Source organism: Anoplophora glabripennis, unplaced genomic scaffold, assembly GCF_000390285.2.
Source record: "Anoplophora glabripennis isolate ALB-LARVAE unplaced genomic scaffold, Agla_2.0 scaffold88, whole genome shotgun sequence".
In the NCBI taxonomy this organism is placed as follows: domain Eukaryota; kingdom Metazoa; phylum Arthropoda; class Insecta; order Coleoptera; family Cerambycidae; genus Anoplophora; species Anoplophora glabripennis.
The window spans coordinates 556,767-628,855 of record NW_019416799.1 but is presented as its reverse complement, the minus strand read 5'-3'; the positions used below and the strand labels follow the sequence as shown (position 1 = coordinate 628,855).

Sequence of the window (72,089 nt, the reverse complement as noted above, 5' to 3'; positions counted from 1 at the left end):
GATCCTGTTAATGGCGAAGAGAATTCCTACAGTTATTCGTGTGTCATTCGGTATTCAAATTCTGACGTTCTTACGGCTCGTACACCTGAAACGAAAGAAAAATAAATCGTCAAAGACATTCCCAACCCAGAAACTGCCCAGGCTGTGGGTTTACGATTTTACGACATAATGACCGCTGACAGAGGTTGAAATCGGCGCGACGTCAGGTAGTTATTAACAAGCATTAAGCCCAAAAGGCCCTACGGTGAAATCAAAGTTGGCGCAACAGGTGCGCATTTACTGCCTTGGTTCCATTGTCTGAAATTTTTCAGTTGTTTGTACTTAGCCAGGGCGAGAAATGGGCCACTAGATTTATGTCTGCGCAAAATTGAGGTGTCGGCAATACACGACGAAATTGACAGTCGTTAAAATCGTTTTTCTAGTAGTAAAAATGTTAGGATAGTACAGGGATACTACAACATCGATTGAGAATTTAATCGACTGACTGTCAACATGTAATTATGAATAATTTGCATTAATAACTGCAAGTTGACAGACATTTCCAGTCTTTAAGTAGCCTTGATAATATAAAGACTCAATAAAGCTGTCAAAACGTCTACAATGAAGATGTGTTGAACTCCCGATGAGACGATAATTGGACCAGGTTTTGTAATGTTTTTTCAAAAGTATACGCAAGGTATTTAATACATGTTTAATTTTTTGATTTTTTATTATTTTATGCAAAGAAATCAATTTCATATTGAATGAATGTATTTTGTGTATTAGATTGTCAAAAAAATTTATTTTCTTCATTTACTTTTGTTAATATCCTCCATTATCAATTTTTTCAGTATAAATTGTTAATTGTGTTAGATAAAGCTAACGCCACAGTAATTTTGGATACATCACAATAAATTTATAATTTGATTAATGGGACAATATACAAAATTAAAGAAAGATCCTTCTAAATCTATAAAAAAATATAATTTATGATGCTTTATATACTTATAAATAATAATTCTCAAAAAAAAAATCCCGTCTTATGATTCGTCATCAGATATTTGCGATATTTTTACTTATGCAACAGAACAAATTTTACTATAAACGTATTTTGTGTAACGACATCTACGCGAATGTGTTTTATTAGAGGAAACGGCATTCAATTTCCAATTTTAAGCTATTAACCGATACTATTAGTCGTTGGTAAAACCAACTTGGTAACATAAGACGTGTAAAATGTAATTAAAGTTTATGTCAAATAAAACAATAGTGATGCTATTTATTGTTTATATGTGTTTATGTAAGATTTTATTAGAAATTAATCAATTTCGTGAAGAATGAGTGAAGAAGAAATTCAATGTCCTTACATTGTTCTACTTGTAATAAACATGTTATTATAAAAGTGCAGTAAAGAGCATCAAATTTGGTGTCGGATTATGGGCATCTAATTACAATATCAATCTACATCAATAATTAATTAATATGTTTAATTATTAATTAATAACTGACTAATGTATTGTTAAAAGTAATTATATTTCGATAGTTACGAGTACATATAGGTGAAATCTAGTAGCATCTAGAAAAGCATATTGTCTTAGCAGTGATGCCAGATGAAGACTTGAAAATACCTAGATGTGTTCTAGAAATTCCCTTGAACTGGTTAGTATGTTTTATAAATGAATTTTACGATGTAAATTCGTAGAAAGGAGAGCGAAATTTCAAAATTTAGCGAAATGACAAGTTAATAAAACTGAATTACTTGAAACAAACTTATTAAAGTCCGTATGGGACTATCAAATTTTCGTCATATTTCTTTGATTACGATATTGATCATTTTGATGTCGGACGAGTTTGGTAAAACTCTCAAAGCCTTAGCTGGAAATCTTTGAACTGCCCTTGTTCTCGGGCTCGGTTTGTATAGGCGGACCCGCTATCGGTACTTCTAGGTCTACCCCTGAAACATTGCATAGTAGCCTCTGTTTGCTTTTTGATGTCATCATTAAATTAATGTGATCAAACAAATTTGGAGTGTTTTCCCTAGATCTAGGGAAAAATCTCTAAATATGGCATCCTGCCGTCAAATTTGAAGGAAATTTGATGGTAACACGAGACTAAGCATTTATTTCCTTAATAAAATTTGCCTGCAATTCGTTATTTTGCACAAAATCCTGAATATCGTATTTTTCTCTAGAACTAGGGAAAAATCGCTAAATCTGGCATCATGGCGTCTTTATTTACAGAACACTCCTTAATTTTTTGTATTACAGGACTCCATTTTCAACAACTCGCATTGGTTCGGATTCCACCGGAAAGACGACGAATAAAAATCTGTCATATTAACCTAAAAGTGACCCCAAATTCGGTACCGTCTTCCTGTTGAAACAATTCGGCCCGTCTCTTCCTAAATTTAATTTATAAATCATCGTTCCAAGTCCGTTACTCTCGGATACCATCCAGTCGCCGAATAACTTTCGAATTCCTTGAATAACTCGGTATGATTAAGCCGGCCTTTTCCGATGCGAGGTATTTATTCCAGCTAATTAAGCTGCCACTTATCTGTACCAGATATTATGCCGTAATTGATCGCCGTTTAAATTCATTTGAATAGTGAATTTTTATGCTTATAAATTGATGCCGGGTCATCGTCACTGATGTTCAGATATAGTAATAATAATAAGACTTATAGTACAGGCTACAAACTTGGAAGAGATTTTTTATTTGTAAGTATGATGCATTAATCATGGTTGAGCAGTTTTAATAACTTGTTAAAACTTATTGAGAACTTCTGGAATCGTACCCGGCTTACATACTACATAAAAATAGTGGAGGATGCCGTAAGTAAACCTTACGCTTGGTAAAATTAAACTGTAGCCGATTATAAACTGGATAATTTTTTTTTTATTAAGCCACAATCTGCAATATAATTGATTCACTAATAAATATGGAAACAGTAAATATTGCAGGGATAATTAGTTGAGATGTCGTTTATGAAAATAAGAAAAAGTAATGGCCTCAGATGGGACCCTAGGGGATCTCCTGATATTGGCATATAAATTTCAGATCTTACCTTACCATATTCTACAATCATCCAAGTTGAAATAATGAAATTAAATTGGAGGTTTCACTGAATTGTAAATCGTAGACAATAATATCAAATAATTTCTCGAAGTTACATAACATAATTAGTCTATAATTGTCAATTTTCTTGTGATCTTTACACTTGCGTATGGGAAAGTCTTAGCATTTTTTCACATGTGGATGTTGCTCTGACTGAAATTAACTTTTCTAATGAAATTCATCACTTAATTCAGCAAATGAATTACACACTTCTCCAGTCATCTCACACTTTTTAGAGACTAGAATAATATCATTTTTAGATATATCATTTATAAAAATGTCAAGTTAGATAACAATGTTTAATCAGTGCCATAAATCTGGTTAAAATCCAAATACGTTAGAAAAAAGTCAGGAAATACGTTAACGATAGATAATAAATTTTGTTAAACATACGAATATCTTGCTTTGTATTGATGAACCTTCACAGAATACACATATTTTATTTGGTGTTAACAAGTGAGTACCTTTTACTATCTAAACAAGTCAACTTAACAAGTCCTGGTAAAATAAAAGTAAATAAGCGCGACGATGAAGTCATTTTTCTTGAACGGGGCCCACGGGAATGTGGTACGGTAGATACTTATACAGGGTGATTCACATATGGTGACCAAAAATGAAACCTCGCATTCTTCGGTGAATTTTCAGGGGTGTCTTTCCTGTAAAGTTTGTATCTAGGACGCTTCGTTAAAAAGATACAGGGTGTTAAACTTCAACAAATATTTTTAATTTTTTTAAATAATTTACAAACTAGTAAGTGAAATATGTAATTTGAAATTGGGCACATGTATTTATGTAAACATTGTCCAAATTCTGAGCGTTTCATTTTTGGTCACCATTTGTGAATCACTCTGTATATGGAATAAGAATTTTCGTGGTTCTCATTCTGTCTGTTTTGTGTACATCTTATTTTATATATTAAAATAAGAAGTGCAAACAAACCACGAGAACTGGCTGTGTGTGTATATTATGCTGTTCTTACTTAACGTTTGCTTATCGTTATTATAGATATAGAGATGAGTAGGTACTCGTACATACTCATTAGTCGCATTGCTTTTCACGGTCATTCGTTTCATTTTGATTGCTGGGTGATTTACTTAATATGTTCAGTTGCTCAACTGGTTTAAGTTTATGTCCGTATTCGGCTACAGGATGTTCAAAATATCCTAAGGAAGTCTAGTATTCCTTCAATCGTCGATTCGTTTCAATTCTAATCCTCTCGTATGAGAAATTTATCACAAAAAGGCTGTCAAAATAATCTTCCATCTAAGAACTTTGAAGGGTCCTCCTTGTCGAACCTTCTCCTGATGGATTGACAAGCAGGTACCTAATTCTTCTGCGGCGGGTTCGATGGGAATGATTAGTCGATTTAATTATACACTCGGAGTTAGAGACGTCCATAAAAAAATATACATAATTTACAAGATATTCTAAAATAAACATGCCTGGTTCTGACATAATTTATTGTTCGCGTTCGGGAGCAATGTCTTCCGAATCCTTGGATTTTCATCGACAAAGATTCTAGTTTTGAATAACAGTTGTTGTTGAGTTTGTATACTGGGCGTTCCGAAATTAACCTAAGGGTTCAAACGATTAAAAATAATTTCTTGGCTAAATTTTGTTTTCGCTTTTGTATATCGACTTTTCCACTGTTTGATCCAAAAATTTCTGAAAATTTTGTAGTAAAAGGTTGATTATGTATCATTTCGATAGACTGAAACAGTTGGTGGTAAAATGTATTTAAAAATTATGCTATATGTCACGAGAATGTCGGTTACAAATTGTAAACCATTTGAAGAACAGGAATATCGACAACTTTGGAATTTTGTATGAAAATTTATTGAATTTGGAATCGCAATATTGTACAAAATAACTTAGGCATTAGTGTTTTTAGAGCATAACGAAAAAATCATGGAAAAACAATAAAAAATGTGGGGTACCGCAAGGCACAGTCCTAGGTCCTATATTATTCAACCTTTATATAAACGATTTATTAAAATTTGATATCTCCGGAAATGTAATTAGTCTTGCTGAACCGCCATATTGTTTTGAGATTTCAAGAAAGGTTACAGAATTCCTTAATAATAAGTTGCTGCTATTTTTTTACATCCATCTCGAACATTTTATGGTTAAATACGGAAGGGCAGAATTGGTGACACCACACTTTGCTTCCACATTTCTCGAGTTCGCATTAACAGGTATTCGTGAAAAGCACAGACGTTGACATATGGCTGGAGGAAGATCTGAAGCGATACCGCTTCAGAGAAACCTTGGGTAAGACCGACTGCAGTAACAAAGCCTCGTGCCAGCCTTCCATAAGTGTTTACCGTCCTTTCGACCCAAAAGGGCGGGTTTGTCACAATACTGGGCTAATTGTTTCTAAACATAAAATTTGCTTTGGGGTTCTGATCTAGCGCGAGTTCTCAAATATGCTCAGGAAACATCAACGAATAATATTATATAGATAACAGTTTGAGAACTGCTGTTACAGCTACTGAAATAAAAATATGGCTTATTTACTCAGTGAGTTGCTTTTACAATTACACTTTTTAACGTCTTATATAATTTAAAAACGGTTTAGTTTTATTGTTGATTGTTTATTATACTCTCATGCCTCATTATCTCTTATCGCATTGAACTACGCAAACATTTTTCAAGCGGTTGTGCAGATAGGGCTTCCTAATTGCTTCTTGTCTTTTTCAGAAGACTATCTGACAGTTATTTTCAGTCGTCACGACGCTAACTGTATTCATAATTTTTTAAAATAGGGTTTTGGAGAAGTTTGGAACTGAAACGAAATTAATCATGTCTCTATTTAAATCTCTTACCAAAAGGTCGAGATACAGGTTAAGGCCTACTAGATATATATAGTCGAGTATACACAAAAATGTAGACTATTTAATATTTGTATTGATAATGTAGTGTTTACCAAAACTTATCATTATTTTCCCTAACTAACGCGCTTTCATCAACCGTTTTTGAAAGTTTAAGGTATTCGGAACAAAGCAGAGACATATTTATTTGTTTTTACTAAATGACAAAAACTTCAACATCTTTTGACGATGTTTCCAGTTTTATTTAGCCTTCTTTTGAACCTTTCCAAGGGTTTTTGTTACTAAACTACATCTAGCGTTACGTATTTATTTTATATTTATTTGCCTGTACATCTTTAATGTCATTAACTTTCATACTGTATAGTTGATGATCAATAGAATATAAATAATCACTATGCGCTACGTAATCACTCTAGGCTTTTGTTTGTATTAAATAATTAATTTTAATTTTTTATTATGGTGTTTATAATTAGTCCCAAGTGGCAATAGGCGGCACTATCTTCTAATTAGATATAAATATAACTAGCTGTAACCTCATTAATTAGAATATGTAGTAAAAACCCGGAACATAACCATTTCTTTGAAACAATGACCTCGGAAACTTTTATGAATTCGTATGGCTATCATCTGAACTGAATAATACAAGAATTCAATTAGAGAATAAAGTGTGGCTTTACTGCCCCCATCCTCGTTTGAAATTTGAAGATCGATAAATCATTGAATCGAGATTAATATGCGAGATCGTAAAACCGAGGTATTTCGCGTATCATAAAATTGGTTTATCTGTATTTGTTGGCTCTTGTATGCAGACCATAAACATAATAAAACTGTCAAATATTGAATTTTTGAAACGGGGATCCATTAAATATTTGTGTCTGGATGTACTGATATCTACAAATGGACTGTCTTGAGCAAATACAGTAATCTTGTTCTGTCGAAAATGATACGACTGGGAAGATTGTAAATTTTTTACTGCTGATTTTAAAATTTCAGTTTGTATTTGAACTGGATTTTAGATCTATAAAATGTGTTCTTTGTGGGAAGTTAATCAAGACCGATCGACAGTTCGGGAGATGCGGCTCGTAACAGAGCCGTACTCGGCTCACTTTCTCAGTTTTTATTTCAGTTCCTTGCTAGACTTTGTCCCTACTGTTTCATCATTTTATATTTATTTTTTTTATTAAAAATTGTATGATGTCTTTTGAAAGATTGATGAACTTCGTACGACACTAGTTCATAAGGTCAATTTGTGTTAATTTTAATTTAATAATAGTTGGCAATAGAGAGGATGTTTTTTTCATACACGAAACTGCCTTTTGTTCAATTGTAATCTACAAGACAACATCCGAATGAAATATATCGCATTTCATTTAAGCCTTTGTAGTCTTTGTATTGCCTCACGAATACATGTAGCCATTTGATTTATATTGTAACCTCCCTTAAAGCCGCTTAAATAAGCGTTAGACTCGTGTGTAACAATATGCAATTTCAACTACAAAGTAGCTAATTATAGTATCCCTTCAATAGGCGGTATTACTGGTCTTATTTGTTAAGGAACACTCCCCTTGAATGTATTATAAACTCTTGGTAGCTGCGGACACAGAATGGTCGCTATACTCTGGTATTCAATCACTGTTGGCGTTTTAGTATTTCATTGGTATGTAAAAGAAACATTTGAAAGCTAGGAGAATTAGTTATTATGTAGTCTTTATTAGTTCTGGGTAAATCTAATTTTAGTACAGCGAAAAGCTCATTTAGATAAATTTACAAACAGTACCAGTAAACCTCGGGCACCTTTTAACTTTACCAATTTTTAATATTGAATGTCTGCAAATTTGTTTTACTTGTATTGCAGTAAATTTAACATTTTATTTAACTGAACAGAATTCAAATTTACTAGAATTGAGACAAGTCTAAATTGCTAAGAATAGTGTTAAATATTTGCTAGAATTCACTGAATTTAGTGACGAAATCACTAAATTGGCAACACTGCTCCCTCATATGCATCCCTGCAGCGGTGATGCCAGATTTGGGGATTTTTCCCTAGTTTTAGCAGAAAATACTTCAAATTTGTGAAACTAGGGAAATAATTAACGTTATATTCAGGAATTTATTGCTTTTGTATGAAATGGAGAACATATTATAATAAATTTTTCATAGATGCAAATCAATGCATCATATTGTTTTTTTTTTAATTCAATTCAGTAAATTTCGCCTTTTTTCTATAAATTTACGTAGTAAAGGACATTTATAAACCATCATTGTGCGCTGTAAGCGGATTAGACCCTGTTGCCCGCATTATTCCGCACAATATCTTAAGAATTTCAAATGTTGCCTTATAAACGTATTACAAAAATACGATTCCCTCAAACGCGGTCCCATATAAAATAATTAACTTTGCCAGTTGAAGGTTAGATGCTTCTTTTTTTTATCAAAATATACCTGCGCGAGTATTAGTCATCGCCATAACTCGTAGAACATTATTATGGACATGGAATGTTTAAACAAATTAATTTTTTTTATCATGCTCGAATCTGACGCCAACAACCCTTTCGCCGGCATCGTATCTGCCATATTAGGTGTAAGCGGCGTTGGTAAATATTTTTCGCTATAACAAATTCCGTCCTGTTATTGACTTTTGAGTTATTTCGGGTATTACGGCGACCGCCGTACAGTCGCTTCCACCGAGCCCGCATCTCTTCCCGAGGAGGCACTTCTACGGGACTGTATTCGACATTCTTCCGAGGCCGAGCACTTGGTGCTATAAACTAAGACCCGACTGCTATCTCGATGTCGTGGCGCCGGTCGTATTCTCACTTTTATATCATTGTTGCCCGCGCAATAAAAAATTATTTGTGGAAATAACCTCGTCCGTGTGTTGAATGCGCGGCGAACTAGCGGCATTGCCAGGATAATCAGGAACAAAAAAAGTTTTTACGGAATATTCCAGTCTTTAAAAAAATATATAATAAAAAAAGAAATGCCCCTATTGTTCCCTTGTATCTTTATAAATAAAATGTTTTCTATAGAATAATTATTATTTGTTTCGTTTCGTAATAGCTATTTTGCTTATATTTACTTTAAAAATATTCCCATGAAATATGTTCTCTTTTTCTTGGGACACCCCGTACAGAAACCCTTTGACTTCGTTTTTTTAACATTGTCAACATTTAAGTACTTATGGTCATATCTCTTTGTGCGATTATGGGCGTTCAGTGTAGCGTAACTTATAAAAAATTTTCAAGATATTTCAAGTCGCATCGTCAAACAGTGCAGTTGAGGGTTCTTGAAATCTCAAAAAGGTGTACACGCATAACTGAGTGTAGTGTAAACACTAGAAGGAGGCTACAGAATGGAAAAGCTACACTTATTTAAGCTTGCTTCCTTCCTGGTCAAGATAGACGTTTCAAACAAATGAATTTTGTAGTATAATTTCCACAAGTTCTTTTCATTATATTATATAACACCTTTCATTGTGTTTACGTAATTAAGGGGCTGTTTATTTTTATCGGTGCTTATAAATAAACTGGCTTCTTCCTCGTGCCGACGCGCTTGATATAAGGAGTGGAATTCGTGCGGCCGCACCATCTACAGGGTGATTCAATAAAGGCTGTTTACATTTGTACAGTTATTATATTTAGTAACATTTATAACATCTGGATAATTATTCCCCTCTCGTTTACTAATTGTCACGTTTTTCTCAAAATGATTTGACCGCTCGATTTCAGTCACCGGATGCTCAATATTATCTGGCTGATCCATTAAAACAGCATGATGCGACGTACTACTAGAACCAGGAGTTGAAGTGTGATTGTAAAGAATCCTGTTGGCTATTTTTAATTTTTGTTACTTAAATCGTCACCAACATATATTTCTGCAATTGTGGCTGATTTCCACCCACCATGTCTCTTGATTGCTAAATACATCAACTCCTGTATTAGCCAGTAACGTTGCCGATGTTCTTCGGAATGAATGGCCTGTATATGTTTCAGGATGTTCTAGTTTCAAAAACTTTGCAATCTTATTAGGAATCATAGAAAGGGTATTCTTTCCGACTATCAAATCAAAATCTTGAAGGTTTATGGAAACTCTAATAGCACCAGTCGAAGCAAAATGTTAACTTTGTGTAATACCTGAAAATATTTTAACTTATAATGTTCGGCAGTTCTTCATGTTTTACTATGTTGCGAAACTAATAGTATCAACAACGTCCAATGGTAACGGCTAATCGCTTAAGTGCAAGTTCACAATGTAGTAACCAATGTGGTATCGTGTGGATGGCGCATATCGAAAGGCAAAACATCTTGTGTACAATCTGTGGCGCTCTAAATTTTAACCAAATAATTTGCATTGTGTTTCAGTTGTGTATTTATTCGTCCCAAAGCTCCGTAATTTTTTTGCACAACTCTATTGGTCCACATACTCCTTCTCGTATGTCTCATCTCCTAAGCGGGTCTGGCATCGGCGGAGGCTCCCAAACCGCTGTCGGCCCAGAGCCATTTATACTAGTAGTCTGAAAAAACCGCAAGGAATTCGGTTACAAGTACTTTGCATAGTATGCGTTCCACGAGGCATCCTTCTCTCTCTCTCATTCTCTCCGTCTCCAGCATCTCGATCTGGTATGAGACCTGTTTGCATAAAGTAGATTATGTGCAGGTAATACGCGTAAAACTAAGCAATCTTCCCATGACCCTGGCCATCGGCCGCGGCACCGGCATACCAGCGGTCGTTGGACAATACAATCATTTAGAGATAAGCCGCAGATGCTGGAAGAGGCGTTAAGGTGCGTATCAACCGGCCAACGTAACACGAACAGTTCTTATTGAAATTATAGCCTCACGCTATTGTGTATTTAGCCAGACGTATGCTTTGTTCGAACTGCAGCTAATTTCCCTTGCAGATGTACCTTACATAGTTAGTCTGGAATTAGTGGAGTTTCCATGTTCTCCAGGTTACTGATTTTTCATTCTTAGCAAATTTTTACCCAATTTCTAGTTTACTTAACTGACCTATTCTGGGATAATAGGATAAGTCTTGGTTTTATTGCCCGGACATATATCGCAATAGTCAAACATTAGGTGCTGTATATTATTTATTTGTGGGAACTTTTTTAATTCACGATGACGTAGTTGTATGAAAATAGATACGTTAATCACGACAGTTTATTCAATAGGCGTTTGATCGACTCAGATCCTGGAAAAACAATCGGTGATTCTATCGAATTAAAATTTAAATACCGTTTGTATTTTCATATCATTTTAATCAGATAACTGTAGTTTTATGTATTACAGTTCATTTATGGAAGGTCAGAGAACATTAGCAGATCTCATATTCAAAGAATTTTAGTAGGTACACAATAAACTCTGTCCATTCAAACCTGTATAATCGTAAATTGCTTGATGGGGATGATAGTCGTCGTTTGGACATTTGTTTGACAATGGGCGAGAAATTGATTGAAAAAAGATTCTTTCATCACAATATGTTATTAACTGACGAAACATTCACAACTACACTTTAAGGAATGAGTGAATTTTACTCAAATCTGAGTTACTGCTAACTATCAATTGAGCGACTTTTGACTCTATTCTGACTTGCTCTATACATATAGCTACTTCCCACCTAAAAAATTTAAATTTTGATTTTAAAATTTGTATTAGGACATTATTTGAGGTTATAAACAGATTTGTTGTATAAAAATGTTGTGTAAAATAATAAATAATGGTACTTCTCTCTTGAGTATTTTCGTGTTTTTTTAATTTTTGAGCACCCTGTATATCTAATCTAAGATGTTTGTATGACAGTCTCATTTTTTCGAGGGGCAGAACTTTTTATAAAAAGTGACGTTTTTCGATAAAGTCGAAAACAAAAGAGTTTCTCCTCTTGTCAACTCCATCCGTGGACACACTGTATATACATTATTAATAAACTTTATTGTACTTAAATTCTCAAGTTTTTACTAAATTATTTTATTAAAAAAGTAATTAAATTAAAAAAATCTTAATTTTTGCTTTCTTTAAAATTGTTTATTAACGATTTTTTGCATACAATTTTCCTTTTACATTTTTTAAATAAGCCATTTCGATGAGAAATTCAATTCTCTACAAAATTTTTCCTATGAACTATACCGAAATTTTTATTCGTTTTCGTGCTATATTTAAAAAATTGCAAAAGTGCTTTTTCGCCCCCATTCTTCAATTTCAGCCCTCTAATTTAATAGCACCCTGCGGTTTTTTCATTTTTAATGACCCTTCGAACAAGTCATGTGATGAAAATCCTTGAACGTCTTATTTCCTTCCTTTTTTTGCAAGAAATGAGAATTAAAACGTATAAGGGTAAACGCCACGAAAATCGAAAAATTTGCTAAGTTTGAGCGGCCATATCTCAGTCAATTTTCATCCAAAAATACTTTACAACCTCTTGTTTCGAAGGAAATTTTATCTACTTTTTTTTCTGTGAAGCAATGCCTATACTTATCTTTACTCAAAAAAAAACTAGGGGCAAAAAAGTAAAAAAAATCAGAAAATCGAATTTGCTTTTTTTCAAATTGTTTATTAACGATTTTTTTGCATAAAATTTTCCTTTTAAATTTTTTAAATAAGCTACTTCGATGGGAAATTCAATTCTCTAAATAATTTTTCCTATGGACTAGCGAAATTTTGCTTCGTTTTCGAGCTACAATTAAAAAACTGAAAGGGGTACATTTTCACCCCTATCTCCAATTTCCACCCTCTAATTTAATAGCACTTCACGGTTTTTTCATCTAAAATGACCATTTGAACGATTCATGTAATAAAATATGTCTAACACCATAGTTCCTTTTAAAATCCTGTATTCAATAACCTATCATAAAATAATTGGGTCTTACTTTTTGGAAGAAAATCTTGGTCAAAATTTGGAAACTGTCAATAATTTAGCCATTTTTATATTATATTAAATTTAAAATAAAAGTGTAGGTACTTATTTTTTTACAATTTCTGTCTGCTTTAAGTAAGATTTGTACTTAAAAATGCGTTTTCTTATTTGCAAAATGTGATCCTTTTTTTTACTAATTCAGTATTTAACATTTCTTGAGTTCTCGAACAACTTTGTTAAATACGGTTTTTAAAAAAAACATTTATATTTATATTTATATTTTGTGCATATTTGATTACTGCCCATGGCTTCCCAGGATAAGCAAAACTTTTTATCAAGAATAAATTTTTTCGAAAAACAATAAAGTTTACAAGTTTACAGTATGTTAAAAAAACATTTCAGTCACATTCATTAAATTGCAGCTCTGATACAATGCAACGAGACACTATAACGAACGCCTACCTCACTCAAACAACATCGCCTCCTTTTTTCAGCCGGAGGCTGTGAAATCACCTAAATAGCGCCGAAACCAGTACCTATCGAAAATTCTACGAGATAATTAACATTTACGTCGAGCGCTATAAAGTATCGAAAGAAGTTATTTAGAGTAGCAGGCGCATAAAAAAAGAACTAACGACTTAATTGCATTTCGCATTGCGATAATCAAGTCGGCGTAAGTAATTGCGTACCGAGAGATATATGCTCGGGTTTTGAGCAGAGGGAAATAAACATGTTCTGGAGTTCTGATCCGGCCGCACCTTTAGACTTGTGCATACGGTACGGTGTAACATATATCTTAACTTCGCCTGAAACTCTCTGGTAATAAATGCAAATTGTTTTGTTTTATTTAGCGAGGGGACCAGTTACGTGCTGTGGCGACATTTCTGCAAAATTCCTCTGGAGATAACATCGTGCCGCGGCGTTTCGACTTGCTCCGGGCGAAGGAAAAATGTGGTAGCTTACGCGAGTGGATGTAATGTACGAGATATAGCACGTAAAACTGTTTCTTCTAGACTAGTGAAAAAAAAATTTCAAGGTGGCTTAAATTTGTCGTCACATTTTTTATATCATCTACAAAACAGGAAGTCGATTCAATAAAGTACTAAGTGTCTTGTCTCTAGTTCTGAAAATGTACAGAAACCGAAGCAAATGCAGATTTTTTAAATTAAATCATAGTTTAAGGTACCAAAGCTGACGTTCGATCACCTTCTATGATGGCTTCGCAGAAGTCCCGCAGCGATCTTCGTCTTAGATGTGGATATTTGTCTTCTCCGAATTTTGCCCATCTTTAGAATCTGTTTGATTGGCGGTATGGTAATTCGTCTCGTGTTGTCCAGTTCCAACTTCGTAATATTCGGAGAAATTTAAATTTCCGAAAGTTTTTTTGGGTTCGAAAGCTTCCTGGAGAGTTTCAACAGAAATTTTTGAAATGTGGATGAACATTTTTTGTCCCGCATCTTTGACTTTGACGTATAAGATGCAATGATTATACCATAGCAATAATTTTGCCATTAAATTTTATTTGCTCAAATATCAGAAAATTACCACATATAAACAAACATTTACTTAGAGGTGAAATATTTCTAACCCAAAATCTAAGTACTCACACGCATTACAATGAAATAATCAATTGTTCAAACATAAAATTTGTACAATTCCTCTACCCGGTCCGTGTCAATATGCTTTTGGAATTTTTAGAATATTTTGATGTTCAATTGTCTGTTTATTCTAAATAAATATAAAACTTATACATTTTAAAGTAGGAGACAGTGTTTTGACATTGGAAGGCTAATTTTTTATGCTCCTAGCGTGGCTATCTCGATAATTGATCTCACGACACGATAAATATTTACAATTTGTGCATTGTTCTACGTGGACAAAAACAAATTTTCCCCAAACCAGGATACTTCATATAATTACGTTTGTATATTAATTTCTACAAAAATTCCTTACTCAGCTGTCATGCCGAGCGGTCATAATCAAGGGAGAAGGTATCTAGTACCATTAATTTCCAACCACTCAAAAGATAACGTATTAACGACCCCCTCTTAATAAACAGGTTTGGTCAGGTTATTAAGGCATCAGAGAATCGGACTTTACCATGTCTAGTCGGCGTATTGGAAATAACTGTCAATTGTTTTATGAAAATAACTCGGATGTTTTGATAATTTAAAAAGATTTACAGAGGGAATGTAAGTTTCGTGGAATGTAATCGCGCCACATATATTTTCTAACAACTGGTCTCGCGGGAAGCAAAAAATATGAGTAATGATGTCCGACTAGTAATTCCCGTTGACCAGGGCGAGCAATCTTCCATTTTCTTCGAGGTAATTATAAACTCATTTTTGAACACCTGGTTATCATCAGCGAGCTCACCCAAGGGACAGGCAGCTTTATGTGTAATACGCTTTTTTTTTTATAAATCTCGGTCTAAAAATCAGGTTCGTAGAAAATGTTAATTACCTACACAGCGTCTGTTTAGATAGTAGCGTAATAATAGGCAATGATATGTGGTATATAGTTAGGTTCAGTAGCTGAAACATGTACATTTTGAGAACAGCAGTTCTCAAAATGTTTAAACATTTATTTACTGTAACATACGTCTGTAACATACTGTCATAATCTTCCCATCCACATGTAGACAACTCTACTCAGTACAATACATACAAGTAATTAATTGACATTTAATAACAGAAGTCGACACATTCCTGATTTCTCCTGTTTGTATTATTCGTACAAGAACCAATAACGGAAGGGTGCAAGCCATCTAGCGGATTCTCTGTGCGTTTTTGCCCATAAAAACGAGATCTTAATAACGCGAAGCCCCCAAGATGTAACAAGTCACGTTTTATTGTTTATCTCTATCCCTCTGAGATGCCGAGGAACCCTGAATAAAATAACCATTCCACAGCGATGAATAACGGCCGTAAGCGTTTTCGACTTTTGAGGTAACTAGGCAGCTTCTACGTCCGACATTAGATTGTTTGTGAGGTGTTTGACGTCTGTTGTCCGGATTATTTATCTACCTGCTGCTCGTAAAAGGCCTGCCCAGGGTTCGGTTCGATACTTTTGTGTAATGTGGTGGAGGACACCTTTCGAGAAATACTTGTTTCTTTCGGTGTATCGCCTGCTCCTTGGCCTAGGGCCTAGGGTAACGCTAATGAGATCATTCTCATTTTGAGGCTACCTCGGCACTATTTCATTTCATTTCCTGATTCTTGTGTTGTGCAGTGTTAAGCTCCCATTGGCGTTTAGAATACAACTATATACAAAAAATTTGGCGTATTGCACATAACTTTTAATTGTACTACGTTCACTTTACATATTCCAATTAAGTAAACTATGATCAAACATGATATACGCGTGATAAGCACGTAGTTGTAAAACTATTAGTCGAAACAAACAGCTTATTACGCTTGTATCATGTTTAAACATTGTTTACTTCGTGGGAATATGTAAAGTGAACGTAATATAACGTTTATTAACTAAGCGTTTGTTTATACACAAAATATTAGACAAAACAACACAATGTCTTTACTAATAGTTGGCAACAACTGTCAATTCGTCAGTGTGTGGCGCCATCTGCTTGAATATACGTAAAGGCAGCGGGAATTTTGAATATTCTATTTACATAGTTATTTTTTTATGACACAAATATTCATGAATGGTGTATGTGCTAATATTAACATTTCAAAAACAGAGAAATAACCGGTGTAGATATTGTAAAATTCTCGGTAATAAAAAGTTCTGTATTGCATGCTGTAAATACACATTCACAACATACTATTGAAAATGATAAGGATGCGTTATGTAATCCTTTTTTTTTCTGGGAAATGTTTACACTTCAAATAATAAAAATAAATAAAACGTTATCTCTTGTCGGTAAAGGTGTCTACAGTAGATATGCAGTTCCCCACACATTTCGGAAGTATAGTAACTTTTATTTAATTTTTTTCAATGTCGCACGAATACACGCAACAACAAATATAGTTGTTCCAGTACGTGGGGGACATATATGAATTAGGTTACTGTATTCTACTTTTAGCAGCTTTATAAGGGTCCGATTTTTTAACAGAACTACATACATAGAATTGGCCACTGCAGCGCCATTTTTAAATCTGTCTTAGTTTCATACAAAAGGGACGCAGATTGTTTTACATAGTATAATGTAGATATCTTTTTCTACAAAAAAAAATCGTAATGAATAATTAAGATGCCGTTAAACTCACAGGTTCCAGTCCAAACGACATTTTCTTAATGAACACATGCCATATCAGAGAAATATTAAGCAGGTGTTCTCAATGCCGACTAGGAAGGTATTTTGTAGGTCCAATGGAAATTTTAATTTCTCATGGCACAGGACCATTAATCACCAGATAAAATTATACAAGCGATAGCCATATAAGAAATGTCACCTCTCTTATCTAAGATCTGGGATGAGCTGTTTTATTACGCAGGGTACGCTTTTAGAATCAAATGGTGGGAAGGGAGGGGGGGTGGGGTATTAATTTAAAATATGTGCATATTTCGAGGCTTTATTAGCTCTGACGCGAGGAACCTCGGGAGATACAGACCGTGTATCGATGTGTCCGAGAGTACCACCTGCGGTTAAAGCTTAATCCACCCAAACCGGAACACTCGGTATAATCGTCGAACCGATCGGAAACGAGAGCAAATTGTGTTTTTCAGACTGTGGCGTACTTACACGTTTTATGTTACATAAGTCTATTTGTATCGTTTTCATTTACATTGTTATTGAATGCTACTGTTTCGCTTTTTCCTGTTTTTTTTTTGGGGTGGGAGGGGGATGAATTTGTTTTTAATTGTATTTACTTGTTTTTGTAATATATACATATATAAAAATATATAAAAGTAATAAACTTTGAAGTTGCATTCGAAATACAAGGTTATATTGCCAAAAACAATCGTATTTCGTCTAGCTTTCGGAAATGTTTAGTTCTCGTATGATTACTCTCAATTGTTGTCCATCATTTTTCTGATGGGCGTGATAAAATATTGTACTGTAAGATTGTTATCGCATGTAGGACGGCAATGAAGTTTTTAGAATTAAATCAACACCGAAACAGTCTAAAAATATTATTTACATCATCAACGGTGACATAGAGAGAAATTTCAAAATTAAGGATACGCCAGGCGTGATGGTTATCAGTAATTAACATTCGAATAGCATTGGGTCAGTTTAATCTTTGCCTGCCAACCGGGATAATAGCCTCTCGAAAGAGGTTCGATTATCTTTATTCTAGAATTACCTGCTAGCGGCCTTTTATTTTAATTAGAGCCCCTCGCAAGACTTGTGCTCTGACCGGTAATGGTGCAAGTTTCGCACCATTCGCACCTTAGGAGAGTAACGTTTCACTTTGCTTATGTTTGTAGAAGTACAAAAAACACCTGAACCGAAGACCCTGACTGTCCAACTACTCAATCATTAAAGATAAAAATGTATACTGTAATGTTTACACCGTCCAGTATTTCATCCCGTAAGCAAATTAAAAAATACATTGTCGAGGGGTGGACGTATTTGTGTCGATCTGTTATTTTCGTAGACGGTGTTTTTCTTTCAAGTACCTTTTAAGTTGTTTAATTAATATTTTTTGCGGACTATGCTCAAGCTCGTCAAGCAAATAGGCCAAAAGTTGTGCAAATCTTCATATTTTCTTTTTCGTGTAACCATTTTTGTTTGCTTCGATTTCAAACAAGTGAATACGATCGGCGGGGAACTGGACAGACGGTGAGTGAACCTGAACTAGTGTTAATTTATGTCCGTCGTCTGAGCGATTATAAATTTAAAAGATTACCCCGATCGGAAACTTTTAACTTAACGATGCAAACCAGTTTTTGTCGACCATTTAAGCGTTATAACAATTTTGTTATATTTAGGTGAGAACTTGGAGGAACCTTGAAGAGTGGCGCCAAGCAATGATACAAAACTTCTTAGTTTCTCACCATTATAGTGAGTCAGTGTACTAAATTGGCAAATTTACGACCGCGAATGACGACTGCTTTACTAATATATGCCCATTTTAGGTAATTAAATGTGCTAATCACTGTTTAACTATTGTCGAAGAATTCCTAGAAATGATAAAGATGAATTTATTCGACGTGTTTATCGGGATTTGAATGATTTGGCGTGTAATTAATTAGATTGATCTTGGCGTGGGAATTGGAATATTAGCATATATTTATAATATTTCAGTTTTAATTAAACACTTGAAATTTTGGTATAATCGAGAGATATTTTGAAACTAATTGAAAGGTAAATAAAATAGTCGTGCTTGCATGTAGGCCAGCGAGCTTGTTAACAATCTTTCAAAAAGTAAATATATACCGCGTGCAAGAAAAGATTAGGGAAAAATGGCTTTTTAAACAAAAAAAATTGACGAATTCACAAAAATGTCATGAAATTTCATAGTTTCGAAAATCAAGAAGTTATTTCATGCTTTCTTTTGCACGGTAGGTATAGAATCGGGAAACATATCTTCTAAATAAACATTTTATTAAATAATAAATTTAGAATGTCAGCATTTGAATAAATGTTAACGTTTTCCATTCTTTAACAATAAATAATACTTAAATAAACATTCAGTGTCTATTAAATTGATAACAATAAACTGATGACAGATTAGGTGCTTGTTTTGGAATTCCATTAGAAATTTCACAGCCATCCTCGCAAAAAATTATGCGATATCCGTTGACTGCTCGAAAAAACAGTAAATACCTTAAAAACCAGAAGAGATAGGTATAGGGAACCATTATACAATTTGAAAGAGAACAAAATTGTTTCATCAGGCTGTGCAAAAATATATAATTACATTAAAAAAAATAAGCTAAGTTGGTTTAAAGTTGACCAAATTCGGCATTAAATTTCTACCATCCTGTATAAAATTTAGTCATTTTGAAATTATGGCAGGAAAGCTTAGAGTTTTAGTCATGTCCCCTATAAATTTTATCGTTCTAACTTTAATATTGTAAAATACACATCTTTTTGAATTAGGCAGCGCTTTTTAATTTTTTTTGAAAAAATTAAATATATCAAAAACGGTTAACTTTAAGAATGGGAAACCTTTATGAAAGTTCACCTAAAAATCGACGTAGAATCCAAAATTGCAATAATATACAGGGTGTTCCATTTAAAATAACGAAGATGAAGCCAACTTCCGGTGTAACCGGAAGCGTTATGTGGACGCCATTATTTTAGTTGACAAGGGCATGCCCGAAAACACTTGCCCAAATTTTCAAAATTAAAATCGAAGTAGTCTGGACTATGTGTAATGGCTCGTCACTGCGGGACACCCTGTATATTTTATAACTATTTTACTATACATTTTTTAAATTCTAAGAAGTTTTTGAAGTACTTGGATGTATATTTTTTGTGTGTTTGAGTGGTTCGTGTTGAAGTGGTTTTTAAGGAGGATTACAGCAAATAAAACTCAGTTGGCTACGCCCCTGAGCCCTCTAGATGCGACGGTTTCGTTACGGGGAGCGTGCATCTCGTACTTGCGCCGGTCGTGCCCGCTAAACATGGCGAGTCCGTTCCATTTCTTCTCTTTGTAAATGACAATTCAATTCACCGGGGTCCGGTCGGGCAGGCTGTGTTCTCGGAACGATTTCGCGGACCCTTTTGGCCTTCGCCGCCGCTCCCGTATTTTATTTGTTTTTGCCCCGCTGACATTTCCAACTTAATTTAACAAGACGGGGCATTTTTTCAGGCAGCGCGCTCGCGGATCGTTCGCAGTTAAATTTTATTTGTTATACATCTTAATTACGGGAGAATCCGGCGCGTTTTTTTCCTCGGCGTACGACCGGCTCAGACGTGTGCATAAATGCATTTTAATTGCGGCTTTGTTATAACTTATAGCCGAGCCTAATTACTTCGCGTTGTTGATATGAGCAACACCATGCTTTCCCATATTCGGAACATCGCACAAATAACGCCGTGCTCTTATTATGGGAGTTCGTGTTGTTCTTTCTGCTTAATTTGAAAACGAGAATAAATTAGCCTTGGCTTCGCTCGATTCGCTCGTATTGCATAATCGTGTTCCGTTTAACATTACGTCTGATTTTAATCATTCTAATACGCAAAATCTGCAATAAAAGTACAATTTTAATCATATTTTCGTGTTTACTGAAATTTGTTTAACACAAGTTTGTTAAAAACGTAATTTAGAAATAGCACATTAATCCATAGGCAACCAATAATGCTACTGTGATGCTTGCGCTGTTGCCACAACATTTATCAGTGACAATTTATCTCGTCACCATATAAAGAAGGGCGTAAAAACTTATACGGTTATTTTTCTTGTTATATCAAACCATGTAGTCCAGGCGATAGAGCAATAAAAGTAGGCTTTGGCGTTTGTGTTTGAATTCATTTATTTTGCTGTACAGAAAAATCCCAAATATTATGTAGAAAAAGAATCCGAGTTTGCCTATTCCAAAAAAACCATTGCTAAATTCAGGTGAACAACAAACATACAAAATGAACGAAAAATTGCCCGTTTTTCGACATATTTTTTTCTGTAACATTGAAAGTAAGCCCTAAATCAAAGTCATTCTATATTTTGTGTTTATTTGATAATATTTGGGATTTTTCTGTACAACAAAATAGAATGACTTCAAATACAAACGCCTCGAATGCTCTACTGCCTGGATTAATATGACAAAAAAAATTATAAATGAACTAATATAACTCAACAAAAATACCCACATACTGAGAACTGCTGGGGTCGAGAGCGAATAATACTTTAACATTTATTTTTACCATTTTTAATTTTGACAGTTGTTTATAACGAGCGTTCAAATAAAAACGTGGTCGAAGTTGGCTCTGACACATTGGACGTAGGGAGTAGCTTATAGCAACCAACTTAACCTCATTTCACAACGAGCTGTATAGCAGCTGTCAGTTTCAATAACGTTAATGACTATATAACTTTATTTTAAAGAATAATCGTGATAACAATAACAAACAATCCTTGTTCCAAGCACTTTTCACACCTGCTCGGGGTATTGTTTATTTCACGAATCTTGTCTATAAGTCGAGCCTGCAGATGGTTTAAATCAGGAATAGGCAGTTCAAAAATAGTGTTTTTAAGGTAAGGCCACAAAAAGAAATCACACGGCGTAATATCACATGACCTCGGTGGAAATTCATGTTCAGCATTGAGACTTATTAGTCGATTTTGGAAAACTTCCCTCAACATCGTCTGGCCTGCCGTATGTGCCCTTGCGCCATCTTGTTGAAAGTAAAAGTTTGTAATTTCGTTTTCTTCCAGCTGCTTAACAAAAGGAGCGATAATTTCTTCCCTATACCTTTGCGCAATAAGAGTACCATTAAAAAAAAATAGGTCCATAAGTCCTCCTTCGATTGAGAGCACACCAAACTCCAAAAGTTATCTGGTTTTTCAGAAGACCACATCTCATATTCTTACTTAAATGAAACCAGGCTTCATCAGAAAAAAAGGTGATATTATGAAGTTCACCGTAGTTGTTTAAAAACCATTCACAAAATATAGCCCGTCGCGGAAAATCAACTTCATGAAGTTCTTGCTGACAAGTTAAACGATAGGAGAACAAACGCAAATCTTTTTTTAACTGTGTGGCAGGTACAGACTGATACTCCCACCATTTGTGATCAAACACGTACAGAAGTTCTTGGCGCATTTTCCATTATTTGTTGGACATTTTCTTTTAATTCTTCAGTCCGCTTTTTAGGTCGGCCGCTTCCTTCTTTTCTTGTTACACTGCCCGTTTCACGAAAAACATTAACACAACGCTGAACTGCACTTTGAAAAATTTTGTACTCAACAACACCGGGAAATTGATTTTGAAATTCTATGAAACATTCCTCAATAGAATACTTCCATATTCAATCAATCTTGCGTCCATTTCTAAAGTAGGACTCTATGATAAACACTTTTTGTTCTTGAGAAAACACCATTTTAAACGCTTTTTAAAACGAAAATATTCAAATTGATAGCGGCGATATAGCGCTTTGACAGATGACGTTTAAGTTCATTTGCTATACGCTACGCCCTACGTCCAAATTTTCAGAACCAACTTGACCACGTTTTTATTTGAACGCTCGTTACATATAAACTCTAATTAAATGGGTATTGTACCAATGGATGATTGATAGATGGCGTACCTACTGGAAAATGTGTAACTAAATAAGAATGAGCTGCACTTATCCACTACGCCATCTACCAATCATCCACAATCCGCTTCTTTGACTTATCTCCCGTTAAAAATAATCCTCAAAGTTCGTAAACACGCATAGAAGTAAAGGATATTCTTATTGTTACGGATTCCGTTCGTAGCTTCGCTTCTGCCTTTGTAGCGTAGATAATCAGGTGTCTGTTTTCTTTCTGCATTTGCGGGTATTCCGCCGCCACATCCTGTAACCGGCGTGTTTTCCGCAAGATTTATCGGCGCGCGAAGCCTGAAAAAAACCTGTAAATAAACAGAAGGTAATTTAGCGGTATACTGCAAAAAGTAAAAAGCGAGCAGCGCATTTTTCATGGAGACGAAGTGACATTCTCAGACGATATAATTGCGTCCAGTTTTACAAATCAAAGGACATATTTTCTGCGATGCGCCTCACGACTTTATATTATATTTCTATCCGTATAAACGGGTTCTTATAGATTTCCTTTACACTTTTTGTGAGGGTATCGAGTCAATAATAATAACTAATTACAGAGCAGACAGGCGACAGGTCGTGTTCTCTTGAGTGGCGACGTCCACAATTGAGTGAATGTCGACGATGGGTAATGGTGCGTTTAGATCGGACACTTGTGTCCGACACATATCAAGAGTGTCTGGTTCAAAACTTCTACAATACTATACGTCTCAAATGTGCTAACTCCTCATTTTGAATAGGAATTGCAAAAAAATGGGAAGCTAAAAGTTTTGAAAGAAAAAATAATAGAAGCATGTTAATCTCAGTGTTAATGATATCTGTTATTGTTGATATTGTTAATTTAAGTATGAGGTTACACATGTTTAACCCTGTTGTTATTATTAAAATCCTTCTGAGTGTACCATTCCGTTATATTCTTCAGTGGTTTGGAACTGCAAGTCATCATCAAATAAAATCACTTCGAGAACCACATACAAAAATATAATGAAGCCATGTACAAAAACAAAAAACGCGTGATCCCTGCCGGAATAAGGTGGATTTTAATTTAAATTCCATTGGGTAAATATGTGGCGTTTCAAAAGTTTCGAAAAGAATGGATTTTTTGGAGATCGGTTCGATGATCCTGAATAAACACACGTTTAATTTCATGGTTAACGAGACACGGCAGCATGGGAGTTTTATTATTAACGTAAATTAAATCGTTTTTTTTTTTTTGGAAAAAACAGTTGATTTAAATTTATGAAACCACTAGTTTAATACTCAGATGTTTTTTTTAAGAAAAATTAAATATGAAATTAAATTTTAATACAAATTTAATTATTAAAAAGATTCCATTTGGTTGTTTTAATGATTAATTTTTTTCATCTCCGAAAAAGGCAAAGAAGAAGCTATTTTTGGTAGCATTTTGATATTTTTTGTCACTTATAATTTAATTTTCGTTTTTCTGAAGTGACAGAAATATGTTCCAACATCCTTTCGAATTACCCCGTATAAGATCGATTATGTAAGATGTGTTCTAGCAGGTAAATAAATTAAATGTTTGTATGGAAATACGGGTGGATAGAATTTCCTTGTTTTCATCACTTCTCGATGTGAAATAGTTCGGAATACCTACGTAGATCAGTCCCACATATTCCTTAATAAGTTCACGTTATTTATAGTATAACCATTTTAAACAAATATGTGTTAAATACACCGCGAGACAAAAAATATGGACGTAACAAGATTTTGATGTTCGCTGGAAGAAATAGGAGAACAAATCAAATTCGAAATTGTTAGTAGAACGAAAACCTACGACCGATTAAAAGGGAAAGAATATTTTAAACATTTTCACTTTCGTCGGTTGCAAGGCGACATGTCCCGTTTTATTGCTGCTGGTGTAAGTGTACGTGAGCTTACAAGGAGTTTGGGCGGAATCAGAACTTTACTTTCAACTTTTCCTACGCACGTTCGCTACAATTTCTTTAATGAATTGAGCTCGAGGAGCGAGTTTTAAAATAGTAAATATTAAGCCTACGTTGAGAACAATTTTGAAACGTTAGTGGCGATCGGGAATCAGTTTTAAGTTGATTAGTTTAGATGATTTTGTAAGTATTCCTCGATTAACTTTTAATAAGAAAATTCACATAGTCGATTATTTTTTTATGGTAATTATTAGGTAATTTTTCCAGAAATTGTGAAAAACTACGTTAAGCTCGTATAATAGTAGAAAAAAAAAGGAAGAGCTAGGACATAATATAATTTTTTGTACATTAATTATATTCATATCGTACAGTATAAGGCAAATTGTCCACATTTGAAAATGGAAATTTGAAATAAAATGTTTGTTGTCACTTTTGAATCAGACGTTTTGAATTTATCGCCATCTGTTGGTTCAGATAGGTATTTCACGAATTGTTTTCAATTTTCATAGCTTATAATTCTTATAGCATGAAATTCAAACAAGGGTATATTAGGAAGATGAAATTATCATTTATTTAGTAGGAAAAATGCTAGACCTCCCAGCTAAAACGTCGATTTTACATCCTGCATCCTGTTTCAAATAATGCGTATTGATTTCGTGTATACGTCATTTCCTTGATCACAAATCAAAATTAACGGCAAAGGGCTTTCGTAATATGAGTAGGGTGTCTCACATAATAGGTAATAGTATACTGATACTAAAATGAAGTACTCGACTCTATCTAACCAAGAAATCGCTGGTAAAAGTAACCCTTTCAGGAAACACTACTACTACTTTACGCAAACATCGCATCGGATATGCTTATACAATACCTGAGTTGAATTGGATCGACTTCCGGTTGTTTTGCGGAGATTATTAAAAACGATTAAACATTACTGCCATAGACTGCCTACCTTTTAGAAGGTTATTTATACTGAAAAAAGGTAGTAGAAACATTGGCTTTGTTTTTGCATCGCGAGATGGCGCCTCGTTACATATTTTGAAACGTGTGTGACGATTTAAAATTTCACAATTAATGTCGCATATTACTGTTAATTTAATAATTTATATTATTTTTGTGTAATAATAAATAATTAACAAAACATAAACTAAATTTATTTATTCTTTCTTTTTATAGGCATGCAGCAATATGGAAGGCACCCATGTGTTTGGCACTATTTTAATAGCATCTGTGGTAGTTTTCGATTTGGTGCAGTCAGGTGAGTCGAAATATTTTTCTAACAATAGTTACTGTACTAAGTGATCATAACTACTATTCCGATTTAAAAATACTGTTGTCCATTTGCTTATTTTTAAATATTTATAAATTCTTGCTGCGGAATTTTCAACTAAACTTTACGATATGCGCTTTTTTCAGACTTCGAATATATGGTGACCAATCCAGAGCCGATATCAGTGTCGTTCGGTTTTGACACGCTTTTAACATGCGAAATGAACATAGAACCTGATAGGTTCCAATGGAAGTTTTATCCTACAGATGAACCATACAGTTTAAATAATGCTATTAATTTAAGTAACGCAACATTCCATCTAATTCCAGAGGAAAAGTACACTAAACAGAGAAAAAAGTCTTCATTAACGGTGCAAGTAAGTTTATTTGTATTTGTAGCTGTGACAGTTAACTTAAAATTTATAATAAAAGAAGTTGAAGTTCAGCAACTTCTTGGTATGTATATTGTTTCACTAATTTCAGGTAAACAGCACAAAAGCGGCAGGAGACTATCAGTGCCTCGCCTACTACGGGGCATACGTGGTGGCTTCGGTACCATGGCTGTTAAGGATAGCAACCCTTAAGCCATTTCCCAAACAAGACTCTAAGGACATTACCACCACCGCGGGCAATACAGTTTTGTGGAGGTGCATCCCGCCTGAATCGAATCCAGAACCATATATAGATTATTACAAAAGCGATCAATATGTCGCTTCTTCAAACCCAAAAATTCAGTCGGAATCACTTGTTCTTCCTAACGTGACTGTCGATAAATCAGGCGTGTACAAGTGTAGTGCGAGTAATACTCTGGAAACTGTGAATTCAGACACGTCTTTGAGTCTGAAGGTGGTTAAGAATGCTCCTACCAGATCGCCGTATTTTATCACCGAGCCTAAGAGTAAATATGTTTCGTTAAAAGGTTAGTCATGGAATTATATATGCCCTATATTTTTAAACAGTTTCAATTGTCTTATGAACTTATATATTTGCTTGCATTTTTTATAGTAACTTCATTTTTTTTACCTTGCATTACTATTTTGTACTTGGCGTCACTGGGAGATGTAACTTTGCGAAAAATATTAATACTGTGTGAACAATTTATTGTGAATAACCATTTTTATTCTTTAAACAGGCGATAAAGTTTTCCTAGAGTGCTCAGCCATTGGTAACCCAGTTCCTAAAGTAGTGTGGTTTAAAAAAAACGGACGGCTGCCCGACAAGCGTTCGGAAATGCTCGATGGAGGTCTAAGCATCGTTAATATCACTTCCTCGGACGATGGCGTCTACGTTTGCAGTTACTCAAACAGTTACGGGTCCATTTCTCATCACATCACGTTGGTGTACAACGAAGAACCAGCCATAGACTGCCTTATGAACAGCACAGACGTCAAACAGGGAGAAAACATAGATTTAAACTGCATTATCTCAGGGGTTCCAGAACCGTACGTTTCGTGGTTCATCAATGGATTCTCCGTAAGCAACGACACTGCCGTAGAAGCCGTAGGCAATAAGATTTACTTCAGACCGGTAGAGAAACGACACGCGGGGAATCTCCAGGTATTCGCCAGGAATAAAGTGAGAACCGTGTACACCAGCATCATCATCAGAGTAATTCCCTTAACGTCAAGCGTGGATTTAACCGTAACGCCAGAGCATACGCATCGGAGGCACGGCGGGAGGACCAGCTCGACGAGAAAACCGTTTAAACACGGTAAAGTCCCCAAACTGGTGCCCCCAAGTAAACCGATAATCTCGAGACTGAACGACCAGGCGGTCGTTGTACGTTGGAGCGTACCTAACAACAACGGCCTGCCCATTAGTTTCTTCAAGGTGCAGTATCGGGAAATAGGCCCGGCGAACTCAAACGACCTCCATACGAGGAATAAGGGATCGAAATGGAAGACGACTAATGCCGATATAGCTCCGAATATTCAAGTCTACGACGTGACGAATTTAAAGGCCGATCATATATACAAGTTTAGGATAGCGGCGGTGTATAGCAATAACGATAACAAGCTTAGCCCGAACTCGGACAAATTTCATTTACGAATGCTGGATTTTGATACGAAGAACCCCCTGCCGATACCCATTATTACACACACAGAGGTCGTTAACGCAACGTCTGTTAAAATATACTGGGAGGTGTGTATGAAATTGGAGAAGTTTAATTTGTTTTAAACGCGTTTTTTTTGTAGTGTTCTAAATCGGCCAACGTAAGTGTGGATGGCTTCTACATTAGTTACATGTCGGCCAGTACGGCGGGCGATTACATGAAAGCAACCGTGGACGGGGAAAACACCAGGGAGTACGTGATCACTCATCTCCAGCCCGATACGATCTACGACATCAAATTGCAAAGCTTTAATTCGAAGTTTGCCAGCGATTTCAGCCCCATCATGAAAGCAAGGACAGGCAGTATGTATAATAACGATATTCCGATATCCAAATTAGCGGTAACGTCACAAAATAGTTTTTTGCGCTCTCTTTTCGTTAAAAAATCAAAATAAAACTTTTTATTCATACTAATTGACCTTTTCAGCCAACCAGTCGTCGATGACGACGACGACTCATTCCCCGATAGTTGCGGCCGAACAAAAAGAGGCTGGCTTCGGAAATTTGTACGTAATAATAATCGGAGCTGTAGGCGGATGCGTCTTACTGATATGCGGGATCGTTTCTATAATTATATGTAGGAAGTGGAAGAAAAACAAATCAGGTAATGATCGATTTTTAAAGTAACACCTTCCGTTCACACTTTATCCTGCTATTAATCCAACGTATGTAGATAATCGGGACAAATCCACCGTCGAAGATCGTCACGTGGCCGAGGGAAACGAGTACGTCGAGTACGGGCAGAAATCTAGGGCGAACGGATGCGTTCTGCCGAGCAACAGAATAACCATTACTCCTAATCCTTTGGCGGAGGCCGACAACAAGGTGAGGTACATATTTATTCATAAGTTCGTGCCATTCAAGTTTTGCGTTTTGTTCATGAAATAATTTTTACAGAGACGCAAAGATATAGATCTATGCAAACGCACCAAAGAAAGGTACTTTTATCTAATATGCACCCGTAACGCGCGAAAAGTGTTTCTAATAATTTGAGTTGCAGCACAAGCGGCTCAAAAAGTGTGTGTCGTAATGTTTTCAGCATGATGTTATTTTTTTAATTTGCACCATACTTAATTATTCACATATGCGTACACGATTATATTTATTTTTTTTTATGTGGGAATTGTTCTTAAATTTGTATTTTCTTTATAGTATTACAGTCCGACTTATAGACGTATACTAATATTGAGATAAAAATAAATTACAGCAATTTTTCTTTGAATGATGACTGGAAATGTGTGATACTTGTGTTATTATTTTTTTATCTTATTTTTAAATTTATGTATATGTATAGCAGAGGGGGATATAATGAGTATTAGGTGTTCCAAAAGTCTTGATGAAGTAAATACCCAAATGTAATATCTGAATATAGTGTAATAAACTAGAATATTTCAACGTTACGCAAAAGTGTAATATTCGACGGTGAAAGTTAATTTATTTCACTCTCTCTTTAAGCCCATCAGCGCCATTTGAACTTCTGAAAAAACAAACGTGCCGTACCACCACTAGACACCGAAATAGATAACTGCAAGGTTATAAATTTATACTACAGGAAACACTTTACTAAATACCACTTTTATACAAGTTCTATTTAGATTCCAATACTTCCAATAGGGAGCGAAGAAATTACAGTATTACAAACACCTTCTCAATAAACTGAAACCTAAAATAAATGTGGTATATTCGGTCACTCTCTTTTGCTGAATTAGCTTTAGTTTTGTGTTGTCTGAACGTTTAGTGCTCTGTTGTCATATCACATCAGGTGGATCGATATCTTGTAGTTCAACTTCAACTATAGTAGGATCATATTCGATGCAAAGTAATAAATCATTGTTTGTCAAGGGATCCAATGCAGTACGCTTTTAAGGGTTTTAGAAATTAAATAATTTCTTTATACGCTATGAAGGAACGAGGGGATCAGGTCACGTCTGGCACCCTTGTTCCTACAAAAATTCCTTTATTCTCATAAACTATTTATTTTAAATGTAATTTATTATAAATCCAATTTGTTTTTTAAATTCCACATATGTACTACATTTTACTTCTGTACGCGCCACTGTTGTTTACTTGTTTTTTGAAGGCGCCCTCTGATTTACAACCAAGCTCGCCAGGTTAGTATTTGACGCATAACCGACCACTTCGTACACTCGATGCACCTGGGCGACTATAGCTACTAACAGAACACAGTGCGTATGCAGCGGTATTTCAGATTTTACATTGAATTTCATTTTAAATTTGAAATGGTTCATCTTACGCCTCCTAAAAATGATGACACGATTTTCCTTTGATAAAAGACCGACAACTTTTTGCTCTACTTTGCATCGAATACGATCCTACTATAGGCCATTTCCAAAGATCTTTGAGACAGATTCACAAACTGAATAAAATTTATTAAGAAAAAATTCAAATACAAATAGTTCTTTTAAAAGCAAATCTTAATAGTCCAAGTCTTAATAATATACAGGGTGTTCCTAAATAAGTGTCGCAACGGAAACATGTAAATTCCTCTTGAAAAAAGAAACATTTATTTCCTCTTCCATTTTTTTCTCTGGGCTTGTGTTTTCGAGATATACGGTGTTAAAACTTTAATTTTTTTTTTAGTTTTTTGCCAATATCTTAGGAACCCTTTGAACTACTGAGCTTTTGTACACATATTACCATTATTAATGGCTACTTTTTACGCACCCTTCTCGAATTCATTGGACGTGCCAGTGGTGGAGATTTTAAGGTATCGTAAGGGTTTTTTCCCCCTAACTTTTACGCCACTGGAAAAATTGACATGACAGCAAATTCTGAAGCGCCAACGAATTTTTCACAAAATGAGTTCTCTTGGTTCATGGCTCTAAAGTCAACCGTTTTCAAGAAAAATGACTTTATGAACAATAACGAATATTTAATGTATGTATTGAAGTTCGCGAACATATTTTGTAAATGTTACTCGCCAAATTGATAAAAAAAAAAGTTAAAATCCTATCTGTTGTTAAATTTCGTTAAAATTGTTAATTATTACTACCTATTTTTTGAATTACAAAAGATTTTCGAAACGTTAGCAAAATGTTTGTTTTTGTCCATAAAAAATCATTTTTCTTGAAAACGGTTGACTTTAGAGCAGTGAACCAAGAGAACTCTTCATGTGTAAAATTCGTTGGCGCTTCAGAGTTTGCTGTCAAAAGTCAATTTATCCAGTGGCGTAAAAGTTAGGGGAGAAAATCCTTACGATACCTTAAAATCCCCACCAATGAATTCGAGAAGGCAACTGTTTTAAAAACAGTCGAAATATTAATGTTCAGCACTTTGACAAAAAAAAATAATACCAAATTTCTCTTGAATATCTCTGTTAGTTTTGGAATTATATTAAATAGATTTTAGTTTTGAAAACTTTACTACCCTGTTTCGAAAAGGGAACATTTTGAAAAAACGTTCTAACTCAATTTATTTTAAAAAGTACTATCATATACTTTCAGTTTAACTTAAGAACGAAAATACTAGATGGCGACTCTCCCATAACTTCCCTGCCGCCCTAGATCATGGCTTAAGAGAGAGAGGGCTCTCTAGTAAATAGGCAACCAGTAATACATTTTTATAGATTTTACTACACAGTTTATCTAAAAATGAATTAATGCACAAATAACTGACTTTCCTCCATTCTAACGCAAATTTTCTATAAAATGGAATTAGTTTGAAACTCAAATTACTCTTTGGTGTAAAGAAATTTGTAATTTGCATCGTAAATTACAAATTTCTTCACAATAAAAAGTAATTTGAGATTTAAACAAAATTCATTTTGTAGAAAATCTGCGTTAGAATGGAGGAAAGTCTGTTATTTGTGCATTAATTCATATTTAGACAAATTGTGTAATAAAATCTATAAAAATGTATCGCTGGTTGCCTATTTGCTATAGCTCTTAAATAAGTATAAAGGAATTTCATGCGAGAATCGCTATCGGCTATTTTTATTTCTAAGTTTGACCAGTTGTTTAAAAGTGCAGTCAATCAGCAAATTTGTCTTCAAGCTTTTGCTTTAGCTTTAAAAAGTTAAAAGTACGGAAGATGGTTAACATTTGGTACATTTTTAAAATTAGATATTCCAATTATTCCATATTTGATTTACCTAAATGAGCCCTAACTATTATGTATAAACAAGCACTAAAGTTGGCGCAAATCGATTTCCTATATTCAGTTATTTTTGGGATATTTACTTACGATTTTGGGGCGCCGGTACACGTAATCTGTTTATTCCATTGTCTCTCATTTAGTTTGTTGTTTCACTTCATAAGCTCAGCATCTCTCTGAAAACGCATAGGCTCTCACCAGTTCTTGCTTTGAGACGTATAGAGGCTGACGTGCATGTTTGTCGCAATTTCGAAAGCAAAATAGTCGTATTCTCTGTCGCAAGCGCACACCCTTGTTGGCTTCACAACTAACTACTAATAGCCTATTTTGTGTATTGCTTTTTTTTTATTTTATTTTTTATTACTCACAACTAAACCTAGGTTAATTTCATCTTATTTCCAGAAATTTCTAGCTCGGTTGTTTTCCAGAATCAGAACATGATTGAGATGTCGCGTTTGACAGCGCAGAATAACAACTGTGCGACCGTTCATCAAGAATCCTCGTCCGGATCGTCCGCCCGCGAAGAGTCTCCCTCGGACTCGAAAGAGAAGTGTAACACGAAGAATCCCGAGCTGTACACGGATAAAAGCAAGCGTAGCAAGGTTTCTCTGGAAAATGTCTCGTCTGGAGAGAATTATGTGTAGCGTGCGATGTTGAGGACGTTGTTGAGCGATTCTGACTTTTTGCGTGATCGTTCCAGTGATATTTTCCATTTGAAGACTGCGGTTAGTTTTTAGTTCTCTTTAATAGCATTCAATATCCCTTTGACATTCTTCCCGATTTTTTTTCCTCGATCTAGAATCGGACGATTAGTTGAAGCAATTAGATGGGGAAGGTGAGTTTTTTTATCGAACGTCGTGCTATATGAATGAGATACTGCTTATGACGATCTATAAATGCTTGCTTAGTGTTATAATTTTTTAGGGGTTACGTAAAAATTAATTATTTTATTTTGATACGTGAAAATAAGGGATTTTGTTCTGTGATGTTTTGTCCGTTAGGAGAATATACTGCTCTCGATTTTTAACACGCCTTAGTAGTTTAATCCTGATGAACGGTGTCATTTGTTTTTTTCTTATGTTCCGACACAAGGACGATTTTAAACGTTACACGAAAGTATTAAGACTTTGGCCTACACTGTACATTAGATTAGATTTTTAAAGTAATTGTAAATAGGACGTCTGTAAATAAGAAATATTATCGGAAGGATCTTGACTTTTAAAGCGTCGAACGGTGATTTTAAGCTATTATACTAATTTATTTTATTTTGTACTTATTCCTTTATTTATGAATATCTGAAGACTAAACTGTTTGCCATTAGTTTTAATTTGTTTAATTTATTCGAATGATTAATTTTATTTGCAGTGCTAGGAGGCAGCTATGTAATTTTATATTATGTACAGGGTGAATCAAATTCGGGGAGATTGTTCTCTCTGAATCTTGAAAAGCAAAAATTACTTCTTAAGAAGGCGCTAGAGCAAATAGGCAACCAGCAATACATTTTTATAGATTTTATTACACAGTTTGTCTAAATATGAATCAATGCACCACTTTCCTCCATTTCAACGCAGATTTTCTACAAAATGGACTTCGTTTGAAACTCAAATAATTTTTAGGTGTACAGAAATTTGTAATTTACGATGCAAATTACACATTTCTTTGCAACAAAAAGTAATTTGAGCTTCAAACTAACTCCATCTTATAGAAAATCTGCGTTAGAATGGAGGAAAGTCTGTTATTTGTGCATTTATTCATATTTAGACAAACTGTGTAATAAAATCTATAAAAATGTATTGCTGGTTGCCTATTTGCTATAGCGCCCTCTTAATTAAAGAAGTGATAGATTGCGTGTATTAAATACAATGTTAGGTCCACGTCCACACCTTGTGCGTTTGTTTTGTTTCCAATTTTTTATTTTTTGTATGTGTATATAGGTCGTTAAGAACGATTGTTAGGGGCGAGATGTAGAACCTGAAATTAAAGTACTTACAGCTTATTAACTATTTTTTAAAAAGAGCAATCAGCTTTTCACTCAGAATTGTAATTATTATGATTAGAATTGTGTAGTCGTATATATTTATTCCAATTTTTTATTAACAAAATTCCACGTGGTTGTTATGAATACACTTTTGCTATGTTGAAATAAAATATGTTATTGTTGGCTTTGTTGTCTTTTATTGGATGGTTAGGTGATTAAATGCTGCTCAAACAGGTAGGTATGCACACAGCTTTCGTAAATGATTACGAGCCGTGTGGCTGTCAAGCTTAGGCAACCAACATTGCAGAGTTGCAAAGAAAACGTTAAATCTTAGTGTCACTAATGTTAGCGACTCGTTTACAATGAATGATGACAAACCGTTACATTTATGCTCGAGATCATGCGATTGTTGATTAGAATAGAATCTCGTGAAAAATTACACCGATCATAGCCAGTGAAACAGAATGTTGCGGTTTACATGTAATCTTGATTTAATTTTGCCAAAATTTATTGCCACGTGATCAGTAAGTGTTAGGCTCGGTAGCTTTTATAGGAATTTTTTTTTGGAAGCGATAGTTACATTACTTATTACTTTATTGCTACTGCAGAGCATTTAACAATGTTTAGAAGCTACGTGACTACCGAGCTTAGGCAACCGACTTTGCCGGGCCGCTGTAATGAAAGTTCCCTAAATCGTGGCCTCGCCAATATTGATTCGTTTACAATGAATGATGACAAACCGTTATGTTTATGCTCGAGATAATATATTTGCCGACTGATTGAATAGTGTTGTGAAAAAATTACACCAGTGACAGTCTGTGAAACGGAATGTTGCGTTTTAATGTAATTGTAAATGTAACCTTATTGTTTTAATTTTACCGAAATTTAATTGCCAGCATGAAGTAAATAAAATTACTGGTCACGTGGCTTGTAATCATTTATAATGGCTCTATATTATAATTAAGAGGACTCTGTAGCAAATAGGAAAGCAGCAATACATTTTTATAGATTTTATTACACAGTTTGTCTAAATATGAATTAATGCACGAATAACAGATTTTCCCCCATTTTAACGCAGATTTTCTGGATGGACTTAGTTTGAAGCTCCAATTACTTTTTGGTGTAAAGAAATTTGTAATTTGCCGCTTTTGAAGATCGTAAATTACAAATTTTTTTACACCTAAAAGTAATTTGAGTTTCAAACTAACTCCATTTTATAGAAAATATGCGTTAGAATGGAGGAAAGTCTGTTATTTGTGCATTAATTCATATTTAGACAAACTGTGTAATAAAATCTACAAGAATGTATTGCTGGTTGCCTATTTGCTAGAGCGCTTTTAAAATATTAAGTTTTTCTAAATGTGCCAATAAAAAAAAATATTTCCAGATGCATTCATTTCAATATTTTGCCCATTGCGCCTCGATAAAATAAAATTTTTGATATTTTTTCGAATGTGCCATCGAATAAAATATTCAACATTTGTAAAAAAAATCAAATTCTTCATAATTCGCCTAATGTGCCTAGGAAAATAAAATTTTCAATAATTTGCCAAATGCGCACAATGCAAAATTTTCGATGTTTTGTAAAAAAAATTATGGATATTTTGGCGTTACAAAAAAAAAAGTTCATATTAAATCTGACTCGCTATCAAAAACGCGCACCTTCATGCCAGGGTGGGTAAACTTCAAGAACAAACAACATTTAAAGTACCAATTTTTTTATTCAAATTATAATAGCATACACGCAGTGTGTAGACGTCTATACACTTACAATAAAATCTAAATTTAAACTTCAACATGATAGTCGATCTGCTGAGCTCGAGAGACGTTCGGTTGTTTCAATTAAACAATTGGCATGCCCCACACACGATTTTTTAATCGCACGCCCGTGGTTTAGGTAATCAAAAACGTTTGAATTTTTAAAAACGTCCACGTGCGCCGGTTACAACTTCGTGTCCATCTATCCTTCAAAATGTGAACTAATTACCCGGACGTCGCTGTATACAGCGAAATAAAAAATTAATATCCAATATAATCCTCGTTGCTCTTTAATAAAATTGTAATTCAGAAAAAGCACACTCCATTAAACTAAGAATTATTTCGTAAATAAATGATACTTAGGCAGCTAAAGTTTGAGAACACTCGATTAAAAAATTACAAAATTATAAAACGGGATGTGCAGAACACCCCTCTTGTATAATAGTAATCGATCAATTTGGGAAATTTTACGTCTCGTCAGTCTAAAATTATATCCAATCTCACTAATTTTCATAAAAAATATATGTATACCCTTAACATCATCTAAATTTGTGAATTTACTATAAATCTATATAATTTATTGTATGATAAACCGTCCTTGTACAAAAAAAAAAAAATAATAATAAATGCAGTTTTCAAAAGAGGGTAGAAATTTGTATAAACATTATATCTCGTGATGACTCGTGGGAAAAAAATAAAGGTAAGCTGTAGATTAATACGAGTTAAACATGATCACCGGTGGCGTAGCCGTCAATAAAGACAAAAAAATTGTCCAAGCAAGGGGTAAAACTATCATTTTTTACATTTAAACATGCACAGACCAATTTTAAATGCTCTTTAAATAAAAAAATTAATGTTCGATATGTCACATTTTTGTTATACAGGTGGTTCGATTATTGTTAATCAAACTTTAGGCATAGGTAGATTATTAAAAAATAATTATAGCTTGCTTCGAGAAAAAATACGTTTCTTTTGAATATTTTACAAATGCATGACCCATTTTTGTTATATATAAAATTTTTACATTTTTATCACTTTATCATTTAATAGTTTCGTAGAAATATGGGTGACAAGTGATTTTATTGAAAAAAAAATTGCCTCTAATAGAACACAAAAATGATCATTTTCAAAATTTAGTTTTTGCATGTAACATATTTGTTAAAAATCACATGTAGTAGAAATTATATGTATGATTTGTGTTTGGAACAAATTAAAAAAAATAAATGGTAAAACTCAGATCTAGTACTTGTTTATAAAAGTAATCCTTAAATTCAGCAGAAAGTTAAAAAATATAGTAACACCTGGCATATATGGGACATTCTATACAGGGTGTCCCGAAATGAATGCAACAAAATTTGGTCACAGATTTTTAAGACAAAGAGTGATCGCAAAAATCGCTCGTTTTTTCACAATTCGCAGAGAACTAAAGAAAATAGATAAAAATATGTTTTTGGTCTCAAATTACTCATCGTAAAAAATTAAGATAGTTTTCAAATTCTTCATTTTTGGCCTTTTTTCAACCCCTAAGTAGAGGTGATTTTTAAATTTTTCAAAATACTAAAAACTATGCTCATTTCAGTTTTTTACGACAAGTAATTTGCGACCAAAAACATATTTTTATGTATTTTGTTAATTCTCTGCGAATTGTGAAAAAACGGGCGAAAATCACAGGTTTTTTATGGTCGCTCTTTCTTAAAAATTATTAGTCCGCTAGAAAGCCATAAAATTTAGAAACTTTTTGTCCCTTGATACTTTTTTCGTAAAACGCAATGTTTTCGAGAAAAATGTCAAAATGGGATCGAATGCATATCATGATTCACCATTTTCCTCAAAAACATTGCGTTTTATGAAAAACACATGGAGAAAAAATTTTAATTTAAATTCAATCGCTTTTTAGCTAATAATTTTGAAAAAATTGAAATTTGCGACCAAATTTTTTTGTTTCCAAAGACAAAGGGGCCCACGAAAAAATGTCTTAAAAACCCCTGTGTATAAAATTTAGTGATTCTCACACAACAGGGTTCTGAGATATAAAAAAGACTATTCTTAAGGGCAGATTTCAGGGGGCTGTAACTCCCGAAGAGGGGGCCACTTGACAAAAAGAAAAAATACAGATCCCCTAAATTTGACTTAAGAATCTATGACCAAATTTTGTTGCGTTAATTTCCGGACACCCTGTATATTAAAATATAATTTTGAAATACGTAGGAGACTGAAAAACTAGCCATTCTCCGTTTCTATGAAGTCGATAAACTGAAATATTGAAAACACAGTTAAAAATTGCAATCGTAAAATGCTCAAAAATTTATTTTGGAATAATTTTCATGAAGTGCAAAGGAGAATAAATAAGTTCAAGCCTGAAGGGCTTGTTAATTTGTTTTAAATGATATAACCGTCGTAAAATTAGGAAATGTGGCATATTTTTAATTTTTTTTTTTTTTGAAAACGACAAAAATTTTAATTATTCTCTAACAGTTTTGCGAAATTGCTGAATATTATCCAATTTTCTCAAAAATGTGAAGTGTTCCATATTTTTTAATATTGCGAAATTTGCAAAATTTTTCCTTTTGTGTTGCCGAAAGGAACTTCCAAACGTATTGAAAACGTCTCGCTTTTATAACACCGATAAAAAACTATTTGAAAAATTTTTTTTTATGAAAATTTTAACACCCTGTAACTCAAAAGTAAGCATTTTTCTAATTTAACAAACTATTTTTATTTATCGATAACCTGCTGCCAAACGTTGGCCTGAAAAAATCCAACCACCCTGTATTAACTTCCCTATCGAAAATATTTTACCTCTTAGTTCCGCTACGCCACCGACGACCACTACAACCGTTCCATCGTATATATATTTATAAAGAAAGTTACCAGTTCACCGCCGACATAACAACAACGATAATTATCTCTGATTATTATAAATTTGTACCTTACGTAAATCAAACAAAAACTATAAAAATCGATAACCTTATATAAAAATCTCAACGAAAATACCAGCTCATAAATAGTGACAGTTGTCGCACACCCTCACCGGGTACTCCCAGCCGCGCAACGGCACCGGCTTCCTCGCCTTCGAACAGTCGTCGCAGACGCCCTTCCCGCAGTTCCTGCAGTGGTGGAGGTACAGGAGCAGCCCGAACGGTTTCTGACATATCGAGCAGTTGATGCACTCGTCGTCCGGCGTCCAATATACGGGCCTCGCCGCGTCCTTCAGCAGCTCCTTGGGCTTGTCGTAGACGACGGACTTGACGGCGGCCAGGGTGTTGACGACCGTCTCGCCTATCACGCGGGCTCGGTTCTCCGTGCCATCCGAGTTGGTGGTGAGGCTGGGGGGCGAGTCCCTGTAGCACTGGTCGCAGACCCTAACGTCAGAAAACCAGCCCCTGGACGGGACGGTCTGCCTCTTGGACGAGCAGGGGTCGCAGACGGTCTCGCCGCACGCGCGGCAGTGGTGTCTTCGGAGGGCGTCCGAGAACGGGGTGCGGCATATGTAGCAATCCTGGGGAAAAAATGACATTTGGGATTCGATAGTGGGAAAGTTTTCTTTCTCTATACAGGGTGTTTTTAAAAAAATGGTACCAGCCTCCTTAAAAGAACTACGCTAAAGAATATTTCAGGCAGCAGATGACCTTCGCAATAACCAAGAACTGTTTATGCGAGTGCGTTATAACTTCAACAGACGTATTAGGTTATGCTTGCAGCAAAATGGAAATTATTTCGAGAATATTCTTTAAATTTAATTTTGCATTTCTTGTTTTTCGTTTGTATTAAATTTTGTTTCAGATAAATAACTTTACCTAATACGTGTCCCATAGTCGTAAGTTATCAAACATTTTTCATTAATTAATAGCAAATTATTGTTAATGTTATTATTAAATTACCAACTTATTGACAGAAAGTGTCAATTTATTAATATGATAAGTAACAATTCATTTGTTATAACATGCGCCTACTTTATTTTTACAAATTTTCGCAATTACCCCTTTAATGAACGATGACGCATCTCATTTTTTTACTAGAAAACTATTGGTTCTATTGAAAAATTACAAGAGGTAAAAAAGTTGCGCTATAAATCAGTTTTCACAAAAAAAATTTTTAAATAAAAAATTTGCTTCATACAAAAAATTTCTAATAAAATATTGCGATAGGGTCGACTGTTTCACTCCTTTATAAAATAAAAAGTTTCGAGTCTCTAGCATTCCCCATGTTAAAGAAAAAAATTAAAATGTGAATTTCAATCCCCTCCTTTAAGAGGGTATATCGCCTCAGGGCAACTTTCACATAAGGTATTTTTACTTCAGTCCTCTTATTTTTGGCTCTACATTCACTAGTACCATTTTTGCTACTTCATTTAAAAACACCCTTTATATAAATTATTAACTGACTGAAATAGAAAATAACATATTTAAATGGCGCTTAATATTAGGCTGTCCATGGCAGGTCCATTGTCTGGCCTCCTAGATGACCTGATCTTAACCTAATTGATTTTTAACCCTAGGCTACCTCAAAACCTCAATTTATTCACCACCTGACAGCAAATATGTTATAATGAAATGCAGCACTTCTTTCCATCAAAAACAGTTTAATTTTAGATTTGCAGATGTGCTCTGAACTGAGATTTTTCTGTAAGTGGTTCTTAACAACATATGTCCCACCGCCCGATGGGAAATGTTTTTTTTGGGACACTCTGTATAACAAGTTATTATTTTTATGATACACGTTCTTAAAGTTGGCTAAAAAAATTTTAACCATCCTGTATTTCCAGTCTTAAATACAAAGTTAATTAAAAAAAAATTAATTAACTTCATTATTAATATTAATACAATGATTGTTCGGTCGATCTCAAAACGTGAATGAATTATCATTATAGCATTGTAAATATAAGTACGAGGAAGGAATATTTCGGATGAATAATCTGCAAACATGTCATACTTTTAGAGGTCGTTGTTGCTCCAACAGAAAACACAAAATTATTTCTAACGTAATTTGTAACGGCACGTACCCTACTTTCGAGGTTGGATTTCCAACAAGGGGGCGCGATTTTGTCGGCGGCCAGTTCGCTTATCATCTTCTTCGGCTGAGACCCGACGCTAGCCACCAGGTCGGAAATCATCGTGACGCCATCTATGACCTTCTGGGCGGAATTCTGAGATCCCAGCAACGATTTTTCCTGAAAATAATATTTGTCCTTTTCTTCAATTAAATATATCGGGAAGAATGTGGTATACCGACACTTAGAACAAAATGGGAGTCGCGAGAACACTTCGGTCACGGAAAATTAAAAATAAAAATCTGTGCCGAACCGTCCCCACGACTGTAATAATCCAGTCTATCAAAACTTACGCCTGGCCATATGTGGACTATCTCCACACGGACCGCACAGTCCTCGGGGTTCTTGTTGCCGTACCAGTGCTGCCTGCTTCTGTATATCTCGCCGCAATTCGGGCATTCTATCACGTACCCCGACCACACGTAATTGAGGTAGCTGGACCAGGAATTGTCGGAAGTCGTTTGATAACTCGGTTTTACGACTATTTTATTACCGTTTTTGTAACAAATCTGAAATAAATCCACAATGCGTCAATTTTTATGACAAAAAGAAAAAGTGAAGGTCCACAAATATAAAATATTACGCAAGGATTGGCAACGTTGCAACAATGCAACTGTTTACAACACGTACTGACCTATGCCACTCACCTGGATTCAATAGACACCAGCCAGGATAAAAGGAGGTCCCACAAAGCGCCTACACCGGCCGCATTTGCGGTCGGGGTAGACGACAGATGGGGCCCACCTACGAAGGCTGTCCAGGCCTACACGAGATGAGGCAGGATAAAGAGGGATAATCCCCCTCGATCCCAAATCATTGAGGCCAATTTCTAGCCATGGAATAATGGCGGGAATAGACATTACATCACCTTTCATATATCATGTCGCAATTTGTTATGAATCTGTATGTTTGCTTTTATATTGCTAAATTTATGATGAGAAATATGCACCCGAATGATAAAAAATTTGCATTTGAATAACAAATTGTTGAAAATTTTTTAGCGTCAATAAACTAGACAAGGAATTAGAGATAATAAGGTTCTAATTTATCAACATTGCCAATTTTTAAATCACTAATTTAATACAATAGCATCAATTTTCCAAATCTACAATTATAACATCTGTTTCTATTTCAAATATTTTCCATTAGACTGTTGCCAAATGCATAAATTATTTTTACTTTATTACATTACAAGGAATCTAGTAGTTTTTTTATGTTACTACATACTTTTAAATTTTTTTATCTATTACATTTTAGAACCGTAACTACTATTTTATGATAATTGCAAGTAATAAAATTTATTACGTTACTACTTGAATTAAAAATGTTATTTACAAAACCAGTAAAACTACTATAAAACTAACTATAAACACCTTGTACAATTTAAATCGCAACGAAAATAAATGACTTGCGAAACGAGTCCTAAAATCGCTATGGCGGTACGTACATTGTTTCGAGAAAATTAATGAGCTTTCTTTAAATAAATATTAACCCAAGATGTGTTGACTGGCACACAGCCAAAAGCATTAATATAGAATCTGATTTAAGTGTAAACATATAGCATCAATTTCATGGAAAACACTTTACTTGTTATTCTGTTGAACTTGAAATGATTCTAGGACAAAGCCACGTACCAAATAGTAAATATACAAAAATAAATCAAATAAAATTCTTACCTTACACAAGTACACACAGTTTTGATACTGGTGTTGAAATTTGCAACTTTTGTCGCTGTGATGTGGTTCCCCTTCATCTTTGTGACCCATTGACAGGACACAACTGTTTTTACACGACTGACATTTATCCGTACAGGTAAAAAAAGCCGGCAAGTACAACTGAGGACTGGCGTCGCTTATCTGGTTTTGGAACTTCTCGTTCAAACTCTGGAACAACACAACCTGTATGGAAGAACTGGAAGGCAATAAATATATTTACCTTCAGGGTCAGGAACACATATTTAGCATCTCGGGGCGACCTAACCTCAGTATTTTCCAATTTCTCAAACAAAGCGTTCTTTAACTTTTCAAATGACGTAACGGAATTGACCGTCTTAACTCCCACGTATTTGATGAAACTAAATGCATCATACGACATGTTCAAGTCCGCGAATGTGGTGTGTAAGATATCTTCCACTGATTGTGTCACACTAGCACTTTCGTGTAAGGTGTCGGTGTAATGAGTCTCGTGAAAGATAATCACGCCCGGCCCTAAACCGCCTGCAATTTTCTCACAATCGGTTTTGGCCAGTACCTTCTTCAGAGCGGCAGAGAAGTGTTCTTTGTATGCCTTCGAAGCACCTCCTAGAAAAGTGTACATGTCTCTTTGTAGGCGTTCCGCTCTCGTTCTATATATGATTACATCCGAAACAGCCAGTACCTTTAATAGTAGTCGAGTACGTTGATGTTCATTTTTCGAGATACCTAAAAAACAATGGAAGTGCATCTGCTCGTCAAACTATAAAAAATCTTGGAACTAACCTAGCAAACCTTCAGTATCCAGACATATGACATTTAAATCAGAATTATACATTGCCCATACTCCTAAGGTACAAGACGTTTGAGCGGTGGATGTGCGAAATACTTCTTTCCCATCAAAGAAAACCGTATTTAATGTATATGATTTTCCTTCGCCAGTGTTTCCAAATATCGAAACCACTTTAACCTTGGTGTTAGGTTCTATTTTTAATGACTTTAGAAAGCTTTCTACAGAATTAACCCTAAGTCGTTCACGATCGTCTAGTAACAAAATACTTTTATGTCCCTGTACATGATGATCAATATCGTCAGTCAAATTTAAACTGGACATCTCTTGATACATCAACCCATTGTTTAAGGAAGGATCACCGGAAGCATTTTCCAAACCCGTGTAGATGAGATTTGGTTCTAGGGACTTTAAAATAGGCGATCCAACAGTAATATGTTTATTTTTCATATGTCCTGCTAATGTATCCATAATTGCGAAAAGAAAGTATTCCCCTTTGTACAAGCTGAAATTGATGTGCAAAATGTTTGGTTAAGATCAAAAATAAACTAAGAAATATTTAACAAAAGATACGCAGTTACGGTTCAGGTATTATCTCAAATTATAAAAAAATAAAACCTCAAACTTTAAAAATTTATCACATAGATTAGAAGCTTTGTACAAAAATGTTGACGTGTTATTAAAATGAAGCGCATTAAATCGTGTTTACATACAAAGAATAACAAAAAGCTGGGATAACATTGCTTACCATCTAACAAATTCACATTATGTTAAAAAAAATGGATAAATCATTAAACATCATAATTATTTATAAATGATTTGACACTAAAATTTGACATTAGATAAATAATGCAGCATTGCACAGTGTACACATACTGTCCGTTTTTAAGGTCAACGCAAAGAAAATACGTTCGCTAGAAAAATGGAAATTTTGTTTTATCACGAAAATGTCTTATTTTTCAAAAAAGAAATTAATGTGGACATAGGAGGTCGTTTAAGAATTAACAACTATTAACACATGTTAAAATGGCACGACTGACAGATCTAGATTGAGATTATAAAAAGGCAAGTATTCAAATAATTTTTGGCCTTGTAAAGGAGAAAAGAAACAAAATAATTTAAATTCCTTGCTAATTTAGATATGAAACAGAATGAAACTGGCCCATTTCAAATGGGATGTTCTCCAACTTTTTAACTAAACACACAATCAAATTAGCTTAAAAAATATGATAATTTTTTGACATCATTTAAAATCCTTCGAATAAAAATTAAAACATGCATTGTGACGTTGTTGAATGAAAATTTCGAATTGCGCGCCAAAAATAGTAATGTTTGGAATATTTCAGTCTACTGCAGTGGCAACATGCGCACCTGAGCATCATTCATTTATAAAATCTAAACAAACTAGACAGACATAAATAATAATAAGATTAATAGGATCTGTAAGAAAAAAACAATATTTAATTGAAATTTATCAATAACATAATATTAATAATGTTTATTTTTAAATGCATCCCGTCAGTCTCTCAACTGAGATATTTAATAATATTCCGAATTTTTGTCTTAGGCAAGTTACGCGCAAAAAATTATCAATTTTATTATAAAATTAACTAATTCCTTCACTAAAAATATAAAAAACATTCATTTTCAAGAACATGTCCATTGATGGAAACATTGATAAAATGTCTCGCAAAATAAATGTAATAATCATTATGACGCTACATAATTTTCAAACATTTATCCAAATTGGAGAGCCCGTCTCTGTGGTGTACATTTGTTCTTTTCTTTGCCTGTCCTGTCTCACTCGTTAGTTAGGATTTATATTTTTTAAGTTGGTACAATAGTGTCGTAAAATTGGTGCTTTTCTGTTTCGGTGTTTAGAAACCTGTATTTGTATTTTATATTTGACGTGACTTTGGAAACCACATACTTCTATGTGCTTGAAACTTAAAGGATTATGTTATGGTTAGAAAAAGCTGTTGAAAGTTAAAAATTGGTTAGAATGGGTGTATTCAGTCTTCAGCCGTTAACTAAAAGTTCTAACAATCTCTGGTTTAATAGCTGTAGCCAAGCTTGAACAAAAATAATTTATTACGAAGGGCCATATCGCAAGTTATCAGTAAGCGGTTGCAATCATGTCAGTATTTTATGCCATTTTCTTACTTAACAAATAGTTGAGCCCTGTTGAATGTATCCAAATGACTAGTTTCATTATAAACAAAAATATTTTTTATGTTCAACGAAGACATACGAATAATCAATTAACAATGCTGTGGTTTTTGATTGCACAACTAATAATAAAAGACCATTATCGAAAAATGTTTATTTGTAATAAAAGGCGCCCACTTAAATATGTACAACAACAGTATATAATTTATTATTTAAAGTGAATTGGGCTCTATACAATATTTAAAGGTTAACAATAAACAACATAACTCAGCCTTTTTTCGTTCTCACAAACCTGCCGATCTCAACTATATAAGTCCGATCCAAATTAACCACTAATAACAGTGTTAACTTTCAAATTAAATATTGCAATATTTACTTAATAATACTAATATATATCCGGAGACTATGTAGTTAAGATCAGCGTCTCAGCATCATCGTAAAAAAGAAGTCACCCATAAAGTACAAAAATACTTAATGTAAAATAATTTAAAAATATAATACCTTAAATATACATGGTTACATGAGCATATCTTTACCTACGAAAAGTAATCGCTTAAATTATTTATGAACGTAAAAATATCTTTTGCGTTTGTAGCCTTCACGGACAGACGACATGATGTTGCATTCGTAATTTACAGTGTGATTAATAAAATTACTTAATATTTTGTACTAGTCTGAGAAGCACAAACTGTTGCTTTCAACGTTTTGGTAAGAATCTTACAACAAAATAAGTACAGCACAATATTTTCGAAAAATCCGCGCCTATAAGAAACCACTTTTAGTAGGTCAGCATACGAGTAGAAATTGTAACAGAAATTCAAATAGAAACGTAACGCACCAGTGTAATGTTAAATTCATTCGTCCTACCAACAGATGAAGAGATTCGCTGCGGTACATTTTGTTAACAATATTTCAGAAGTCACTACGAGAGCGTAGACATATATTTTATTTATATTTACTAAATTTCGGATTTAAATTGGAAATTTCGAGTTCAACGGACAAATTTCAAGTTCGCACTCAGAATTTCAAGCTCAAACTCGAAATTTCAAATTCAAATGCATTTCAAATTCAAACGTGAAATTTAATTCAAACTTGATATTTTGTTTTACAAGTTGAAATTTGGCAAATAAAAAAAACAATGTGTATTTGCTAAATTTCGAATTTAGATTAGAAATTTCGAGTTCACCAGAAAAAATTTCAAACTCAAACTCGAAACTTCAAATTCAAACATGAAATTTAAGTTCAAACTTGATATTTTGTTTTCAAGTTGTTTGGTAAATAAAAAAAAAACTATGTGTATTTACTAAATTTCGAATTCAAATTATAAATTTCGAGTTCAACAGACATATTTCAAGCTCAAACTCGAAATTTCAAATTCAAACATGAAATTTAAATTCAAACTTGATATTTTGTTTTTCAAGTTGAAATTTGGTAAATAAAAAAGCAATGTATTTACTAAATTTCAAATTTAAATTATAAATTTCGAGTTCAACAGACAAATTTCAAATTCAAACATGAAATTTAGGTTCAAACTTGATATTTTGTTTTCAAGTTGTTTGGTAAATAAAAAAAAAACAATGTATTTACTAAATTTCGAATTTAAATTATAAATTTCGAGTTCAACAGACATATTTCAAGCTCAAACTCAAAATTAAATTTCAAATTCAAACATGAAATTTAAATTCAAACTTGATATTTTGTTTTTCAAGTTGAAATTTGGTAAATGAAAAAAAAGCAATGTATTTACTCAAATTTAAATTATAAATTTCGAGTTCAACAGACAAATTTCAAATTCAAACATGAAATTTAAATTCAAACTTGATATTTTGTTTTTCAAGTTGAAATTTGGTAAATGAAAAAAAAGCAATGTATTTACTAAATTTCAAATTTAAACTAAATTTCGAGTTCAACAGATAAATTTCAAGCTCAAACTCGAAATTTCAAATTCAAACATGAAATTTAAGTTCAAACTTGATATTTTGTTATCAAGTTGTTTGGTAAATAAAAAAAACAATGTGTATTTACTAAATTTCGAATTTAAATTATAAATTTCGAGTTCAACAGACATATTTCAAGCTCAAACTCGAAATTTCAAATTCAAACATGAAATTTAAGTTCAAACTTGATTTTTTTTTTCAAGTTGTAATATGGTAAATAAAAAAAAACAATGTGTATTCACTAAATTTCAAATTTAAATTATAAATTTCAAGTTCAACAGATAAATTTCAAGCTCAAACTCGAAATTTCAAATTCAAACATGAAATTTAAGTTCAAACTTGATTTTTTTTTCAAGTTGAAATTTTGTAAATAAAAAAAATTACGAATGTCTGGCCTTTCTACATATTTGTTTATTTCAAATTCAAATTCCAAAATTTTAAGTTGAAATTTGTTATTTCGTGTTTCATAGTTTAAACTTGAAATTTCAAGTTTCAATTCGTTATAACGCTTTAGAGAAAATGCCTCTGTGCTTCTTAAGTGTGATTTCCTATAGCCTGCATGCTTATTGCTATTAAATAAAATTAAAAAAGTCGTGACAGCTCCATCTGTTATTACTAATATTTATACAATGTACAAATAAATTTTTTTATGCTATATACATGGTCTCGTGTTAAAAAAATATTATCTAGAGGTGTCAATATTTCAACAATACTTTAATCCGAAGCAATTTATACAAGTTGCCAACAATTCTACAAAACAATGCATTTATAAAGGTGTATGTATAATTATATTTTCATAATAAATGTATATCTATGATATATTAAATAAAGGGCAATAAATCACTCAACGGATTTGGTAAGAAATGCAGTTTAGAGAAACATAAATAAGTGTTAACTTGTTATTAATATTACATAATTAAAAAAAATTATTGGATAAAATTCGGATGATATATTTCTTATACTTTTAGGGGAAAAATATACGAGAATTTAGATCATCCTGTAATATTTATAATAGGCACTTCGAACAATTGTCAGAACATTTAATCATGATTTATTAGCGGTACCTTTCGGCGTTATTAGTAGGGCGGGGCTCGAAGGTCTCGACTTCCTGGTTACAGTTTGCGGGATAACGGTAAGGGATTTGGGTATTTTAGGTAACAGCAGTGACGACGGTTTCTCGTTCAATTTGGACTCTAATTTTTCGACTTGTTTGTCGAGTTTCTCGAGAATATTCTCACCGTCATTGCCGTTATCACTCTGAGGCGTGACTATTTCACCTTTGGCGGAATTAGCGCCCGTTGGAGTTTTCGAAATTATCAAGCCTTTCCTAGGCGTGATGGATTTCAAAACGGAATTGTGGGTTACGAGGATCGGCTTCGCGTGCTGCGCTTCCTGCAGCCGTTTCTGCTTCATCTCGAAGCTCCTCTTTATGGCGCACATCTTCTTGTAGTCTTCTAGCGTGATATGATATGGTTTGCCCCCCGATATTACCTAAAAAGTTTGTGATGCTAGAGAATTACCGAAAATGTCAAAATCACCAAAATTAAAATTGTTTGCTTTTGAAAATGACTAAAATAGAGTATAGAAAACACCGCAAAAATAATTCGGGGAAAACGCTCCCTTCTAGCAGCAAGCACAGTTGAGTTGTGGATACACCGAGTGATAGCTCCAGTGAATAAAAGCAATCATAAAATATTTTAACATCTTTTTTTAGGCAAGCATGGACTTTTCCAAATTAAAAATTAGTTTTTTGTTCTTCTTACTTCTAAGTTTTTGAAAAGATGTTATTTGAATTTTTTTCAATTCTATGCTTCAGCAATCAATATATTTGGTATCATTTTTTTTAATTGTCGCACGACTGCCACCCATAGAGGGCGAAAACAATGTTTTAATTGTCAGTGTTGCAAGAAACAACTACTCCGAGGGCATTGAATTATGTCGTGACGATACGACAAAAAACAGCTGGATCGTTCGTTGGTTGTCTCACCTATGATACACTGATGAGGACTAATAAGTCCGAAACCGGTCTGTGCCTGGTGGGCAGTGGTGGGTCAAACTGACGAACGATCCTAGCTGTTGCACTAGGTGTTGCAAGTATAATTCAATGCCAGTAGGGGCATATAGTCCTCGAGTAGTTGTTTCTCGCAACACTGACAATTAAAACATTGTCTTCGCCCTCTATGGGTGGTAGTCATGCAACAAGTACCTGCAATATAGCAGGTCGCTTCCTACTGTAACAATTTGAATGGCACAGTTGGAGCCATTTGCGCTCCCGCATACAATATTTGGTATCGTTTTATCCTTTAGGCCAATTCTATGAAAACACATCAAAAGTTTCTGGTCGCATTCGGCAGTCAGTTACCGGTTTTAAAATAAGTGTCGCTAATAATTTATTACCAACAGAACTTAACTTTCGGCTTACCTGTACTAGTCCCGCTTTCCTTTCCTGCTTCTTGGTGGGATCGATCGGGATCAAGTTGGGCCTCCAGTTTTTCGTTATGGGAAACTTGATTTTCTGCGACTGCGGCACCTTCACCAGGGGAGCTATGGGCCGGGTGGTGCCCGGATGTAAAGAGATCAGCCCCGGAGGAGCCCCCACCATTTTCGGCCTGACCTGCTGAAGGACCGCCCCTGCCGGTATTAAAGGCGGGCTGTTCAGCTGAGACAACGTCAACGGCGTGTTTTTCGCTACGTTGTTCGTTATAGAAGTGACGGACACGGCGGAATTGTTGCCCAAGGACGTGACGCTGCTGTGCGTTGACGTGCTGGTGTTCAAACTCAACGATACGTTCGCGCTGGTGATTATCCCGCTGCTGCTCTTCTGCATCTTGTTGAAAGGTATCATGCTGATGGGCTGGATGTTGCCCGCGCTCGTCGGGATGTTGTCGTACGCTCTCAGTCGATTGTGAACGGACTCGCTATAGTTTATGGAGTGGTGACTAGCGGTGGGCGACAGAATTAGGTCCCCGTTCCTAAAATATTTCTCCAAGAGGATCAGGTGCCGCATAAAGCTGCTTTGGTTGCCGTAGGGTTTCTGCAGTTCCTGCCACAGTCTTTTGGTTTCTCCGTCGTACTGGATGGTCGAACAGCACTTCTCCCACCCTTCCGGGGTGCGATCTTTCACGTTGCTGAAGTCGACGTGGGCGCTGAGCGGTAAGTCTTCCTCGCCGGGGAACAGTTGGCGGACTGAAATCGACGGATTGGATCCTAATTTTTGCACCACCACGTCGCTACTCTTGCACTTGTCACTGTTCACTTTTATTACTTTTGAGATTTCTACAGCCTCTTTAATCTGCAAAAGTAAAAACACGTATTAACAATTATCAAACAAATACCAAAAATATTTAAAAAAATGTATATATTACTTACAGATTCTATTCTTGGTATCTTTTTTATCACAACGGGAGCCTTCCTGGGCGGCTCCTTCTTAGATTCCGTATCGCTGCCACAGTCCATCGCGATAGCCGGTATAAGAGTGGTGTAATCCACGCTATTATACTCGTCACTTGGAGATTCTGAACGGGACTGTGGCTGACTGCTGGTGTCAGTCGAAGGCACTCTTTCTTGGATTTTTTCAGGAAAATCGCTTGCGTCTTGACTATCGTTCTGACTAGCCGAATCGTTAGCGGTGGAGTTCTTCCCAAGCTTCTTGGTTTTCTTTTTCAATTGGTCTATTCTATCCGTTTTGCTCGGCACTGATATGGGCTCTTCCGCAGCGGCTTCGTCCATCGGGACTATGTCATTGAAATGTAGAAGCCTGAAAAAATTAGGTCATAAAGTAACGTCTGGCGCCCAACGTGGGGCACGTCTGGCGCCCAACGTGGGGCACTTCTCACCTTCGCTTATATTCCTTGAAGAAGTTTGTGCTGTTCTCGGGCCTCTCCTCGGGATCCTTCAATATTATAGAAGCGAAACATTTGCACAGCTTACAAACAACAGGTTTATCAGTCAACATGAGCGGAATCCCTTCGTCCTTTAAGGCGTTATTCAAATCGCCCGTCTCGGGACCTAGGTAATGGATATGGTTCCTTGCCAGTCTTCTCTTGCACATGGCGCAAATCATCAAATGCTCCAAGGCGGAATAATGCTCGTCGCATATCGGAATCGAATGCAAACCGGGATTGTCCAGATCTATATTAATCTACAAGGGAGTTTCTCGTTACCAGAGCGAAAATTATCGGAAACAAAGCACTTACCACTTGACAGATGCTCTTTCTCATCTTAATGATCCATTTCCTACGCAGAATGTTCGAGGATACCTTGTTGCACCCTAAAACGTGGCAGTGGTTCTGTCTCGGACCGGGCGCTACTAGCGAGTTCCGCTTTAAAGACTTATTAGTGTACGAGGGAGTATTTGACTTCCTGTCTACATGTCTGTAACAGGCGTCGCATAGGCAGGAGTCCCTCGTGAGATGCTTTTCGGCTGGAAATAAGAATCGGTACAGAAACCGACGGACGGTAGAGCAGGGAAATACACTTACTGGCTAGTATTTTGTTCTGCCGTTCGACGCTCTTCATCTGAGCGATATGACAGGGCGTGTCGAATAAGCCGAATTTGCCGAAACAATAGGAGCATTCATCCTTGCAGAGCCTGCCCGGATGGATACTGAAGGAGCTGGCTTTTTCCGGAATGACTAAAGCTTTTATGGAGCCGTCCTGGGCGGGAGCTTCTCCGTCGGACGTGTGTTCGCTACTGCCATCTGTGAAGAGGGTGGTGTTATTAGTAATATTACATTTTTTGAAGAAAATGAGAGTATAATGCTGATCATACAGAATAATTAAAAAAAATTAATAAATCTCATTTTTGAACTTGGAAAAAAAAATAAAAATAATTGATTCAAGAAATACTTCAAAATAAGATGTAGATGGTAGAAACTAAGAACAAAATCTACTCTCTACAGGGTGTAACTGTTTGTATGGGTCAGTTTTTTTTTTACAGATAATACCGTTTCTCAGAATACTACTCTGATATTTTTTTAAATTGAATAAATTGTCGAGTTAAAATTCGTTTTTTAAACAGCACAAGCGCAAACAAACTCTTAATAAATGAAACCCAAGTGAATTCCCCAGCAAAGCTGTTAACAATTTTTTTTAAACAATAAAAACTGCAAAAAATTACACTTGTTTGTTTTTCTTATATCTCGAAAAATAATGATGGAATCGTATTTCCCTTAATAGGACTTTTGTAGAGAATAAAAAAACCTATAAAATGGTTTTTTGTGCAACCCGATTGGTTCAGTTTTTTCAGAGAAAATCCGGAAAAATCTCTAAAATAGACCTTTTTTCAAAAATTCATAACTCGGTCAAATTTGAAGCTGGAAAAACAATCTTGCGGAAAATGACAGATAATAATATATGGTTTCTGCCCAATGTATAGTTTTTGTACAATTGCATTATAAACAAAGTAGGGTCTTTTTTTGCACAGCGCACAGTGAGAAATATTGGAAAAAATTCGAGCCACGTGTCAAAACTAATCAAATAGTACTGATTCCTTTTTATTCTTTCCGAAATTATCTGTTCCGGTAAGGTAATTGGAATATATGCCTAGAATTTTTTCCAAATGGTCAAGTAATCTCTAACCTCAAACTTTTGACATATTCGGTATCTAAAAATGAAAAAAAAAGGAAAATTACTGTACTAAAGACTGCCAAACAAAAAAAATCATGAACATTAAACATATTAATGTTTTTACGAATTAAAGATTATTATTATTATTATTATTATTATTATTATTATTCCTAAATCATGAATCTAGACCCAAAACATAACCTCAAATTTATAAATCTTAACCTAAAACTAACATACTCAAGATGTGAGTATAAATCCATAAAAATGGTACTTTTGAGTGTGCAACCAATATTTTTGCATAACTTTAACTCTAATTCATAGGAAGCTGACCAGGAAACCTGAAAACCTAACCTCAAATCCAAAATAATGAAGTTAAAAATCCACAGAAACAATATATTTTTTCAACAAAGATATCATTGCTTCAAAAAGACATTCTGCAATATATGTTTTCCTGTGCATACCTAAAATTTAAATCCATAAAACGTAACCTTAACGAACTAGAACCTAACCTCAAAAGGTTTAAAATTTAAGCTAAAAATAAAAAAAGCAAACCAATCCATTTTACGAAAAAAAAATTCTTGAACCAAAATTTTGCAACTGTGTGCCTAACCTTTAAAAATGTATTATTTCTGTGGATTTTTAATTTAATTATTTTGGATTTGAGGTTAGGTTTTCAGGTTTCCTGGTCAGCTTCCTATGAATTTGAGTTAAAGTTATGCAAAAATATTGGTTGCACACTCAAAAGTACCACTTTTATGGATTTATACTCACAGGTTTAGAAGAAATTGAGTATGTTTGTTTTAGGTTAAGATTTATAAATTTGAGGTTATGTTTTGGGTCTAAATTCATGATTTAGGAATATGTTTAATGTTTATGATTTTGTTTTGTTTGGCAGCCTTTAGTACATAATTTTCCCTTTTTTTCATTTTTAGACCGAATATGTCAAACTTTGTATGATCGAGTTTGAGGCTAGAGATTATTCAGCCATTTTGAAAAAATCCTAGGCATATATTCCAATTACCTCACCCAAACTTTATAGTACAACTAATTTCGGAAAGAATAAAAAAAATCAGTACTATTTGATTAGCTTAGACGCGTGGCTCGAATTTTTTCCAATATTTCCTGCGCTGTGCAAAAAAGACCGTAATTTGTTTATAATGCAATTGTGCAAAAACTATGCATCGGACAGAAACTATCTTGCGTACGATTAAACTACATATTATTATCTCTCATTTTCCGCAAGATTGTTTTTCCAGCTTCAAATTTGACAAGTTATGAATTTTTGAAAAAAAAAAGGTATATTTTTAGAGGTTTTTCCAGATTTTCTCTGTAAAAAATGAACCGATCGGGCCGCACAAAAAAACATTTTAAAAGTTTTATTATTCTCTACAAAAGTCCTATTGAGAGTAAGACAGTTCCGTCATCATTTTTCAAAATATTATAAAAAAAAAGGTAATACATGAAATTTGCTGTAATATTTAAGTGTAAAAACATACTCTTTTTCCGCTCTATTGGTTGGCCTAACATTTGAAATATTTTTTAAAATTATTTCAAGTTTTTAATAGAAAAACACTTGTTTTAATTTTTTTAAAGCACTGTGTTTAGTTCGTGAATCTGTGTCGACGATTTTCAACACCGACCAAGTTTACGAAACAAGACATCAATTTTCATGTCAGAATTTGAGATGTTCCTAAAGATCAAAGGTAAGTCCCGGAAAAATATAATCCCCATTCAACATTACACCCTGTTTTGCTAATTACATAAAAATTATTCAAAAATAATTCCAAAGAAAATATAATTATTTCGATTTCAATTAAACTTTAACTACAGGATCCGAGAGTTAACATGGTAATTAGAGTTAGAATACCGCTTACAATTTCGAGGCAAACTGTGCGTTATTAGTAATAAAATATGTCCATAAAATTACAGTACTTGAATGAGGCGTGAAGGAAACCACAAAACCCAACCACGAACAGCAAAAGTAGGGTGTAGTACGATTAAAAAAGAAAAAAGTGCAATAAACGGTAGAGAAGGGGAAGAGATAAGCCCATAACCATGTAATTACCCATGTTAGATCTGTTAGAATAGTGTGATTTTCTGTGCGCACCAGCTGTGTCCGAGGACTGGCTCCCCTGTTTCCATGCGGCGGAGGTACCCTGAAACACACAAAAACAAAATGAAAACAGCCTACAAACAATTGCCATTACTCACCTCTTTCATAATTTCGTAATTCTCCTCGTTGGGAGCTTGTTCCACGACGGCGGAAGCCGCTTTCCCTTTGTTCTTCTGCAGGGTCATTTTAAAAGAATTCCGTCCCTTCTTCTTATCACGATTTATCTTGATCACAGTCTTTAAAGTTCCTGTATAACTATCACTTTTAGAAGCGGGTTTTTCCTTCGTCTTCTGTTTGGCCTCTTCAGCTGCCCTCAGACTCTGAAGACCCAACGCCTGCAAAGGTAGTTTTTAATATACTTATTTTTTTTTGCTGTGCTATAACCCATGGAATACCTTTAGTATGTTCTCCTTTTCCGCCAGTTCCTCTGCAGATTCTGCCATAGAGGGGCCGCTATTCTCTTCATCCTCCTTTGCAGCCTGTTCACTCAAGTCAGTCATGTTGGCAACACAGTTCTCCTCTAAAATTTGTTCCTCAGCTAATGGTTTCGTAGTAGGTTCAATCTCTTGATTTATTTCCCTAATTTTAAGAGCACTTTCACTCTCCGAGTCTTGTTCTAAATCCAAAGACAAGTTGGTAACAACTTCCGAATTAATTTCCTTAATTTCTTCACTTTTAGCATCTTCGGTGGGATCTAACACCTTCTCCGACTCTACCTCTTCGTTCTTTGTTAAATCCACGTTAGTGTCTTGTACTTCTTTATCATCTTTTGCGGTGGAATTCTCTTCGATAATCTCATGACATTCGTTTTCTGTTACAACAGAAACTTTCTCGCTGTTAAGGTGATGTTCAATCGGTTCCTCTACGAAATTGGAAATTTCTTCGGTTAGAACTTGCATTGTAAGTTCGGGCATTTCATCTGTTGAAAGCGCAGCAGCTTCATCATTTTTACTATTGGTTACGTCACTATTAAGCGCTAGTTGAGGGCTTTTCCCATAAAACTTTGATACCACAACAGATTCTGTTGTTAGGTCCGTTTTTCGCTCGGGTCTTTTCACCGTCTTTACGCAGTTTTCATCATTGAACGTTTGCTTCATTATGTCGAGTATTATAGACTTCTCCGGCACCTTAATGCTCGGATTTATCGAATATAAAGTGCTATCTTCCGATACTTCTTGTTTGATCTCCTTTTTATCGTTTAAATTTATGTCTACTGGATTTACGTTTAAGTTATTGCACAAATTGGAATTAGTATCTATTAGTCTTATATTTTCATTTGGTCCATTTGCGGCAGTTTCTGAAGAGGCAGTCCGTTTTATCAAAGCGGGAATCGCAACGTCACTCTCCGGAGCAAACACCTCCTTCGCGTTGACACATTTCATGTCGACGTCTTTCGAGTCGTTATTTTCGCCCCCGTGTAAAGAAGCCAAATCCGAGAAGCTGCTATCGGATTCGTAACCCGATAGTTTGGAAACGGACATCTCACTACCGCTTAAATCGGAGCACAGCCTTCTACGTTTCTTGTTTTCCGTGTCCAATCCTTCTAGCAGATTCATGTCTTTAAGTTTGCGTTGTTTGCCGTTCCGCAGCATCCTCGCGGGGGAGTCAGATCTGGTGGTGTAAGGGCTGGACCGCCGGCAAACCCCTTCGACGCTCTGCCTGACCTTTGCGTTCCTCTTGGGTCGGGGGCTGACGCTCCTGGGTAAGCTGTTGAACGGGGACAGTTGTGGGATGGGGACGTCCGAGGTTTCCATGGGGCCTATAGGGAATTTTTCTATGCTGTGCCGGCGTTTGGCTAGCGGGGACTTTTTCTTGGTCTTCCTTACGTTTAAATCTAGCGTGTCGATCACCTTCTCGTCGGAGAAGTCCAGTTTACTTAAGGTGTTTTCCAAATTTTCTTTTTTCAATATTTTCTTTTTTAATTGTTCTATCCTCTGCCTTTTTGTTAACTTTTTTGTTTTAATTGTTGTGTCGCTTTTACCAGATTCCGACATTGAATCCTCTACTTCCCTCTTTACGTCTTCACCTTTTATTAAATATGACAGGTCGTTCATCACGTCTTCTAAAGAATCGTTTTCGACTTTGGGCTTCTTAGAAGCTCTGGGTTTTCTAACTTGTTTTGGTAAAGTCGGTATTTCTGCGATTGAAATGTCCGTTACGTCACTCGATACTGAAATATTGTCATCATTCTCCACTTTAATCTTCTTCGGATCTAGTAAATCTACATTTTTCTTGATGGATTTCTTTGGCAATCGTTTTTTTGCTTGTTTCTTAGTCTCTATGTTTTCCTCGATAGGAAAAATGGGCTCCAGTACCGGGGGAGAATCGTCCTTCTCCTTTTTTATTGCAGTTTTCCTCTTCCTGGGTTCTTGCCTGATGACGCTGTTCATGATCTTCTCCTTCTGCTTCGCGGTTAACCGGAAGACCTTCGATATATTTTGATTCAGCTTCACCGCTTTTTTTGATTTTGCTTTCATCTTTATGGCTATAGAGGGTTTCTTCAGGATTTTCTTCGGCGGACTCTTTTTCGCTATTCTTTTGACGATGGACGTGTTCTTTACCTGCCTGCCGACACCCGGTTTCGAGACGCCTTCAGCATTGGGATCATTTTTGGTGGTGAGCCTTTCGGCGGGTACTATCTCCTTTGCTGATGTAGTGGATGCATTTTTTCTATTGAGCCTAGTTGCCATGACATTTGGATGGAGTGTTCAATATCTGAAAAATGAGACACCATATATCACTGAACATTAAAAAAAAATAATGTCTGAAATGCAACAAACTTTTCCCAAACAACGATAAATGGCCTGTTTGTTCTCCTGATTTTAGCTATATTTTTATATTTAAAAACAGTAAAAAAGTATATTATTTTATAATATAAATCAATAGTATGTATAACATCTTTACAAAACTTAAGTATTTTTAAAATATGTTCGACAGGTATATATCATACACTTTGTATATGACGTCCATTTTAAAACAATGTTTTTTTTTAATATACAAGTAAACACAATCAATGTACCTACCTAGTTCTCGGTAAGGCCGTAGCATTGTTCTTTCATTTAATAATTCTCTAAATTTCAATACAAAATGGCTTTTACTAATGTTCTGGAATGAAATTTTGACAGTAAACATACATCAAATTTTTTTAATAAAAATTTTGTATATATTTATATGAAAATAAAATAAAATAAAAACAGAAAATAAAACTTCTTCAGGAACATCCGTTGTAGAACTGAGTACTGATTAGTATGAAGGATTAATTTAGTCCTTTTTAATATTCAATCATTTTTTTCTTTATTTAGAAACGAAAATAAATTTTTGTACTTAATTTTAAAAAGGATTTACTAATTTACCACTTCCCGCTAGAACATTGTTCAAAAAAGTATTAATTTAAAACTTCTATCAGTGCAATCGTTATCATGAAATTAGCATCAAAATTTTTAATTACAAACATTACATTTTACGTTACATTAAAAACGTACATTTTACTGACATATGGAAAAAAATTCTACGCACTTGACTATTTCAACCGTACAGTGTTATTTTCTTTTTATTCTTCTTCAAATATGCTTGATTTTATGATCCTGATGCCATAATTTGATATATCTATATAGGAATTTTTAAAATCGAGTGAAAACCCAATTAAAAATGTTGTATCTGAGGTTGATGAAACAACGACGAAAATAATCACGTAGTTTCAAAATACTTTTCAACCTCAAACATGAATCCAAAAACATAACCCCAAACTCATCATACTTAACCTCAAAGTAATACACTGACTTTTCTAAATCTATGGGTATAATTCCTTGAAAACTATATTTTTGAGCTTATATTTCCTAACTCTAAAGCCATACCTACATCCATAAAAATCTAACCTCAAACCCTTCAAAATCTAACCCCAAACCTTTAACTCATTCAAATTCTAAACATTCGAACTAAAAATTCATAGAATGTATATGTTCCACACCAAAGAATAAAAGTCCTTGGAAACTATTTTCTGGAACTTATATTTTTTATTTTGAAGCGCATAACCTCTATTCTTAAATATCTAACCTGAAATCTGAGCTAGAAAGTCAACCGAAGTATATTTTCCAAACCACTATTCTGGAGCTAATATTTTGTATTTCTGAAGCCTCAAACCTATGCTATGTCTATAAAAACCTAATCTCAAGCCCTTGAAACTTATTCTCTAATCCGCAAAAAAGTGGATATTTAGAGATAGATAAAATTTCATTCAATAAATTATAAAAATTTCAACAATTTCAGCTAAAAACTCAAGACTTTTTGTTTTTTTTTTTAATTTCTGTTTTTTCTGCTTCTAATTTTTATTCAGTTACAAAAATTCATTTTATTTTTAAATACCGAATCTTTGGTGTTGAGGCCGATAGGTTCTCACGCGATTTAAAAAAATCCGGTATAGATATATCGCACCAGGATCATAAAATTAAGCATATTTGAATAAAAAAGAAATTACCACTGTATATATTTCATATTTCCCACTGTGCAACATGTAGAAAGCTATATTTCATTTATCGATTCTAAACATTTACACTAAAAAACGGCACCTAGGCAATATCAATAATATCAATATATCCTTTCAATTCAATTACTTATACATTTCAAAAACAACAATTTTAAAGCAAATCGATATACCTTCACATTTAACATACATTTACGTTTAAAGTATGTCAGTTCAACATATAATATTTATTACATTAGAAAATTGAAAGAATAATGTCTATTATTTATGCTTCTACTAGTTTACTTAAAATTTATTATGGTATTTGCTCTTAAATAGTTAAACTAACAATAACGGAACATCTTGCAGAAATTATTTCTATTTTGAACATCCATTAACGACCGCAAATATTATTTACTCAAATTCAGGAAACATAAGAAATAATAGTCGTTAGCTGTATTCCGTATGAATTCTACCACTCGTTGAAGTTCCCGTTGAAGTAATAGAGCGCAAATTACAGTCACCTTTTTGCATATATGGACGTACATATTTCGTAACAACGCACATTTCCTTTGTATCGTTTCCCTAGAACGTATTCAAATAGTAAGAAGAGAAGTTCATTTTTATTTATTTTTTAATATAAGTACCGATCAGTAAATGAGAAAGTCGTTTCCAATTCTTTGGCAAACGCCAAGTTAATTAATTAGAAGTGTATTTCTAATATAGGTACTTTCAGTAATAGTTAATGTTTGTTTGTTAATATTATTTATTTAAATTTTAATATATCTACAGGGTGAGCCAGTTTTAAGCGAAAGTACTTTAAATTTCGAATGAAAGGTACATCAAGGTGAAATATGGAACTTATTTTTTTTGAAAGCCGTAAGAAAACAATTCTAAGTTTATTTATAAATGTTCATTGATAGGGAAAATTGTAGTAAATTTTATTAAAGATGTTCGTGATTTCAACGACACTGTAGAAGAATAATGAAGCTCCAATATACAAAAAATAAAAAAATCATGATATAACTTTTCAAAATGAGATATACCCTTGAACATCCACGAATGATGACAAATCGCAAAGTTCTCAAAAGACGCAAAATTATCAGACCTCTATATTCAGATAAAAGCAAAATAAAACTTAAAACCAAAATTACAGCGAATAAAATACAATAAAATGAAATATTTATAACGTGAGCTCTAATCTTATCGCTTATTTGATAGTATTATAATCGTTATTCCCTTAATTTAGTTACATAATAATTTATTTAATTAAACTTTAGTTAGAAATGTTTCTACACTAATGTATAAGTATGCTGTATTGTGTAGAAGGGTAAATGTTAAAGAAGGTACCTATCGATTATTCAGTTACAATTTTCCGCAGCATAAGAATGAATCCAAGTCGACGCGCATTCACCAAAACTTTCAAATTCTCGGGCGGCGCATATAAAACTAAACACTTTGTATTTGAGGACCCGATACATAGACATATCAATAAACGATTTTGTGCATTACGCTAGCGATTTCTCTGTACGGATTTTTTAATAAATACAATATTTACTTACTTTTCTGTTTTCAGAAGAGTTGAATTTAATGCGTATGCAATATTAATTTGTCAATACTAGGTTAGCCGTGACCTTTCGAAACAAGTGATCGGCAATATTTTTCATTTTGTTTCGCAAGCGAGCGTTATTTTTCATCTGTTTCGACGTGGCAAACTCAAAATGTTGCACAATATTGCGATAAACGTAAATATTATCTTCAATTCACTAGAAAAACTAAAAACCACTGAAGCAGTTGTTTAAGTAGATATAAAATCGTAAGAATTTTGCATTTAGACATTGCAATTTTGAAAAATTTAAATAGTTCTCTCACAAATAGCAAGGAAAGCAAGTCTTTTAAAAAAAATCATGTTTAAATTACAATGGTTGTGAAATTACTGACCTTATAATGTTGGTGTTGAGTCCGTTAAGAACTTAACCCTTCTTAATGTGGCGTTGATGTCACTTAAGTTCTGAAAATAAAGTTTATATTGAACAATTTGGCCCAAGCAATATGGATTCTTAAGTTTAAAGTGATGTACAAATAGAGCTAAATCATCTATATGTAACGATCAATTACATAAAATCGAAATACGAGATGAAAACTGGTAAAAGAGAGATGTAAAATATATCTTCCAGTGGCCATGTCACAGTCCCGATTTGTTATCACGTTACCGTAACTTATTTGATTCTATAGAAAATGCATTATGTTTCCTCTATTAAGTAAAATCCGTTAATTCTCTTTCGTATTTGAGGAAAATGTTGTTATAATGTTGATCTTGTCTTTCATATTTTGTACTCTTGTACAAAAACGTGTCAATTGTTTGGTAGAAATCAAGCAAATCAACAAATTAAACTTGAAGTCGAATGAAAAATTACCAAAAAGTCCTATAGGGTTTCAATGTGTCATACTAATTAGAAAATTGGTTCTAATTTAAATCACTTCATTATATCAAAGAATCTTACGAAAAAGTTCCCTTGTTCCACGGAAAACATTAACCGCTTCTGAAAAAAACTCAAATTCTTCAATTCTTAATTAAATTAATCGATATTTTGGCAGATTTTAGTTAGCAGTTAAGTAACTGTACAAACCATAATTCTTTTTCAAATAGGTCAATTTTATCCTTGATTAATGATTACACATATGCAAAAATCGCTACCGAAATGTTTGCTTTTAAAAACAATGCATCTTATGACTATAATAAAAAAAATTTCTAAGGATTATGTTTGGGAACCTGCCGATTTAAAAACTACACATTATAATAAACCACCATGGTACTAACACATTCTTTAATACATGATAGTTAAATAATGTTTAAGTTAACGTAAATATTTACTTTGATTACGTCGTTACTGTATAATAATAAAAAAATCAATAAAAATCAGTGTTACAGTCTCGTCTTATTGTTAGTAGCTATTCAGAGTTCTAACAGCAACCAACAAAAGTTGTGTACCCGATTTAATTCACTTTGAAGTGAAAAATATGATTGTACAATTTACTCAAAGTCTTTCTTAACATTTGCTACACTGAGAGAACTGTTTGAAATCAGTTTTAAGTATGGAAATCAAAAACTTCCTTCGGCTACCAAATTTTTACATGTTATATTAAAATATGTCATCGTGTGGAGGGGGTAATTTAACTTGTAACAAACAAACTGTTTTCTCAGTGTGGAGCACAGTTTAATTCAATAAGGAAGTTTCAATGAAACTATTTAGAATTCTTAGATGTCATTAACCAAGAAATGTTCATCAACCATTTCTGTGTGCCCATAAAAATATCCATGAACTGCACATTTCATGTTTCATTATAGTTATGTATCCTTTAGGAAATGAACATTATTTTATAGCCCCGCTTTTGTTTTTATAAACTTTCTAATCAAACTTTTAGATATTTTCAAAGTCCTAGTTCAATCGATCTTGGCAAGAGACATTACATTACCCATAGGTCTAGGGCTTATGCAAATTATAAAATTATAGTAATCTTATCTAGTAATTACACTAAGTACATTGAATTCAAAACCATAGCAAATGCATTTCCAGGTAGAAACGTATAAAATATATTTAATTCCGAGAACATGGATACATTGAACTGAATATTAATATTTAAGAACACTTTTCCGAGTTAAAAATATAATAACTAGCGTCATAAATTTCTCCTTTTGATCTATTTATTGTAGACGCCACACCAATATTTCTTGCGCTCGCTAGAAAGATTAGGAAGTAAATGTTTAACCTTGAAAAATATAGGATTTAAGAAAATATTAAATATTAAAATTAAAATCGAGGTCAATATTAAAAGTTACCAATTATCTTAATAAAAAATTGCTCACGACCATACCGTGAGCTTTTGGCTTTCTTTTCATATTTCTTCAAATTGCACATAAAAACAAACAATATTTTGTTTTGTCTACATTTTAATTTTAAATCCTTGTTATTTTATTTAGTTCTTCCCTATACAAAACACTTAATTATTATATAACTTCTCAAAAGGTTGGATAACCTTTTAATCTCTAATTCTTAAAACAATATTCAGAAAATGTATTCTCTTAGCTTTCAAAAGTTTGAAAGATTTTTATTTTTTTCTTCAATTTGCGCCTGCGGACTTTCATTTCTAAGACAGAATTTACGGTTCGGTATCATCTATAGCGCAGAAACACGATTTTCTACCTGGTTATGTCATATCGCCATATGCTGACGCGTCCAGCTGCACCCCATTACGAGATTTTACAGTTTCAGTAACATTAACCTAAAAAAATGATTTCCGTGAGCCTGAAAAGCTCGAAAAACAAAGAAACCAGTTTATTTCAACATAATATATTTTTTTTTAAGTTTGGAATATTTTACAATGAACGAACATCACTAATATACCTACAATAAATGACTTACATACTACTAGGCATTGTTTTGTGTTGTTTTACGGTTAGTCAACGATCCTTGAAAGAGGTTTAAATGTTTCTATTTGTCTTCAGGATAAACCAGTCTTTGATATATTAAATTCAACCTTGTTATTGCCTCTCCCTTACCGATCTTTTCAAATTTGATTGATAATAAAGGAGCAACTGACAACATTTGCAGCAAAGCAACTGGTAGATCTTATAGGGCTTATTTCGCGAAAAACTACCTGATAAATTATACGAAAATAAATGTAATGTATAGTTTGCCACTGGAACAAATATACTTTACTTGAATGGGACAAAAGCTTCTTGATACTGCAATACGACTACCTTACGGGTAACAAACTGTAATTTATGATTTGGAACGGATATTTGTTAATTATTCTATTAATTAACTCACCAGTATTTGATTTGAGTGCACGTTGGGAAATTTTTTGTGTACACTGACGTGGAACATGGTACAGGATATGCTGTGAAATCAATTTTGAATTCAAGTATTTCGTAGAAATATGCAGTAAGTACCAACGTACAAATTCTTCCTAGTCCTATCCTAAAACTTGTTCTGTTTCCTACGATAGCAACTTGTCTAAAGTGAAATATGTAGTGACAACTACAGCTGAAGTAAATGTCACTAAAATTGACATAAACTGCGATATCTCTGTGTAAGTAGGCCATGGCTTTGTTACGCAGAAACAAACGAAATGTGTGCAAAAACTCAATTGGATTTAAAATTAGGGAACAATTTCTGTCAAAAAATTGGGGGCATTCTTCTGTTCAATATATGATCCTCCAAAAGTTGGAGCCAGTCAATTGTAGAAAAGGGTGAAGATATAGGCTTCAAAATATTTCGCAACGGTATGTAGTGCTAGAGGATTGGCTTAAGACTGGCGTTTTATATACAAGAAATCGCACATTTCTGGTATCGAAAAACATTATTTGACAAGATTTTTCAGAAAAAAAATAAATTTGTATGAATTAATACCTTTACAATATAGTAAAGAGTTTTTTACTATTTGGATCGATTTACCTCTACTCGAAAGTCGACGCTTACTGAGATACAAGTCTTTAAATCCACGAAACTACAATCAAAGGGTTATATCTCAGTAGGCGTCGACTTTTGAATGGAGGTCACTTGATCTGCATCGTAGTGTTTAAAAAAGGTGTAAACTTAACAAATCAAAATGCAATTCACTTTCCTTTAATTAAAATTATGCATTTCATAATATTCTTAGCGGTTTCTATGTTTCAGATAAAAAAATAAGTTATACATGTTTGAAAAACTGAAAACTGAAGCGCTACTGTCATATTTTTTTCAGAACTGTGGAAAAAGCTTACAGCAACTGTCGCTGCTGTGGCCGTCATCCCAAATGATTAAAAAAATAATTAGCAACAGTCAAAGGAACCATAAACATAAAATAAAATTAATTGACGCATTAATTGAAATTATTCCGGACACGATCATCCGAGTACAGCGTAAATTTGCTTAGAGAGCATTGTACTACCTAGGTCCGTAAGTATATTATCGAAATAGTCTAAATATAGCGGTAGAAGATTTACGTATCATATAACATCTGTATTCAAAATGCATCAGCTTGCATAACCATTAAGTGTTTCATTTGTAATTAATTCATTTGTTATTGACTATAACCAGTTCCTTAATTATTCTGAAGTTATAAAGTTCAAAATAGAGATATGCACTGCTATAATAGATCAATTGATTTATTTATGGAATACAGGGTAATGGTATTCCTGAAATTGCGGCAATGGAAACTTACGACATGGATTTCTGTAGCATTTTTCAGCTGGTTGGTACCTCGTCCATTTAGATTTCTTGGATTGTTCAGTCCCAACTCGAAATTTGATATAATTTGTTTCCTATGTAGAGATATTGACAATTTGTTTTTTCGAAAAAAAAACTAGCCAATCTTAAAAACAGCGAACTTTTAGTAGAACAAAATATCTGTTCAGTTTGAACACTACTTATCTTGGTAAGTATTATATCATTGTCTTACTAAAAGTACGATTTCTTGTCTACAAAACGCTAGCTTTCAGGAATACATCAGAGTATTTAGGGATAGTGATGCGAGCTTGAAAACGTTCTTATTCGTTTTCCAGAACATTAGCGAATGTGGGAGATTATTTTCTAGATACGGGAAAGATAATTTTCCAAAATTACAGAGAACTTTCTTCAAAATTCTAAAGAATATTCTGCACAAATTTTTAGTCCTTTTTGAGTTCATAATCAACATACATATTTTATTTTAAAGAAATACATTTGTTTTCAATATATTTCTGTAACATCACATACTGTTAAGTACCCAACAGAAAAAAAAAATCTTACAAACTCAATGTCACGTAATTTTAATACTCAAATCTGAAACCACAAAAATAATGAACAGAAAATATTTCTTTGACTAAAATTTTTGTCAATTTCTTGAAATAATTTAGAATATTATACCTGTTTCATTAATTACAATAGTTTGGTTAATGAAATGGTTCAAAGTTGACTGAAAATAGTCTTCATAGATATATTCAGTGTTTCAGAAAGACTCCCGTAAATACAGGGGGGTGACAGTACGAAAAAAAAATAAGAATTTTTTGTCTTATGAACTATATGTCTATCTCTTCTTGTTTTCGAGATACAGAGCGACAAAATAAATTTTTTTAAATAGAATTTTTACGAAAATTTCCAAACGGTGCGAAATATTTTTATGAAATTTGGTATTCTGGGGTTTTTAATGATGCCAAATACGCTGGTCTATTTTTTGCATATTTCATAGAGGGCGCTAGTTATGCCACATTCCTACCTATTACATTTTAAGTTCTAATTTTTTTAAGGTTAGGTTTTTACCATTCGGGCTCCAATTTTTACTGTACAATTTTATTTTCTAAAAATAATGTACTCTTGTTACAACTTCCTAATGTGGACGGTTTTCGAGAAAAAATGCTTTTAATTGAACTCTTACAATATTACAGTGTACAAAATAAGTGACTTTTCTCAAAGTAGGCTTATGTCAAAAACTTATTGATGGATGTCTCACATACAACGCATACATTCTTAGTAATATTTTAAACTCTAATTAATTTTATATCAAAAATTTAGTTACTGTAATTAGTCATTACTAAATACAGTCACTAAAAATCACTAACATTTTTTGATATAAAGTTAATTAGAGTTTAAAATATTACTGAGAATGTATGTGTTGTTTATGAGACATTCATCAATAAGTTTTGACATAAGCCTACTTTGAGAAAAGGCACTTATTTTATACATACACTGTAATATTGTAAGAGTTCAATTAAAAGCATTTTTTCTCGAAAACCGTCCACATTAGGAAGTTCTAACAAGAGTACATTATTTTTAGAAAATAAAATTGTACATTATAAATTTTAGCGCGAATGGTAAAAATCCTAACCTTAAAAAAATTAGAACTTAAAATGTAATAGGAATGTGGCATAACTAGCGCCCTCTATGAAATATCCAAAAAAATAATTAGACCAGCGTATTTGGCATCATTAAAAACCCCGGAATACCAAATTTCATAGAAATATTTCGCACCGTTTGGAAATGTTCATAAAAATTCTATTTAAAAATTTTTATTTTGTCTGTATCTCGAAAACAAGAGGAGACATACTATCACCCTCTGTATTTACGGGAGGTCTTTCTGAAACACCCTGTATATCTTTTGATTTTAGGATTGTTGTCTGGCTTATTTTCGATTTATCGTTCGTTCTTAGGAATATATCTCAAAAATAAATTCTCGAGAATTTTGCATTACGGATGAAACGCTCTTCAGTAAACAAATGTTTTGTTGTTAAAATAAGTCAGTTTTGTTGACAGGGTACGTCGTATCAACAACTCTAGAATAAGGATATAACTCCAGGGGTGAAGATTTGGGAAAAATTGGCAGAACATGCTCTGTTCTTTATTAACAGATAATTTTGAACTAATTATTAATAAAGATTGTATAAAAATAGTAGAGCTTGTAAATAAATAAAGTAGGAAGGACAAAAAAGTATTTGCTACAAAATATTTCAAAGAAAAAAAAACACCACGAAGAATTTGTCGAAATAATTTGAAAATCGGTAATACAGAATGAAAACAGAGATTATTCGAATATACAATAATTTGTAATGTGTTGCAGTGTAATAATGAAAAATTACCTATTTCTGGCATAATTTGTTTAACATTTATTCTTCCTTTCAGTGTGGTACAAATATAATTTACGTTTTATGTTCTGAAATAACAAATACAATTTTCTGTTCCACAACTTTCATGAAAACTCACTATTTATGAATTGTTACGTTTTAATTGTACAAATTGTTATATTTAACAATTAGTTTTGAAAGCTCGTACATCTATTTGGTCAAATAAAGTGATTAAAATTTAATTTCAGCAAGTAAAATTATTTATTAGCCGCCATATTTAAAATTCAATAGCAATACTTAACTTTAAAATTTTACAGTTTCATCGTGAGCGATTAGAGATATCTGAGAAAAATAACTTCAAGGGGTTTACCATCCTCTTGGGAAGTATCTCCTTAAGTATATTCATATAAAATTTTCCCTTATCTCTAGTCATAGAATACGTTGGTAAAACATAAGAACAATCATTTTCACAGCAAGCTCATAGGGTATAAGGTGTACATCTGGTTGCCTGACATCCCTTAGGATGAAATAAAGCAATTTTGTTTGTACCGAAAAATGTAATGAAGCTTCCCCAATTTTACACATAAGGAAATGTATTGAGTGAATTTTTTACAATTACTGATTTTTAAGTTCTTTAAGCAACAGATTAGTTTATCATTAAGGCCCAAACAGGATTTTCAATTTACCGAGTTTTTCGATAGCCAAGCCATTTTTCGAAAGTTACGCTAAAATAGGTTAATAAAATATACATATTATTTCATTTTGCTACAGATTGAAGTTCAGTGATAAAGTTTTTATACGTACTGCCAAACACCAATATGAAATTAGTTTCCAAAAAAAGCTCTATCATTAATATATCAATTCCCTTATCTGAACGAGTGTAGATAGAGATAGTTACTATTCTTTAGGTATATGTGTCAATTCATGATAATCAAAACGTCAATTTAATTATAGGCAATAGCGAAAATTCTGTAAAAACAGTTTAGACTGTCCTGCTCATACCATGAACTTATGATGTTTAACCGTATAATAAAGCATCTTATCTTAAGAATTGTGGCAGCAACACAGGACAAATCAGGACAGTCTTTGGGGGTGGTGAATATACAGGGGAATTCATGACATTTTTTTATTTACTTACCTGTGGGAATTTCCCCTGCAAAAACAGGATAACCTTTTAACATTTTTAGTTGCCTTCTAGATGTACTTCCTGAAAAAATAGGCTTAACTATCATCACTGAAAACCCCTGTAACTCAAGTTCATCTATTTACAATGGAGAATAATTTTTTTTAATAAAGATTTAAACTCAAGTTTCTGTTACAGCTTAAAAATCGCGGAAGCTTTGGCAATGCCTGTAGATGAAAAACGAGTCTATTAGTGACCCTGCTGATTACGACTAGTAAACAATAATGTCTGCATATAAATTATCTACATTATTTTAAACAGGATGTAATATTTTCGCAATTTTAGGCATGGAAACAGAACAATTATCAGTGTAGTAACTGGATGATGTTTCATATTCAGGCATTTCCAACGCCTTCTAGATTTTGAAACTAAATACAAACTTAAAAAATGTATTGCATTATAAATTGACGAAATTCGAGATATACATATTTAGGATTTTGGGAGACTGCAAAGCCAGATCATAGCTACTAATTCAGCTAGTACATCTGGAAGGCTATACTGTAACGTATTAAAAAGTTAAGAGGAATGTCCTGTTTTATGGTGGTCCACAGCAATATTTTTTTAATATTTTCAAAACACGTATTTTAATGTTTTGGAAGTAGAAGTACTGCATAAGTTTACATTTCAGTTTTTCCGAAAATTTTAAAACGTTGATACCAACAAACATAATAAATTTGTTTAGAAAAAGTGACAACTATTTCAATTCCGAAATACCTAGTTAAAGTTGATATGGAATGGAAAAAATACCGAGTTGTTCTACCATTTAACACTCGCAATAAATTCCTGCTCACAAATATTTAACTAGATACTCCTGTTTTATTTGCATCCGGTGTGAGAATGCCTACACGCTGTAAAATATGTAATGCATAAATAATTGTAAACTTATAACCTTTAGTAATATAAATTCAATAATTTCTTAACCCTATTCTGTGCGGTATTATATAATATTTCAGAGCAAGAACTGCATTGAACAATTATTACAGTTCGTGGGCCTGGCATAGCGTTACACCAGCGGAGTTATTTATTTTATGATCAGCGCCCCCTACTCAGGCAGGATGTGGCCCCCCTCTTAGTCCGGGGGCTCCTTTGCTACGGCCGGAGTGCCGTCACCTAGCCTAGCACAACCGCCTTTGCGAGGCCGAGACGTTCTATATGCCCGGTTTGTATAATGAAATGATACCGTACGCGAGCTCCAAGCAATTTGACAGCAACTCTCACGGAGAGATTTTGCTTACTTTTCACAATTATCTACAAATAAAACCACACTATCTACAACTATTGTACGGCCCTACGGCGTGCCGCACTTCTACAGCCTACTATTTGCATGCATCAACTTTTATCAACTTTAAAAAACGTGAAAAACCATAAACAAAGCTAATGACCTGTTAGACAATTTCCTCTTAAAAGAGAACTTCAAAACACACATTTCACCATAAGTTCCTCCTTTTCCGCGGGTTTTGCCGCATATTTAACACCGGCTTGGACGAACACAAACAAAAATCGAAGTATATTCACGGTTATCTTGACTTTTAGGGGTAAATAACTACAAAAACAAATGAAGGGTTTCTTACCTTACCCTGATTGTGTGTCACAACGCCACCTATGCTATATGCGTCGTCGCTGTTTCACCAAAAGCACGTATTCCATCAACGATAACGAGCCCCTCCGATCGCGTCCGAACACTAAACGATGCACATGTTTGTGATAGAACTGACTAATAAAATTATCTAAAATTGTAATAAATAAGCGAAATATAGTTAATTTTCAGGCAGATTTTATGAATTTCAGTATCAATATTATGGAATCGGAAAAAATGTTCGGTTTATAACCAGCGTGTACTCGAGTAAAATCGAAAAACTACTTCGAAAATGAGCACTGTGTGACGAAACTTTTAGAATTATTTTAACTTGTCATGTTGTTGATAGGGACGTGGTTCTTTCGCCAGGAATTTTTGAGCTAGTTCAAATTGTCGCCGCTAGTCGGCTTGGCACAACGCCGTCTTTTTTTATAATAATTAATTTTCCAGCCATCCAGCCTTATTTACAGCCTCAGTTCAAGGTCCGATGTTCTTCTTTATTATTGCTAGTACTTTATCACGAATTAATCGCGATGCATTTCAGAATTCTTGCCTTCCATGATGTTAAATATACCTACATAAATATTATTTACAGATATGAGGTACATAATGCGGTGGTGGGGCGTATTATTCATTGAAATTAGGAATGTTACGTGGCGTAAGAAAATGACGTACTATCCACCTTTGCAGTTGCTGGCTGCTAGAAAGTTTTTGGTTCAGAAACTTCTTGTACAAAACCGAAGGAAATAAAAGATTTTCGTTGTATAGGCTGTATTTTTATTCTGAAATCGGTGTTTTGATTGTAAAATAATTACGTACCTAACACAAGAGTCTTTTCATATAGATTTTAGAAAGTAAAATTATTAATAAACGTCATGACACGGTTTGTAGCATCCCGGGAGC

At 33.9% G+C, this 72,089-nt stretch overlaps 3 protein-coding genes across 15 annotated transcripts in view; 1 reads left to right on the top strand and 2 right to left on the bottom strand.

Moving 5' to 3' along the window:
• LOC108912019 (interference hedgehog) overlaps positions 1 to 33,969 on the top strand; it is a 41,816-nt gene extending 7,847 nt beyond the window's left edge. The window contains exons 2-10 of one of the 5 annotated variants that reach the window (XM_018717153.2): positions 26,016 to 26,097; positions 26,256 to 26,485; positions 26,592 to 27,027; positions 27,241 to 28,250; positions 28,304 to 28,523; positions 28,648 to 28,824; positions 28,894 to 29,045; positions 29,118 to 29,158; positions 32,762 to 32,869. In XM_018717153.2, the coding sequence (XP_018572669.1) occupies positions 26,028 to 26,097; positions 26,256 to 26,485; positions 26,592 to 27,027; positions 27,241 to 28,250; positions 28,304 to 28,523; positions 28,648 to 28,824; positions 28,894 to 29,045; positions 29,118 to 29,158; positions 32,762 to 32,774 (2,349 nt within the window). In that variant the 5' untranslated portion in view covers positions 26,016 to 26,027 and the 3' untranslated portion in view covers positions 32,775 to 32,869. Of the gene's footprint in view, positions 1 to 26,015; positions 26,098 to 26,255; positions 26,486 to 26,591; positions 27,028 to 27,240; positions 28,251 to 28,303; positions 28,524 to 28,647; positions 28,825 to 28,893; positions 29,051 to 29,117; positions 29,159 to 32,735 lie in introns of all 5 variants that reach the window. The other 4 variants (XM_018717154.2, XM_018717152.2, XM_018717155.2 and 1 more) reach the window with 4 other exon arrangements.
• A 4,228-nt stretch (positions 33,970 to 38,197) lies between these two features.
• Positions 38,198 to 44,631, bottom strand: LOC108912009 (zinc finger FYVE domain-containing protein 1). 2 transcript variants are annotated; one of them, XM_018717124.1, is made up of 7 exons: positions 44,349 to 44,631; positions 43,597 to 44,105; positions 43,055 to 43,539; positions 42,796 to 43,002; positions 41,413 to 41,628; positions 41,072 to 41,257; positions 38,198 to 39,568 (listed from the first exon to the last, which is right to left on the bottom strand). In XM_018717124.1, the coding sequence occupies exons 2-7, from the start codon at positions 44,069 to 44,071 to the stop codon at positions 39,068 to 39,070; spliced, it is 2,070 nt and encodes a 689-aa protein (XP_018572640.1). In that variant the 5' UTR covers positions 44,072 to 44,105; positions 44,349 to 44,631; the 3' UTR covers positions 38,198 to 39,067. The 2 variants fall into 2 exon arrangements, with proteins under 2 accessions (XP_018572640.1, XP_018572641.1); XM_018717125.1 differs by having other exon boundaries at positions 41,072 to 41,239.
• A 3,446-nt stretch (positions 44,632 to 48,077) lies between these two features.
• LOC108912008 lies at positions 48,078 to 71,503 on the bottom strand. Of its 8 annotated transcripts, XM_018717118.1 has the most exons (12): positions 71,182 to 71,206; positions 69,566 to 69,634; positions 61,788 to 61,857; positions 55,783 to 58,102; positions 55,486 to 55,722; positions 55,340 to 55,430; positions 52,188 to 52,406; positions 51,903 to 52,129; positions 51,543 to 51,847; positions 51,076 to 51,463; positions 50,129 to 50,998; positions 48,078 to 49,197 (listed from the first exon to the last, which is right to left on the bottom strand). In XM_018717118.1, exons 4-12 carry the CDS (start codon positions 58,075 to 58,077, stop codon positions 48,751 to 48,753), a joined length of 5,079 nt encoding a protein of 1,692 aa, XP_018572634.1. In that variant the 5' UTR covers positions 58,078 to 58,102; positions 61,788 to 61,857; positions 69,566 to 69,634; positions 71,182 to 71,206; the 3' UTR covers positions 48,078 to 48,750. The 8 variants fall into 8 exon arrangements, with proteins under 8 accessions (XP_018572634.1, XP_018572631.1, XP_018572639.1 ...); XM_018717115.1 differs by lacking the exon at positions 69,566 to 69,634 and having other exon boundaries at positions 71,182 to 71,503; XM_018717123.1 differs by lacking the exon at positions 69,566 to 69,634 and having other exon boundaries at positions 55,382 to 55,430; positions 71,182 to 71,503.
• Positions 71,504 to 72,089: the final 586 nt, after the last annotated feature.

What these genes read in the sequence shown, in the direction of transcription:
- LOC108912009 (XM_018717124.1), bottom strand. Translation starts at nt 44,071, where the DNA reads ATGGATACATTAGCAGGACATATGAAAAATAAACATATTACTGTTGGA. An exon ending in GGATACTGAAGGTTTGCTAG is followed by an intron (nt 43,540 to 43,596) that starts GTTAGTTCCAAG and finishes ATTGTTTTTTAG; the next exon opens with GTATCTCGAAAAATGAACAT. An exon ending in AATCCAACCTCGAAAGTAGG is followed by an intron (nt 39,569 to 41,071) that starts GTACGTGCCGTT and finishes TTTTTTCCCCAG; the next exon opens with GATTGCTACATATGCCGCAC.
- LOC108912008 (XM_018717115.1), bottom strand. Translation starts at nt 58,077, where the DNA reads ATGGCAACTAGGCTCAATAGAAAAAATGCATCCACTACATCAGCAAAG. An exon ending in GCAGAACAAAATACTAGCCA is followed by an intron (nt 52,130 to 52,187) that starts GTAAGTGTATTT and finishes TCTTATTTCCAG; the next exon opens with CCGAAAAGCATCTCACGAGG. An exon ending in TTCAAGGAATATAAGCGAAG is followed by an intron (nt 51,464 to 51,542) that starts GTGAGAAGTGCC and finishes TAATTTTTTCAG; the next exon opens with GCTTCTACATTTCAATGACA.